Consider the following 72,089-nt stretch of genomic DNA (forward strand, 5'->3'; position numbering starts at 1 on the left):
CTACCCGACGGATGATCAACAAGGCTACCCGACGGATAACAAGCATGTACCCAGCGGATGATCAATTCAAATATCTGTTGACAATGACAACACAGTCACATGCGTCGAATGTTTGCAAAAGGAATGTGGCAGCCTGTTTAGCAGGGTTTTGAGAACAAAGAAGCATTACCATTTTCATGCTATTTTGAAGATATTCAAAGATGATGGATTAGAGTAGTGAAGCAGCATGGAGTTAGACTTGATAGGTTTTGTTTTATTATCCTGTCTTATTACCATGTAAACTTGGTGATATATAAACCAAGTGTAGCTAGTAAAAAAACAACTAAGCAAACACATTTTTAGCAGAGAAACATTTGTAAGCTGTATTCTGTAGAATTTCTCTGTAGTTTTGTTTGTTCACTTGTAAAGCAGATGTGAGCTATTCAGCTTCACAGGGTTCTTTTGATATATATATATATGGTGGATACATTCAAATCCACCAGAAAATTTTAAAGACCTGAGTTTTTATTACTTTATGTTTAATTAACTTAACTCTGAATTCCGCACTTTGCAAATCAAACAGTTAGATATAAATTGAGTTAGAACCATTTTTCACAAATCTCAAAAGAAGCCAAAATTACATTCAACCCCCCCTCCCTTCTATAATTCTTGTTGTATTGTTAGGGAATAACAATTGGTATCAGAGCAAGCTCTTGAAGTACAAAAAGTTTAAAGATCACAACAAAACAGCAAGATAAACAAGAAGTATGTTGGAGTGAAGATTCCATTTCTGGGCAAAGACAATTATCACCACTGGAAGGTGAAGATGCACCTACATCTTCTTTCTCGAGATGAGGCCTATGTGGATTGCATAGAGAGAGATCCTCATGTTCCAATGAGAGCTGCTACTGGAAATGAGCCTTCAGTCCCCAAGCCTAGGCATGAATGGTCAGATCCTGATATTGAGCAAGTCAGGGAGGACAAAAAGACCATGAATATTTTATTCAATGGAGTTGATGGTGACATGTTTGACAACATCATCAATTGCAAGACAGCCAAGGAGGTTTGGGACACCATCCAAATTATCTGTGATGGTACTGAGTAAGTTAGAGAAAATAAGATGCAGCTGCTAATTCAACAATATGAGCACTTTCATTGTGAAGACAGTGAAACTCTTACTGACGTATTTAGTAGGTTTCAAAATCTACTAAATGCTCTGAAGTTGCATGGAAGAGTCTATCAGACAAAAGACTCCAATCTCAAGTTCCTTAGATCTCTTCCAAAGAAATGGAAACCAATGACAGTCTCACTAAGAAATTCTCAGGATTACAAGGAGTTTACCTTGGAGAGACTGTATGGCATCCTGAAAACTTATGAGCTTGAAATAGAGCAAGATGAGAGGATGGAGAAAGGAAAGAAGAAAGGAGGGTCCATAACACTGGTTGCTGAGTTGGAAAAGGAGAAGGAGGTGAAGGTAGAAACTATTGAGTCTACTACAAAGGTCTGTGAAAACAAGGGCAGGGGGCTGGTAGCTGAAAATGAAGATTCTGTGAGCCAAGATGATATGGATGATATTGATGAACATCTTGCATTCCTTTCCAGAAGATTTTCCAAGCTCAAGTTCAAGAAGAACTTTGGAGCAACTAAGCCAAATAGAAATATGGTGGATAAATCAAAATTCAAATGTTTCAAATGTGGCTTGGCAGGGCACTTTGCCAGTGAGTGTAGAAAGTCAGATTCCAGCAAAAAGAAGTTTGAGCCTGTGGATTATAAAAAGAAGTATTTTGAGTTGCTCAAACAAAAGGAAAGGGCTTTTATTATACAAGAAAATGACTGGGCAGCAGATGGTTTGGATGAGGATGAAGATGTCAGCTATGTGAATCTAGCCCTAATGGCCAAATCTGATGAAACAAGAACAAGTTCTTCAAGTAATCAGGTAATCACCACTAACCTAGCACATTTATCTAAAGTTGAGTGTAATGATGCAATTAATGACATGTTCACATAATTATATCATTTGCGTGTTGCACTTAAGTCTCTCACTAAGGAAAATGCTAAAATCAAAGAAAACAATATGTTTTTAAGTGAGAGGAATAATGTGCTAGAGTCTCAGTTTATTGAATTTGAGAAATTGAAAATAGAATGTAAGATTGCTAAGGAGGAATTAACTAAGTCTTTGAAGAAATAAGAGATTTTGAAGAAGCAACTTGAACGAGAACAAGAAGTGATTACGATATGGAAATCATCTAGAGATGTTCATACTCAAATCACCAAAGTTCAAGGTATTGAGTCCTTTTGTGATGCAGCCTGGAAAAGAGTAAGGAGAAGCTGTAATCCAATTTGGTTGAAGGATTGGTAACAGATGTGGACTCGACGGATGATGAGAGTCATTTGTTAGATAATCAAAAGGATTATCCGTCGAGTGACACAAATCCTCATTTGTCGGCTGTGAGCAAACCTGTGAGCAAAGCCAAACTTTCCAAGTTAAATGAAAAGTATGGATCAGTTTCCAAAAACTTTGTTCCAGGAGAATCAAGTCAAGTGAAGAAGGAGAAGAAAGTGAATGTTGGCCATCTATCTATCAAGCAATTGAATGACAGATTAGAAAAGATTGAGGTTAAAACAGAAACTAAAAAGAAAAAACAATAGAAATGGGAAAGTAGGGATTAACAAACATAACTACACACCTGACAAGTTTGCTCCTAGAAAAATATGTGTTAAGTGTGGCAGTGTTAATCATTTGTCTGTTAATTGCAAACTTGTCATGCCTACTCCTATATCTGTACCGTCTTCTTTTTCTAACATGAATTCCATGCCTTCTATGCCTATGAATGTTATGTCTGCACAGAATATGAATGCCCAATTTGCTAATATGTCATTTTCACCTAATCCTTATTATGCTGCATTTAGTATACCTCAAATGCCATTTAGCATGCCTTACTGGAATAACATGTTTGCAAACAACATACCTTTTCCTGTTAATCAAAATATGTATGATAATTCTGTTTTAATGACTGGTTTCAAAGGTCCAACTCAGATGACTAAGGATGAATCTAATATCCCCAAGTCAAATGAGATCAAACCTAAGAAACAAAAGAAGAAAGCTAACAAGGCAGGACCCAAGGAAACTTGGGTACAAAAATCAACTTGATTTGGTGTTGATGTATGCAGGGAAACAGAAAGAATCTGTGGTACTTGGATAGTGGTTGTTCAAGACACATGACTGGAGATTCTACCCTGCTCACGGAGTTCAAGGAGAGAGCTGGCCCAAGTATTACTTTTGGAGATGACAACAAAAATTATACTGTGGGATATGGCTTGATTTCTAAAGACAATGTCATCATTGAGGAGGTTGCCCTAGTGGATGGTCTCAAGCATAATCTGCTGAGTATCAGCCAGCTTTGTGATAAGGGAAATTTAGTAACCTTCAATTCAGAAGCTTGTGTTGTGACTAACAAAAGAAGCAACAAAGTGGTTCTCACTGGTGTGAGAAGAGGAAATATGTATCTAGCTGACTTCAACTCATCAAATGCAGAATCTGTTACTTGTCTTCTCAGTAAAGCAAGTCAAGATGAAAGTTTTGGGATTAATTCATACATGAAAGTGTGGATAACAATTTAAATCGCATAAAACCCACATAAATTGCATACAATACATGAATAAATTGAGGGATCGATTATTATCCTTTAAAAGCGATCCAAGGATGATGAATGAAGATCTCTAGCAGCTGTTCCTCAAGTGTGAAGCACTCTACCGGTATTCACCAAGAGATCGAAGCAATGGAGGGAGGCCGAGAAAGAATTAGGGTTGCCTCCTTTTTCTTTTCTTCTTAAAAATTAGGGTTAGGCAAATAGGGTTTATAATGGTGTATTTATAGACAAAATTTCAGCTGAATTTTTCCATAAAATTATTTACCCCATATCTTGATTAATCTCATTAATCCATTAATTAATAATTAAAGTCCCTTTTAATCATTAATTATTTTTCTAAACTCTTTAGAAAATAATTCTTTCCATAATTTAATTTCATAAATTAAATTCTTAATTAATAATATTAAGAAAGCATCTTAATTATTTTATAATAAATTAAATCACATCTAATTAATTATAAAAACTGCTAATCAATTATTTATTTCATAAATAAATAATGACCGCCTGATATTAATTTAACTCCTCCACCAATAAATTATTCTCTTTATGGTGTGACCCTGTAGGTTCAATATTAAAGCCGGTAGTAGAAATAAATAATAATAAAACCATTTTATTATTATTTATATGAGTTCTTTAATTCATTAAATATAATTCATTAATCATATTTATTCTACATCATGAGGGATACTTCTCAATATATCGCGACTATCCGGATAATATGAATTCACTGCTTAGAATACCAAGAACCTATTCAGTGAATAGTTATCGTACAATAAATCCCTTCTGCCCTATAATGTCCTGATTAAATACAAGGCATGGAACTCATGTCAAGCCTATCTAATTTAATAATATGTTTTCCTCTTCGGTATGCCTAGTTCTGTTTAATGCAAATTAGAAACTTCTTTCTAATTTCATTCACTCTGGTTAGAGATTCATGAACTAGCATAAGTGGAATGTCATAGAACATTCTCTTCCTTCACTGAAAGGGGTAGATCCTTTATTGATCATTCATTATCTTCGTGTATAAATTCCTACACCCAGAAGAGCCCTTATTATTGTCCCGGGAGACTAAGAACTAAACCAAAGTATAGTTCGGTGTACACAAGATGACTATGATGACCTCAAGTCTAAGGACACTAGTACAACTATCACTATATGAACAACTGCTGACACGTGAGTGAACTCCATCAGTTGTTCAATTGTGTGAGTCATGTTCAGTGAACTTATTCTATAATAAGCACCTACATACTAGCTATAGTGTCATCACACAAATGTCTATGAGAACAGACATCCTTCATAATGAAGCAAACATAGTATGTACCGATCTTTTCATATTACTAATTTCCAATTAGTAATCCTACGACCAGGAACTATTTAAGTTCAGAGTTATCATCTTTTAGGTCTCATTATTATGATCTCATCATAATCCATAAAAAGTTTTACTCTAAACTATGGTATATCTTATTTAAACATTTAAATAGATAAAGCCCATAATAAAAATAAAACAAGTCTTTTATTAATATAATTGAAATCAAACAAATTACATAAAAGTTATTCTTAAATCATCATACATGATTGGACTTTGGACACATCTCTTTCAGAAAGTTGGTTGTGGCACAAGAAGCTATCTCAACTAAACTTCAAGACCATGAATGAGCTTGTCAAGAAAGAACTTGTAAGAGGAATTCCTCAAGTGGAGTTTTCTAAGGATAGACTTTGTGATGCCTTCCAGAAAGGAAAGCAAATTAAAGCATCATTCAGGAAGAAGTTTGATTCAACAATTGAAGAACCTCTGCAACTGCTACACATGGATTTGTTTGGACCAGTCAATGTGTTGTCCATCTCAAGGAAAAGATTTTGCCTAGTAATTATAGATGATTTCTCAAAGTTCTCTTGGACATATTTCCTAAAGTCTAAAGATGAGGCTAGTGAAATCATCATCAATCACATAAGGCAAGTCAACAATCATCATGATTTCAAAGTTAGAAGAATCAGGAGTGACAATGGAACTGAGTTGAAGAATTCTGTTATGAGAGCATTTTGTGAAGAGAATGGGATTATGCATGAGTTTTTAGCAGCAAGAACTCCACAACAAAATGGAGTAGTGGAAATAAAGAACAGATCACTTATTGAAGCTGCAAGGACAATGCTTGAAGAATCTAAATTACCAACATACTTCTGGGCTGAACCTGTAAATACTGCATGTTACACTCAGAATATTTCTTTGGTTAATCAAACAAAGTATATGACACCCTATCAATTATTCATGAACAAGAAGCCAACTCTAAATTTTCTTCATGTCTTTGGCTGCAAATGTTATATCTTGAGAAATCAAACTGATCAAAATGGAAAGTTTGATGCTAAAGCAGATGAAGGAATTTTTGTTGGATATGTTGTTGGTAAAGCATATAGAGTCTACAATCTAAGAACTAATATTGTTATGGAATCAATATATGTTGTGTTTGATGATAAGAAGATTGAAGGACTGCAAGATGGAGATTACCATGAGAGCCTCAAATTTGATAAAATGGAGATGATTAGTGATGACAGTGATGATGAAAGTGATCAAGAAACAGTAGTAAAGGATAATGCAGAAAAATCTACTACTAATGAAGCACAAAATTCAACATATGTCGAGTTGTAAAATGCTTCATCTGTTGGGAGACAATATGCTTTATCCGTCGGGAGACAATCAGCTTCATCCGTCGGAACTCAAAATGCACCATCCGTCGGGTCATCAAAAGAAGCTGAAAGTCAGAATAGATCACTTACAGAAAGTTCCCCTTTATCAAATAAAAGATCCATAAACTCAGGGGGAGTTTCTAATAATCAAAACTCAGTTACACATCAAGACAACAATGAGGCATCTTCATCTAGAGCTAATCTACCTCAACAAAGAAAATGGACAAAAGATCACCCCTTTGAGCTCATCATTGGTGATGTATCTTCTAGAGTTCAAACAAGAAGAGCAACTCAAGAAGAATGTCTATATAGCAGCTTCCTATCTAAGGAAGAAACAAAAAAGGTAGAAGAAGCTTTGTTGGATCCTGATTGGATTTTAGCTATGCAGGAGGAGCTAAACCAATTTGAAAGGAATAAAGTATGGAAGCTGGTACCCAAGCCTAAAGGAAAATATCCAATTGACACTAAATGGGTATTCAGAAACAAGATGGATGAAAATGGCATAGTGGTCAGGAACAAAGATAGATTGGTTGATAAGGGCTATTGTCAACAAGAAGGAATAGATTTTGATGAAACTTTTGCTCTTGTTGCAAGACTTGAAGCCATCATAATTTTCTTAGCCTATCAAGCCCATGCCAATTTCAAGGTCTATCAAATGGATGTCAAGAGTGCTTTTCTAAATGGAGATTTGGAGGAGAAAGTCTATGTCAGTCAGCCTCTTGGTTTTGAATGAAGATCCAAATTTCCCAAATCATGTATACTATCTTTGAAAGCACTGTATGGACTGAAGCATGCACCTAGAGCCTGGTATGACACCTTATCAAAGTTCCTTTTGGAAAATCACTTCACAAGAGGTACTGTGGATAAAACCTTATTCTTTAGAAATATTAATGGTTCTAGTATACTTGTCCAGATCTATGTAGATGATATTATATTTGGCTCTACAGATGAAAAAGGTTGCAAAAAGTTTGCCAAATTGATGCAAAGTAAGTATGAAATGAGCATGATGGGAGAACTAACTTATTTTCTTGGTTTACAAGTTAAGCAAGTTAGTGATGGAATATTCATTAGTCAAACTAAATACATTCATGATCTTTTAAAGAAGTTTGATCTAATGGATTGCACATCTGCAAAAACTCCCATGGCCACTGCAACTAAGCTTGAATTAATTACTACTGAAAAGTCTATGGATATTTCAAGTTATAGGGGCATGGTTGGCTCACTTATGTACTTAACAGTTAGTAGTCCAGATATAATGTTTGTTACTTGTCTTTGTGCTAGATTTCAGGCTGATCCTAGAGAATCTCATTTAATAGCTATTAAGAGAATTTTCAGATATCTCAAGGGAACACCAAAACTTGGCATTTGGTACCCTAGAGTTTCTGGTTTTGATCTAACTGGTTATTCAGATGCAGATTATGCAGGTTGTAAAATAGACATAAAAAGTACAACAGGAACCTGCCAATTTCTAAGGAACAAGCTTGTGTCCTGGTTCAGTAAAAAGAAAAATTTAGTTTCTACTTCTACAACTGAAGTTGAATATATTACTGCTGGTAGTTGTTGTGCACAGATTTTGTGGATGAAGAACCAATTGTTGGACTATGGTCTACAAGTGGATAGGATTCCTATTTTCTGTGATAACACAAGTGCAATTGTCATCACTGAAAATCCAGTATAGCATTCAAGAACAAAGCACATAGACATCAAGTACCACTTCATATGGGAACATGTGATAAATGGTACTGTGGAACTGCATTTTGTTCCAAGTGAAAAGCAACTTGCAGATATATTTACCAAACCACTTGATGAATTCACCTTTTCAAGGTTGGTAAGTGAATTAGGTATGCTTATTTCTCTTGAATAATTTCAGACATTTTTGCAAGTGGTTATGTAGCCAGAAATTTAATTGATTTTTCTGTTTTGGATGAAATTTTGGCTAAGACAAAATTTACATCCCGATGGATGATCAATATCCATCAAGTTTGGTCATCTGTCGGAATACAATTTGTCAATAAAATCAATTACTTTCCTGGAATATTTTCTAACTCGACGGATAATTGATTTATCCTCATCCGTCGAATTGTCTCAATCTTAGCCGTTAATTCCCTGAACATTATCCATCGAGTACACTTACAGCTTGTAAGCATGACGCGACGGATAAGTGGCGGAATTTTTACAGTTTATTTATTTTTAAACGGCTATTTTGGGCAATTTTTATGGGTTACTCTATTTTACTTTATTATTTTTGACAGCTAATGTTATTCCCAGTGGACTAACAATGAGATTTACAGAAGGGGGGTTGAATGTAAATCTCAAAACTTTTTCAAGTTTTGAGCAGTTTGTGAGACTAAGTGTTTGAGTGATCAAATGTGTGTGAATTGCTTGGAGCTGATGCAGACAGATATATATTCAAACACAAATGTAATGAACACAAAGAACTTAAAAACTTTTCTGGTGGATTTGTTGTTCCACCAGAGATGTGTTATTTCAGAAAATCTGTGATTCAAAATTAAATCACAGCTGCTTCCTAGTATAAACTAGATGATTTTCTCTCTTGATATTTCTAAACAGCTCAGGGAAAATTCACATCTAATTACTAGCTACTACCTGGTTTATATAACACCAAGTTTACAAGTGAAGACAAAGATAAAGTACAATAAGACAATAGTTATCCACTTGTTTCTGTTCCATTTTTATCCAGTGTAATATGGAATTATCTGTTGACTTTCCATTTTGAACCAGACTAAAAACGGCTGCTTTTTCTGCTGTTCCTGAAATAGGCTACCACATCTCTGTCAATCCATGTGCCTCTGTCAGCTTTGTTAACTGTCACTATCAACTACTATGAGACTGAGCATCCGTTGAAGCTTTCATCCGTTGATGGCTTTATCCGTTGATGCTCTAGCAGTGCATCCGTTGAAGCTTTCATCCGTTGATGGCTTTATCCGTTGATGCTCTAGCAGTTGAAGCTTTATCCGTTGAAGCACTTATCCGTTGATGGATATTATCCGTTGAAGCATTAGAGGCATCCGTTGAAGCTTAGTTTCTCATCCGTTGAAGGTCTTCAATATCCGTTGACACTTCTTCACTTATACAAAATTACAAGGCATGAAATATTTACAATTAGCCCTCCTATTTGTACATCCATTAGTAGTCAACATGACTGATTATCTCCTAATAACATCTAAGAATTACAGCTTAAAATCAGAGAGTGAGATGTGCTACAATACCAAACTTATTGCTAAGTAAGGCTACTCCTTCAACGGATAGCCAAGATGGTCTTATCCGTTGAGGCTACAAATACTAGATTTCTACTTAAGTGTTTTACTGAACTTATCATCAAACTAATACACATATTCCTAACAATCTCCCCCTATTTATGTCTACTAGAACTGTAGGCATAAATTTGTGTTTAGCTTGATGATAACAAAACACTTAACAAATATATTAACTGTAACAAAGCAGAAATTCAAAAGTGCTGCAAAAGTGTATATGCTGAGATGAAATTGAAGAAGTGCATTATTTCCAAGGGTGCTCCTTTAGCCTGAGCAAATTACTTTCTTTTCCTTTGATCCCTGGTTTTCTTTCCTAGCCTCCTGTCATTCTCCTCTATTTGAAGTTGAAGTTGTCTGTAGAATTCAGCTTCATCTTCTTCATTGATATCTAACTTAGATTGCATATCCTTGAGAGTTTCATTACTGGCAATCTTTAGCTGATCTTCAATTCTGAAAAATATTCTGACTCCTTTGTTGTCTCTGAACTCCATCAACTAATGAGGTGATTTGTGAATTGTAATACCTCTCTCTGGAATGAGTAAGGTTCTAGGCAAAGCATTGGGCTCCCTCCAAGTTTTCCTTATGTTGGCAATCTTGTTGAGAATCTCAGTCCTGGCAGTTCTGGTAAAGCCAGAATCCTTATGTATGGCTGAGTAGACTCTAATCAAGGTAGTGTAGCCTTCATTCAGAATTCTGTGAAGAGGCCATGTTCTTTCCCCAGCTCCTTTGTATTTGAACACTAGTCTTTCTGGTAGCTGTCTGTAGGCAGCTATTCCCCTTACATCCTCCAGCTCATCCAGATAGAGTTCAATGTCTGAAAATTCTTTTATGTCACAGATGTGAACATAATCATCTTTAGAGTTTTGAGGTTTGGACTTAGGCTTTTGTGTGAATTTGATTGAGGCTTTAGAGGGTGTTGATTTGATTCTTCTTTTCTGCTTCTTTGATGGTGGAGAAGAGGTTAGGAAGGTGGGCAATTTGATGGTGTCCCAATCAATTGGTTCCTCCTTGGGAATGATTGTTTCACCATAAATGTTCATGAAGGGGTCAGGTACAATGTGTTCAGGAATAAAGGGTAGTGGTTTGGATATTGATTGGGTTTCTTCAGTCTTATCTACCTTCTTTCTCTTTGCATTGACCTTCTTTCTTTTCCCTTTCTGCCATTCTTCCTTACTTCTTTCCTCCATCTCAGTACCAACCATGTCCCCCATAGCTTCATCTTCACCTTTGTCTTCAATTACTTTCTGATCATCAGCCTGACTTGACTCTAGCTGTTTTTCAAGCTTTGCTTGTGCTCTTTTGTCAGCCTTTAGCTGTTTGGCTTCTTCCTTTAACCTTTTGGTTTCTTCCTTCTTGGCTATTGAGAATTTGGGATGTCCTTGCATCACACATATGCTCTTTCCCTCTCTGAAAATAATAGCCACGTTTCTCCTTACAGCCTCATCCATGGTCTCTTTGAGATATGCAATACTTCTTCCTAAAAGCTTGTCCTCATCTGCTTTTGGAAGAGGAAAATCCACCTCTTTTAGAGGATTCTTTGTAGAGTCCTTATTGGATCTGTTGTTGGGCTTGAGAACCATAGGTTGCAGATCTTTGGAAGAAGTTTCTCCATCCTTATGCCTCCCTACTGGCTTGAGTTCCATAATAATTGATTCCACTTTTGTGCTATGCTTCACAGATTGTGATTGAGAAGTTGTAGAACCAAATATTAGTTGCATCTTTTCATCAATCTTCTTCCTTTGCTCTTTGACTTGCAATTCAGCTGCTGCTATCTGGATTAGATCAATTCCATCTAGCTTTCCTTTGACTTGAATTGGTGGAGAAGTTGTGATGACAGGAACTAGCACTTGAGAAATCTGAACTGTTGTAGATGGCTCTCCTTCCCCTTTATTCTCCCCCTTTTTGTTATCATCAAGGGTAGGGGTCAAGCCTTGTGCTTGTGCCAGCTGCATGAGTAGATTTGTTTGAGTTTGTTGATTCTGAAGAATGGTGACCATAGAGTCTTCAATGATTTGAACCCTATCTTCCAATCTGGCCAGCCTTTTGTCAGCATCAGAGGCCTTCCTTAGTCTCCCCAACAAATCTTGCATAGTACCATAGGGTATAACTGAATCCAATTTCTCAGCATTGTAGGATTTCAGATCAGCAATATCCAGCTTGAGCTCATCCACACTTAGATTGTGCTGGTAATGCTGCAACTGCAAGAGATGCAGAGATTCCAGATGAGCTTGAAGAATTGCCTTGATACCAGCATCCTGAGTCTCCTGAATGGCCTGCTGAATTATCATGACTTGTTTGTCCAAAGTGACACCAAACTCTCCTGGTGTTGATGGTTTTGCCCATGACCATGCAGGAAGATTAGGAACAGAACTTGGGCCTGCTACTCCCCCTAAGTTCATGCTCTCATTTAAAGAATTAGAGTCATCATCATTAGAATTTACTCCAAATTCTTCAGATGGCTCACCAGCTTGAGAAGGCAGCCTGTTGACAGCAGCTTTGTCTCTGAGAAAAGATTCTGAAGTGTGTACAATGTGTAGTGTCTGTTCTGCCTCCACATTGCCCTGTGCAGCCAATAATTGATAGGCTAAAATAGGGTGAGTAAAAGTGTCAGCATCCAAGGAAATGTTATCAATGACAGCTTTGTAGTGTTGCTGAAATTGTCTTCCCTTATCTGCATCATCCACTTTCATTAACTCACTAGCAATGGCTGGATCCAACCTTATAGCTTCTGTACCTGCCTTTCTCTCAATTTCTCTCTTTTCTTGCATCAGGGGCTCCCCCTGGCTCACACACACCCTCACATCCTCACCTTCACCTTCTAAGGTGGCACTCCTCTCACTTACTTTTGCCATGCTGGAAGAAATAACATGCATTTGGTGACTCTCAACCTCTCCTTTTTCCTGGGAGCAACCCAGCCTCTCACTCAAAAAATCACTCCCTTCCCTCAAGTCTAAAAGTGATTGTACAGTTGCCATGTCCTCTACAGTTGGAGTTGTTTCTGTTAAGTGTGTAGAGGCCATCAACGGATAGGGAGTATCCGTTGAAGTGGAAACTGATGCTATCAACGGATAACTGCTGTTAAGCTTATCCGTTGAAGAACAACCACTTGTCAACGGATGAGAGATATCCGTTGAAGAAGGAAATGATGTAGAGACAGAAAGTGATATAATTGTTGAATCTGCGTGGATTGATTTTAAGTGAGGTGACACAGATTCTGTAACTACATCTGAAAGAATTGGCTGATGATCCAACAAATCATCTAAAAGATGATGATCACCAGGTTTTGAGTGGGGCTCCTCCCTGAGTTTTAATGAGGGAGAATCAGGAATTGATGTGAATATCATATCCACATCCAGAGAGGGTGTAGGAGAGTTTGAGGAATGGTGTGTGTCTATATTGAGAGAATGGGGCTGTGATTCCATATTTGCTGGAATCACATCAAGCAGATTTTGAGAAGGCACATATACTGGTTGGTGTATCTGTGCTGTGTGTGTCCCTTGTGTGGAAACTAGGGTTTTGGCCTTCTTCTTCCTTGAAAAGGCTTGAATTGGTGAATGTGTAGCTTCAGTTTCCCTCCCTCTTTTGTTCTGTGTCCCTGGATGGGGACTATTTTCAATAGTTACATCCTTTTGGGAGGATGCAACTAGGGATGTGCTGGACTCCTTTTGAACCACTACAGTCTTTTGAGAGACTGTGGCTTGGCTGGAATGGGTACCACTCACCTCTCCCACCTTATCATGGGGGGCTTTTTGATGTTCACCCCTCCCCTCACCACTCACACCCTGTTCACTCCCTTCAGGGTTTATGGTAGTTGTTACAACTGTTGTCTTTTGAGAAACAACAGAGGTAGGTTTCTTTGACTTGACTTTGGAGATTTTAGATTTGGTGGCTTTGGTAGGAGCCTGTTTGGACAATGACACAGGTTCCATAGCCACACTAGAAGGTAAAGAAACATTGGGGTTGGAAATAGTAGGAGTTATAGAAACATTTACCTCACTTACCTGTGGTGCATTCATGATTGGCAAGTATACCAATGCCACCTGGCTGTTGAGGTTCATTCTCAAAAGGTCTGCAAGGACCCTTTTCTCTTGTGCCCAGCATTTGAGTTTATTATTCTTATTGGATATAGCCAAACCTTCAGCAACATGGTTAGCCAATAACATAAAGAATCTAGCAAAGTAGATGTTATGTGGTCTATTAGCTTTGTTACCTAATCTGGAACCTAATTCTAGCATAACACAGTTGCTAAAATTAAAGTACCTATCAGCAACTAGCATATAGAGCATATTAACAAGAGATTAAGTGATAGCATCAAAATTGCTAATATTCCCAGAGAAAACCTTAATGAAGGCATCTCCAAGAAAACTCCATTCTTTCCTAAGGCCTTTCCTTCTAATACTACCTAAACTAGCAGAATCAAAAGCATAGCCTATGGAATCTAGCATAGCAGAGACATCTTTATCAGTGTGTGGTGTCATGGCATTGTTCTCAGGCAACTTAAAGCAAGATTGTAAATCATCACAATTAATGCAATAGTCCTTACCTTTGAGAGAGAAGGCAATGGTCATATCTGTGGAGTTGAACTCTGCAGTTGTCCAAATCTCCTCAATCACTTCACAGTAGATGGTTGGGGCTTCCAGCATAGCATAACTCAGTTTGCAGTTCTTGATGAAGTCCATCATCTTGTGATAATCAGAATGGGGCTTCCTTCTTTTCAACCAAGACTATGAAATTATTCTTTTCATAAACAAATCATGTTTGAGACATAATTTTGACTACTGGTGCCATTTTTGTGAGTAGAGGTTGCAGAGAAGAACTTGAGAATTGAGAGAGAAAGAGAATGATAATTGCAAGAAAGCGTAAAGTGAAAATAAGAATTCAATTGGGCTTTTATACTTTCTTGAATTAAAACACAAATTAAAACAATTAAATGATACTTTTAAGTAAGTGAAAGCCGTTCAGGAATAAAAGAAACTGTAGAAATTCTGAAAACTACCGTAAATACAAATACATACAACACTGTATATCTGTATCAACGGTTGAGTAAAAGAATCAACGGCTGTGACTCACTAACGGGACACATCAACGGATAAGGTAAATAGTTATTCGTTGATGAACAACACTATTTTATCCGTTGAAGGATAAAATTACCAGAAATGTATTTGTCTTTCAACGGATAATGAATATCCGTTGATAGAACAATTTTGGATTTCAACGGATAGGGAATATCCGTTGATAGGATAAGTCTTGATTAAAGCCAACTTTGTTCTTGCAGCAAATTCATTTCAGGCTACAAGACAGATTACATAGATGACATAGATTATGAATAGTTAAGCATACCTAACTCACTTACTAATCTTGTGAATATTGATTCATCAAGTGGCTTGGTAAATATGTCTGCAATCTGCTTTTCACTTGGAACAAAATGAAGTTCCACTGTACCTTTCATCACATGTTCCCTAATGAAGTGGTACTTGATATCAATGTGCTTGGTTCTTGAGTGCTGTACTGGATTTTCAGTAATGGCAATGGCACTTGTGTTGTCACAAAATATTGGAATTTTGTCAACAATTATACCATAGTCAAATAACTGATTCCTCATCCACAGTATATGTGCACAGCAACTACCAGCTGCAATGTATTCAGCTTCAGCTGTTGATGTGGAAACAGAATTCTGCTTCTTGCTGAACCATGATACAAGCTTGTTTCCTAGAAATTGACAGGAGCCTGTTGTGCTTTTCCTGTCTAATTTGCAACCTGCATAATCTGCATCTGAGTAGCCAATTAGATCAAAACCAGACTCTCTAGGGTACCAAATTCCTAGATTTGGAGTCCCTTTGAGATATCTGAAAATTCTTTTAATAGCCACTAAGTGAGATTCTTTAGGGTCAGCTTGAAATCTAGCACAGAGATATGTAGAAAACATAATATCAGGTCTACTGGCAGTTAAATATAAAAGTGAGCCAACCATGCCTCTATAACTTGTAATATCCACAGACTTTTCAGCCTTGTTTAATTCAAGCTTGGTGGCAGTGGCCATGGGAGTTTTTGCAGGTGAACAATCCATTAAGTCAAACTTCTTTAAAAGATCATAAATATATTTAGTTTGACTAATGAAAATTCCACCACTAACTTGTTTAACTTGTAAACCAAGAAAGTAAGTTAGCTCTCCCATCATGCTCATTTCATATTTACTTTGCATTAATTTTGCAAACTTTTTACAAAGTTTATCATCTGTAGATCCAAATATAATATCATCTACATAAATTTGTACAAGTATCTTAGAGCCATTAACATTTCTAAAGAAGAGAGTTTTGTCAACAGTACCTCTTGTGAAGTGATTATCTAGAAGGAACTTTGATAAAGTCTCATACCAGGCTCTAGGTGCTTGCTTTAGTCCATAGAGTGCTTTCAACAGATAATACACATGGTCTGGAAAATTTGGATCTTCAAAACCTGGAGGTTGGCTTACATAAACTTCTTCCTCCAATTCCCCATTTAGAAATGCACTCTTGACATCCATCTGATAGACTTTGAAATTGGCATTAGCTGCATAGGCTAGAAAGATTCTGATGGCTTCAAGTCTTGCAACTGGAGCAAATGTTTCATCAAAATCTATTCCCTCTTGTTGAGAATAGCCTTTGGCAACTAATCTGGCTTTATTCCTTATGACAATGCCATTTTCATCCATCTTGTTTCTGAATACCCATTTTGTGTCAATAGAATTCTTGTTCTTTGGCTTGGGTACCAGCTTCCATACTTTGTTCCTGTCAAATTGGTTTAGCTCCTCTTGCATAGCTAAAATCCAATCTGGATCCAAAAGAGCTTCTTCCACTCGCTTAGGTTCCTCCTGTGATAGAAAACTACTATACAGACATTCATCTTGAGTAGCCCTTCTAGTTTGTACTTTAGATGTAACATCACCAATGATCAGTTCAAAAGGGTGATTCTTGGTCCATTTCCTTTGAGGTGGTAGATTAGCCCTTGATGAGGTTGCCTCAGTATTGTCATGATGTGAGATAGAATGTTGATTTGTTGAAACTCCCCCTGATTTGTTGATCCTTTGAAAGGAATTGGGAGTTCTATGAACTGATGAGGTGAAGTGATTATCCGTTGACAGACTGTGATCAACGGATGCTTCGTTATGAACTTCAACAGATGATGCACTTTGTCTTTCAACGGATGCTGCATTGCTTCTTTCAACGGAAGCTGAATTTTGACTTTCAACGGATGCAGCATTCTGTGCATTATCCAAAGGCAGACTCTGGTTTCTTCTTGAGATGCCTTCTTCATCAATCTCATCTTCACTATCATCACAATATATCTCAATATTGTCAAATTTGAGTTCTTCATGATGTCCCTCATCTGTTAGTCCATCAATCTTTTTATCATCAAACACAACATGTACAGATTCCATGACAATGTTGGTTCTTAGATTGTAGACCCTATATGATTTTCCAGCAGAATAACCAACAAATATTCCTTCATCAGCCTTTGCATCAAATTTTCCTTTGTGATCAGATTGATTCCTTAAGATGTAACATTTGCAACCAAAGACATGTAGAAAGTTTAAAGTTGGTTTTCTTCTCTTGAATAATTGATAGGGAGTCATGCATTTTGCTTGATTGATTAGAGAAATATTCTGAGTGTAACATGCACAGTTAACAGCCTCAGCCCAAAAATAAGTTGGGAGCTTTGACTCCTCAAGCATTGTCCTTGCAGCTTCAATTAGTGATCTATTCTTCCTTTCCACCACACCATTTTGTTGTGGATTTCTTGGAGCTGAGAACTCATGCATGATCCCATTTACTCCACAGAACATCTTCATGGTTGAATTCTTGAACTCAGTTCCATTGTCACTCCTAATATTCCTTACTTTGAAATCAGGATGATTGTTGACTTGCTTGATATGATTGATGATTATTTCACTAGCTTCATCCTTTGATCCAAGAAAATAAACCCATGAAAACTTTGAGAAATCATCTACAATCACTAGGCAGTATCTTTTCCTTGAAATTGACAATACATTGACTGGTCCAAAAAGATCCATGTGTAGAAGTTGCAGTGGTTCATCAATTGCAGATTCAAGCTTCTTACTGAATGATACTTTCTTTTGCTTTCCTTTCTGACAAGCATCACACAGTCCATCCCTTGTGAATTCCACTAGAGGTATTCCTCTAACTAAGTCCTTTTTGACTAGATCATTCATTGTTTTGAAATTCAAATGGGACAGCTTCTTATGCCATAGCCAACTTTCAACTGTACTTGCTTTGCTGAGAAGACAAGTAATGGATTCTGCATCTGTAGAGTTGAAATCAGCTAAGTACACATTTCCTTTTCTAACTCCAGTTAGAACCACTTTATTGTCCTTTTTACTTGTGACAATACAGGCTTCAGAATTGAAGGAAACAGTATTCCCTCTGTCACATAGTTGACTGATGCTCAATAAATTGTGTTTGAGACCATCAACCAATGCAACTTCATCAATGATGACATTTTCTTTTGAAATCAAGCCATATCCCATAGTGAATCCTTTGCTGTCATCTCCAAAGGTTATGCTAGGGCCAGCTCTCTCCTTAAATTCTGTGAGCAGAGTGAAATCTCCTGTCATGTGTCTTGAACAGCCACTGTCCAAGTACCATAGATTCCTTCTTTGTCCCTGCACACAACAAAATCAATCAAGTTGATTTTGGTACCCAAGTTTCCTTGGGTCCAGCCTTGTTAGTCTTTTTCCTAGACTTCATTCCTCCTGCATCTTTTGACTTAGGTAACTTTGGGTCAACCTTGGTCTCAGATGTGGTTGGTTGAAGTGTAGGGTTAGTCACAGAATCATTTAACACATTTGATTGAATTTGATAAGGCATAGGTTGTGCAAACATGTTATTCCATATAGGCATATTGTATGGCATTTGAGGCATACTAAATGCAGTAAAGTAAGGATTGTTAATGTATGGCATGTTTGCAAAATGTGCATGAGGATTCTGGTGAGACATAACAGGCATAGCATGCAGAGGTGACATAGACATGTTAGGCATGGAGGGATTTGAAGGTATGGGAGCATTTTTAACAGATTTGCAATTATCAGATAGGTGATTAACACTTTTACAATGTACACAGCTTTTTCTAGGAGCATACCTATCAGGTGTGTAATTGTTATGTTTATTAACCCTACCTTCCCATTTCTTTTAGATTTTCTTTTAGTTTCCTTCTTATCCTCAACCAACTTAAGCCTATCTTTTAACTGATCTAAAGTCATGTGTCCTATATTCACCTTAATGACATCTCTGGATGTGCTAGCTCCTTCTTTGACAAAGTTCTTGAGAGTTGAATCATTCTTTTTATTTTTAAAAGAACTTGCCTGTTTTAATTGATGAGCCTTCAACGGATGCTCCTTTTCTTCCTTCAACGGATAACTTTCATCATCCGTTGATTCCACATCCGTTGACAATCCATCAATTAATTCTAACTTCTTTTTGTTTTTCTTCCAGGCATCCTCACAGAATGATTCAATTCCCTGAACCTTGGCAATTTGAACACTAACATCCCTAGATGTTTTCCAGGCCTTGATTACCTCTTGCTCACTTTCTAACTGTTTAGAAAGAATTTCTACTTTCTTAACAGCTTCTTCTAGTTCACTCTCGACAGTCAAGCATTTAAGTTTAATCTTTTCAAGCTCAATTACCTGACTCTCTAACACAGCATTCCTATCACTCAAAAACACATTATTTTCTTTGATCCTAGTGTTTTCTTTAGCTAGTGATTTAAGAGAAACATGCAAATGATATAATTCATTGGACATATCATTTATGGCTTCATTGCATTCATGTTTAGAAAGCTGAGAGAGATCAGTAGTAATTACCTGGTTGCTTGATGAACTAGTTTCATTTTCATCAGAATTAGCCATCAGGGCTAGGTTGACATATTCCACATCATCATCTTCATTTACCCCATTTGCTGCCCAATCATCTTGAGTGAGAAAAGCTCTTTCCTTTTGTTTGAGCAAATCAAAATACTTCCTTTTGTAATCAACTTGCTCAAATTTCTTTTTCTCAGAATTTGGCTTCCTACACTCACTTGCAAAGTGTCCACTAATGCCATAGTTGTAACATTTGAAATTTGATTTGTCAACCATGTTTTTGTTTGGCTTAGTGAACTTTGTGTTTTTCCTGAACTTCATCTTTGCAAACTTCCTGGACAGAAAGGCCAGATGTTCATCAATATCATCAGATTCATCCTGACTGGAATTTTCTTCATCCTCAGCAACTTGCTCTTTACCCTTGCTTGATTCTGATTTGCTTGTGCCAATTTTGAGACTTGGCATTGTCTTTTCCTCATTTCTGGCTTCAACTTTTTCACTGTCAGCTACAAGTGCAACTGATCCTCCTTTTCTCTTTCCCTTTTCCAACAGCTCATCTTGCTCCATCTCAAGTTCATAAGTCTTCAAAATTCCATATAATCTTTCAAGTACGAAGTCCTTATAATCTTGAGAATTTCTTAGAGAAACAGTCATAGGCTTCCATTCCTTTGGTAGAGACCTTAGAAATTTTAGATTGGAGTCCTTGACTTGGTACATTCTCCCATACAGCTTTAATCCATTCAATAGTTTCTGAAATCTGTTGAATGTATCATTCAATGATTCTCCTTCTTCAAAGTGGAAATATTCATATTGTTGAATGAGAAGCTGCATTTTATTTTCTCTAACTTGCTCCGTGCCTTCACAGATAAGCTGCACAGTATCCCAAATTTCCTTAGCAGTTTGGCTATTGATGATATTGTCAAACATATCTTGACCCAGGCCATTGAACAAAATGTTCATGGCTTTCTTGTCCTTGTGGACCTCTTCAATATCTTCAACAGTCCATTCTGCCTTTGGCTTGGGAATAGACTGTCCAATAGCAACTGTAGCAGTAGCAGCTGTGGCCACCTTGTGTGGGATGTGAGGACCATTCTCAATGCAGTTGATGTAGCTTTCATCTTGAGAGAGAAGATGTAAATGCATCTTCACCTTCCAGTGATGATAGTTATCTCTTTCCAGGATTGGAATCTTTATACCAATATCCTTCTTACTCATGATGTTAGCAAGATAGATCTTTAAACTCTCTGTTTGTTAAGAGCTTGCTCTGATACCAATTGTTATTCCCAGTGGACTAACAATGAGATTTACAGAAGGGGGGGTTGAATGTAAATCTCAAAACTTTTTCAAGTTTTGAGCAGTTTGTGAGACTAAGTGTTTGAGTGATCAAATGTGTGTGAATTGCTTGGAGCTGATGCAGACAGATATATATTCAAACACAAATGTAATGAACACAAAGAACTTAAAAAATTTTCTGGTGGATTTGTTGTTCCACCAGAGATGTGTTATTTCAGAAAATCTGTGATTCAAAATTAAAATACAGCTGCTTCCTAGTACAAACTAGATGATTTTCTCTCTTGATATTTCTAAACAGCTCAGGGAAAATTCACATCTAATTACTAGCTACTACCTGGTTTATATAACACCAAGTTTACAAGTGAAGACAAAGATAAAGTACAATAAGACAATAGTTCTCAACTTGTTTCTGTTCCATTTTTATCCAGTGTAATATGGAATTATCTGTTGACTTTCCATTTTGAACCAGACTAAAAACGGCTGCTTTTTCTGCTGTTCCTGAAATAGGCTACCACATCTCTGTTAATCCATGTGCCTCTGTCAGCTTTGTTAACTGTCACTATCAACTGCTATGAGACTGAGCATCCGTTGAAGCTTTCATCCGTTGATGGCTTTATCCGTTGATGCTCTAGCAGTGCATCCGTTGAAGCTTTCATCCGTTGATGGCTTTATCCGTTGATGCTCTAGCAGTTGAAGCTTTATCCGTTGAAGCACTTATCCGTTGATGGATATTATCCGTTGAAGCATTAGAGGCATCCGTTGAAGCTTAGTTTCTCATCCGTTGAAGGTCTTCAATATCCGTTGACACTTCTTCACTTATACAAAATTACAAGGCATGAAATATTTACAATTAGCCCTCCTATTTGTACATCCATTAGTAGTCAACATGACTGATTATCTCCTAACAACATCTAAGAATTACAGCTTGAAATCAGAGAGTGAGATGTGCTACAATACCAAACTTATTGCTAAGTAAGGCTACTCCTTCAACGGATAGCCAAGATGGTCTTATCCGTTGAGGCTACAAACACTAGATTTCTACTTAAGTGTTTTACTGAACTTATCATCAAACTAATACACATATTCCTAACAGCTAATTTCTGAGATAGTATAAAAGTAAATTCACTTTTATTCATTTCTTTTATCATTCTCAAGATTCAATTGCTCTAATTTCTTTCTTCTCAAAAGCAAACTCTCTCTCTACAAATTCCAAACCTCGAACAATGGCACCTATAGTGAAAATCATGTCTCAAACCGGTTATATTAATTAGAAAAACAACTTCACAGCTTTGGTGAACAAGGAGATTCAACAGTCTGATGACTATCACAAAATGATGGATTTTGTGAAGAACTGCAAACTCAACTATGTCATGCTGGAATCACCCACCATATACTGTGAGGTTGTTGAAGAGATATGGACAACTGCAGTGTACAACTCGACAGACAAGACCATCACATTCACCCTGAAAAGTAAGCAGTTTTGCATAAATAGTGATATTATTAAAGCATGCTTCAAGATTCCTGATAATACTGTAACTGCTCCACACACAAACACTGACATTGTTAATATGCTTAATTCCATGGGCTATGCACTCACTACTTCTAAATTAAGTGAAATTAGGAGGTTGGGTCTTAGGAAAGAATTGAGTTATATGTGTGATGTAGTAGCTAAGGTGTTTTCTGGTAAAGTTAGTAACTTTGACTCTATAAACATTTCTATGTTTAACATGCTTTACATGCTAGTTACTGATAAGTACTTTAATTTCAGTGATTTGGTTTTGTTTGAGTTAGGCTTTAAGTTAGGAGAGATCAATAAGAGAGGTAAAAGTGTCTATTATGCTAGATTTTTTATGATGCTTACTAACCATCTTATTGAAGATATTATGATTGAGAACCCAACCAACAAGTTAAATTGTTGGGTTCAAGAAAGAAGGATCATTAAAGATTTAAACAGAGCAAACCATCACAAGGAGGTTCCCTTATACTACTTTCCAGTAATGGAGGGACCTCAGGTAAGTGAGGTAATTTCTTCTGTCTCCACTCTTCCAACCTCACAAATTTCTTTGCTTTCTAGTGTAGCTATGGCAACTGTGTCAATGACCCAACAGTTTCCTACCCAAGCTACCAAACCAACAAAAGTTCCTAAATCCAAAGCTAAGAAAGCCCCCTCTGATTTCTTTTAAAAGAAATTAGTTGTAAAATCCACCAAACCTAAAGAGGGGAGTGTGAAGGTGGGAAAGAAAGGTGAGGGACAGGGTGTAAGTCAAAGAAGTCCTAAGGATAAGGTTGAAGAGGTGAATGTTTCCCAGCCTAGCCACATTGCAGTTTTTCAACAAACTGCAGTGCTTAATAAGGATATAAGCTCATTACTAGTTGCATCCTCCCAAAAGGATGTGACTATTGAACAAAGCTCTCAGCCAAGAGCACAGGCCAAGAGGGTAAGGGACACAAGCTCACCCCAAACTTATACCAGAAAGAAGAAACCAAAAGCCCTTGGGGATGCACAGGGATCACACACTGTGCAAACTGGTGCTATAGACCCAGTCACTGCACCATCTGAAAGTCAGGTTGATCTGGCTCCAATAAATGTGGAATCACAGCCAAACTCTCTCATAATTGAAGCACCTGATACACCAAATTCTCCCACACACTCATTGAATGTTGATATGATAAACACATCACTTCTAAATTCTCCATCATTAACTCTCTTGGAGAAGTCAAAAATCCATGCAAGTGAGCATCATCTTCTAGATGATTTGTTGGCTCACTTGCCATTTCTTTCTGAGACTGTTGAGACATATGTGCCAAAACATTTCATCAATCTGCACAGAATCTACAATAGTCTCCACTCCACACTCATTCATTTCTACTCACTCGATGGATATTGTTCATCCGTCAAGTAGTGATTGTATCCCGACGGATGTGCCTAACAGCAGTCATCCTTCGGATAATCAAATTACTAACCCGATGGATATTTCTCATCCGCCAGAAGTCTCTGCACAACTTCAAAGTTCAACTATAGCTACAAGTGCAGATGACTTAGTAATTGTACAATCACTTTTAGGATTGAGGGAAGGTAGTGATTTGAGTGAGAGTCTGGGTTGCTCCCAGGAAAAAGGAGAGGAAAAGAGTGATCTAATGTAGTCCATTTCTTCGGGACTGGCAAAAGTGAGTGAGAGGAGTCCCACCTTAGATGGTGAAGGTGAGGGTGTGAGGGTGGGGAGCCAAGGTGAGACCTTGATGCAAGAAAAGATAGATAATGAGAGAAATGCAGGTACAGGAGAAATAAGGGGGATGTCATTGCAAGTGAGTTAATGAATGTCCAGGATGCAGACAGGGAGGGACTATCTCAGTAAAGTCAAGCTGTTATAGATTTTACCTCCTTGGATGCTGAGACATTTACTCACCCTGTTCCAGCATATCAACTTCTAGTTGGACAGGGCAATGACAATGCAGAAAGAATGCTAAATTTGGTGCACACCATACAGTCTATACAAAGAGCAAAGGATGCAATCACAGCTCTGCCCTCAATAGCTGATGATATTGACTATGAGACTGGTGGTTCAGAAGATTTCTTTGGTGGTGAGGATGAAGAAAGTAAAGAAGCCATTGGACATAGGGGGAGAAGTAGGCCCTAGTTCCAGATCAGGCATGCCATCATGGGCCCTCTCAAAGAAATATGAACATCATTTCAAGACCACACTCATCCAACTTATCAGTCAAACACAGTTTGCACTTCAATCATCCAAAAATGCTAGCACCAATAAGCTTCTACAAGCACATCTTGCTTCTCTCCAACTACAACAAATCCAAGGCTTCCAACACAATCAGGATATCACTTCTATCAAAACAGAAATCACTCAAGTGAAGAAGGATATAGCTGATAGATTAGATGCAAAACTTTCAGAAGCTACAATGCTTGATATCAAAAGACAATTAAGGAAAAACACTGATCTTGCCACCAAGGTGGATTCCTTGGAGAAAAGAATGACAGCAATGGAAGCCTCTCTAACAGCTATACATCTACATCAGGCACAACAAACAGACTTGCTTCAAAGGCTAATGGTAGCACAAATCCCTTCTTCTACTCAACTTGCTGATAACAAAAAGGGGGAGAAAAAAACCTCTTCTAAGGGGGAGAAAACAAGCTCAATTGTCTTATTCAGTCAAGGGGAATCAAGAAGTGAGGGGGAGCAAAAAGTGCTAAACATACAAGTTAGCAAAGTGATTATGCTAACAATTGTTTTCTCAAAGCCACCAGTTTTGGATAGCATTGATCTAATTCAAAGAGTAACTGAAAAGTTTAAGTTGAAATCAAATCCCAAGATGCTTTATGTTACAGCTCTAGAGAAGGAAATAAAAGAAAAATGGAGAAAAATGGATGCAGATATTCAACAAAAGTTTGGGCCAATTCAGAAGCCAGACAAAGTCTTTAATCATCATTTTAAAGTCATGAAAATTTCTGTGAATGAGATAAGCATGAACTATCTGGAAAGTGGTCAAACTTCCTGTATCAAATCTCCAAAGAAAGATCTCATCATGAAGGCCAAATGGAACTATCATAAGTTTTCAGACAAGAATCCTATGGATACAGTGTTTGAAATACCTAGGCCAGATGAGAAGAAGCTGCTGGCTAGGTCTATTGCATTCTATAAGGATCCAACTGATTCAGCATTGAAAAGAAGAATTGCCAAAATGTACAGAAATGGTAAGAAGATTTGTGTGGTGGTTGGACACCCACTATTTATGGAAGCTAAGAAGAAAGAGAAAGAAAGAATCAGGCTAGAAAAGAAGCAAGCTGCTTTGGATGCTAAGAAACAAAATCAAAAGAAAGAACAAACTGCTATCTTGGCCAAACTTCAAGCTGTAAAAACCACAACAGAACTTCCTTTACAACCAACTGTAATTACTGAACCTAAGAATCTGAAAATGCAAGAAGAATCAGAGCAGAAAAGAAGATTTAGATACAAACTCCATTCCAAGAGGAAAGTGAACTTTAATGATGAGGAATTGGAAGACCAATTTCCCAAAAAGCCTACTACTACAACTCAAACATCAAAACCCTCAGTGGTATTTGAAGAATTCAAAGTGGTTGATCCAACAAGAAATATTCATAGTGAACCAATTGTTCCTAAGGATGAGCCAGTAGACTGGGATAGTTTACCAATTCCTGAGCTAAATTTACCCATCTTCAAGACAAAGAGGACAAAGACTAGAGCTAGCAAGAATGTGAAGCCTGTATCTCTCAAATCCAAAGCTCTAACCAAATCCCAACCCATAATCAACAAGAGAGATCTCATGTACATTTATGATATCAAGGAATTCTTAGACTTGAATCTCTACTTGGATGATCTGGAAGAAGTAAGAGGAATTGATGCTTACAGACATCTTCCTGAAAGACTGGTATTTAGATACAAGGGAGGGAAAGATATGACATGGCCTCTTCACAGGATTCTCCAAGAAAGCCAATCTGTTCTGATTAAAGTCTACGCATCCTTCAAAAAGAACTTTGGATACAATGTGACTGCAAGAAGAATAGTTCTAAAGAGGATTGAGGAACTAAGGAGTATTAGAGCCAAAGATGCACTTCCAAAAACTCTATCTATCCCCTTTACAGGAAAAGGAGTGCATCTAAGGACCTATTGGCTGATGGAATTCATGGATGACAAAGGTGTTAGAAGATTCTTCAGATTGGAGGACCAATTGAGTATCTCTAGCAATGAGACTCTTTTAAAAATGCAGGAAATGCTAAATCTCTCAGAAGCTGATGAACTTGAATTCCACAGACAACTTCAGAATAAAATTGAAGAAAACAATAGAAGACTTGGGAAGAAATATAGACAATCAAGAAAATAGATCTATCTGCTCAAACTAGAGGAGCATCTTAATCACAATTATGAGCAATTTCTTGTGTACTTTGCATTGTTCAACTTTAAGCAATTTGTAGCACTTATCAGTTTTATCTACTATTTTTCATTCTGTATCTTTAGGATGTTTTGTTATCATCAAGTTTCTCTTAATTTATGGCTACAATTCCAGGAGACATAAATTGGGGGAGATTGTTAGGAATATATTGTGTACTTGATGCTAAGCTAAACAAAACACCTTAGTAGATTTAACTTGGTAAATTTTGTAGCACCTGACGAATGATAAATTATAGTCCCGACGGATGATTCAATATAATCACGACGGATGACTAATTGATATCCATCGGGTGAGTAGCTTATGTAACAATAAGTAATGTAGCACATTTCTGCAAACAACTTTGTATAAATTCTGTAGTAGCTTATGAATCATGTAGACTACTAGTAGATGTGCAGAATAGGTTGATTAAATGTAAATATAAGATGTCTTGTAATTCTGTATAAATGAAATAGAGTCAAGTGATAAATGGCTACCCGACGGATGATCAACAAAGCTACCCGACGGATGATCAACAAGGCTACTCGACGGATAACAAGCATGTACCCGACGGATGATCAATTCAAATATCTGTTGATAGTGACAACACAGTCACATGCATCGAGTATTTGAAAAGGAATGTGGCATCCTGTTTAGCAGGGTTTTGAGAACAAAGAAGCATTACCATTTTCATTCTATTTTGAAGATATTCAAATATGCTGGATTAGAGTAGTGAAGCAACATGGAGTTAGACTTGATAGGTTTTATTTTATTATCCTGTCTTATTACCATGTAAACTTGGTTATATATAAAGCAAGTGTAGCTAGTAGAACAAACAACTAAGCCAACACATTTTTAGCAGATAGACATTTGTAAGATGTATTTGTAAAATTTCTCTACAGTTTTGTTTGTTCACTTGTAAAGCAGCTGTGAGCTATTCAAGCTTCACAGGGTTCTCTTGATATATATATATATATATATATATATATATATATATATCTGGTGGATACATTAAAATCCACCAGAAAGTTTTAAAGACCTGAGTTTTTATTACTTTATGTTTGATTAACTTATATCTAAATTCCGCACTTTGCAAATCAAACAGTTAGATATAAATTGAGTTAGAACCATTTTTCATAAATCTCAAACGAAGCTAGAATTATATTCAACCCCCCTTCTGTAATTCTTGTTTTATTGTTAGGGAATAACAGATAATGTTGGAGAATTCACATCAAAGGATTTTAACGAGTTCTGTGAATCAATTGGTATACATGTTGAACATCATGTAACTCATATTCATACACAAAATGGTCTTGCAAAATCATTTATTAAATGACTCTAGCTAATCGCCGAACCATTGATTATGAAAACAAATCTCCCCCTTATAATTTGGGGGCATGTGATTTTACATGCAGTAGCACTTGTGCGTATCAGACCTACAAGTTATCACAAATTTTCTCCCTTACAATTGGTCTCTGGAAGAGAACCTAATATTTTCCATCTTAGAACTTTTGGGTGTACATCCATATTGTTCCGCCACAACGCACGAAGATGGGGCCTCAAAGGAAATTGGGAATATATGTTGGTTTTGAATCTCCCTCAATAATCAAATATCAAGAACCAATGACATGTGACTTATCCACTACTAGATTTGTAGACTGTCATTTTGATGAAAATACTTTCCCAAAATTAGGGGAGAGAATAATAATTTCCCAAAATCAGGGAAAGAAAATCAACAGCCGGAAAGGGAAATTTCGTTGAGTGCATCTTCATTGAATACTTTTGATCCTCGCACAGGTCAATGCGATTTAGAAGTACAAAAAATAATTCATTTACAAGGCATAGAAAATCAGCTGCCTAATGCATTCACCAACATCGGTAGAGTAACAAAATCATATATCCCGGCTGTAAATGCTCCTGAAAAAATACAAGTCCCAGAAGGACAAATTGTTAAGGCAAATGAGTCAAAACCTCGCTTAAAGGGGGGAAAACCAATCGGTTTCAAAAATAAAAATCCTCGAAAAAGAAAAGGACCAAACACTCAAGATGCCCAAATAGAGGAAATAAAATCTCTAGAAGAGACCCATGACATGATAGACGAAACTCCTGAAGAGGGACAGGTACCTGAGAATGTTAACATTGAAGAGATCTCGGTAAATTATGTTGTCACGGGAAAGAGAGGGAACCGAAATGATACTATCGTCGATGAATATTTCGCATATAATATAGCGCTTGATATAATGATGGATCCCGAAGATCTTGAACCAAAATCGGTCGATGAATGTCGACGTAGAAAAGATTGGCCAAAATGGAAAGATTCGATTAAAAAAAATATAGCTCACTTAATAAATATAAAATTTTTGGACCTATAGTCCAAACCCCTGAAGTGACTAAACCGATTGGTTACAAATGGGAATTTGTGAGAAAAATAAATGATAAAAATGAAGTTGTAAGATATAAAGCACCTTTAGTTGCTCAAGGATTTCCACAAAGATCAGGTATTGATTATGAGGAAACGTATTCTCCTGTGATGGATGCTACAACTTTTCGTTATCTCATTAGCCTTGCAGTCATTGAAAAATTAGACATGCAATTGATGGATGTTGTGACGGCATACTTGTATGGTTCCCTTAAGAAAGATATTTACATGAGGATCCCTGAAGTATTTCAAATGCCCGAAGCATCTAAATCACATTCTCTCCATCTTTACTCGATTATATTGAAGAGGTCCATATATGGATTAAAACAATATGGTAGAATGTGGTATAAATGATTAAGTGAATATTTGTTAAGGGAACAATACAAGAATGATCCTATTTGCCCATGTGTTTTTATAAAGAAAATAAGATCTTCAATTGTAATAGTGGTTGTGTATGTTGATGACATTAATATTATTGGAACTCCTGAAGAGCTTCAGAAAACAGTTGATTATCTCAAAGCAGATTTTGAGAAGAAAGATATTGGAAAAACGAATATTTGCCTTGGGCTACAAATTGAGCATCTGCGAGATGAAATTTTTGTGCATCAGTCGGCATATATAAAGAAAGTATTAAAATGTTTTTACATGTCTAAACCACATCCATTTAGCGCTCCAATGGTTGTTCGATCATTAGATAAAAGGAAGGGTGTCTTCTGAGCTAGGGAGAAAAATGAAGAAATTATGGTCCTAAAGTACCTTATTTAAGTGTTATCGGTGCATTAATGTATCTAGCTAATAATACAAGGCATGATATAGCATTTTCGGTAAATTTATTAGCAAAACATAGATCTACTCTAACTCAAAGACATTGATCTAGGGTGAAACATATTTTTCGGTATCTTAGAGGTACAACTGATATGGGGCTATTTTACTCTAATAAATCCAAAACAGTTTTAACTATTTATGCATATGCAAGTTATTTATCTGATCCATACAAAATTCGATCGCAAACAGGTTATTTGTTTACTTATGGAGATACAGTCATCCCATGACGCTCAGTGAAACAATCATTGGTTATTACATCTTCTAATCATGCAGAAATTCTCACAATTCACGAAGCTAGCCGAGAATGTATTTGGTTAAGGTTAATAGTCAAATACATTCAGGAGTCATGTGGCTTGTATCATAAAGGGGCAGTCCCAACAGTTATGTTTGAAGACAATACTCCATGCATTCAACAATTAAAGGAAGGATAGATGAAGGGAGATAAAACTAAACACATATCACCAAAGTATTTCTTCGCAAATGAGCTTCAAGAAAATGGAGAAAATAAAGTTCAACAGATTCGCTTAAGTGATAATCTTGCAGATCTATTTACCAAGTCATTGCCACCAACAATTTATGAGAAATTGCTACATAAGATAGGGATGCATCGGCTCAGAGATCTTAAATAAATTTTAAAAAATCGATGTACTATTTTTTTTTGCTAAGTTTGTTGTTTGTATATATAAAATAATTTTGGATTACAGAGATTTTGAGGGATTCACCCTCTGCACCTTGGCGAACCAAGGGAAGACTATTTATGAAATGAAATAAATCAATCTCGCGCAGGGGATGAAAGAATTTAAGTAAAATACAACAATGAAGAAACAACTAGATGGCGCCCCTGCCTAACCTCCCATCCAAGTGACTTGAAAACAGATGTACTCTTTTTCCTTTATTAGATTTTTTTTCCAAAAGGGTTTTTTCCTATAAAGGTTTTAACGAGGCACGATTATTGAAAATTGGACACCCAATGGGGAGTATTAGAATGTGGATATCCCTAGAGATTTTTAGAATAAAACCCTTGACTTTCTAGTTCATGTAACTTGTGTCTTTTGACCTTTCAAATAACTTGTAACATCCATGTATTGCACCTATAAATAGGTGGCAATGCTAGGATTGTAAAAGGACTTAAAAGTAATACATTTTCACATGTTTCTCTTCTCTACTATCTCTTAGATATTATAATATATTTCTAAAAAATTTGATTTTATAAACTTTTAAATATTGAATTATATGTCCAGGTAATAGTTATATTAATTAGTTATATTAATGTCATCATAAAAGGTGACCATATTTGTAATAAGCGTCCGGTTTGTAAGTAGAGGAGACATTACTAATGTCAAGTTTTTGGGAGTCTAAATATTTAGGTTATAAGCCGTTTGTGCTAATATAATATTTAAAATCTATTTCACTGGTGCCGCAATAACATGGTTGTGATACCCCTACAACTGGTTAACTCGTCATACCCTATATCACTCTAAGGGTTCTAAATATTTATGTTTTCAGAATTATATGACCAATTTTGTTTCAAAATATTAAAGTATCTGTTTAGTTATGTTCTGAAATATTTAAATACTTGTCTCATTTTCATTTCAAAATATTTGCATACATTTTTTAATGATTTTAGAAATTATTTCTGTTACAAATTTGTTTAGAATATTTTATAAATCTGCATCAGGTGATTTTAAATTTTGCAAAACTATTTAATTTGAACCCTTAGAGTGATATAATGTATGCCGATTTAACCAGCTGTAGGGGTACTACAGTTATGTCATTGCGGCACCAGTGACATGAGACTTCCGTGACAGTGTGATTGGTCATGACGTATTCTTCTGTAGCTCTTGTGAGGAGTTTTTGGCCATTTGATATTTATTCTGGATACGTGGATGCACCCAAATTTTGTTTTGATTTGGCGGTGACAATGTATATATGGTACATGTTATCTGGGTTGTTGCATACATTACGGTACCCTATTATGTATGTATTTGTATATGTTCTGATCTCGGTATGAAATGTCCTAACAATTGTTACTTTAGTCATGCTTATTTTAAAATTATTATTTTCTTATAACTGTCAAATATTTATATTCATTTTTATGTTTTATAAATTGTATTTCAATCCATACTGGCATTTGGCTTATGTCGTATTCTTTATCTGACAGGTACTTAAGGGGACCCAAGATTGTGTGATGTAGATCTACCCTACATATCTGTTAATTAGTAATTATGAACTTCTAGCATTAATTACATATCAGTGTGTATTTAAAAAATTTAGTTTATCATATCTATAGGTATGAATTGTTTTGGAGATTATTGGAGCTGCTTATTTATGATTAGTAGATTTTAATGCTATGTTCACAAGTTTTTGGATTATAAGTAACCTCTCATCTAAATTTTAGAAAGGGTATCATGACAGAAAAGTTTCTTTCACTCTTTTTTCGTTCACGCAAGAACTCGCAAGTTGTTTATATGTAAATTGTCTATTGTGCATATGGAGACATACTAAGTAAGTGTAATTGATTAGTTGTAAATTTTTATTGATGGAGATTTTTGTGCATGCAGGGATCCATCATTATTAATAAGCTCTCCATCAATATTTTGTGGACACCTTATCAAATACTAACTCTTAGCATGTACTCGTGGACACACATTAGAAAAATCCTTAAAACAATATTCCCTCTACCGCATTTAATCTTTTTTACATACAATTTTAAGTATTTTAACTTCGTAATAATATTTACTTTTATATTTTAAGTGTTTTGACTTCGTGACAAATTGGCTCAATTGACTTCATGTTTTAAGTGGATTGACTTCACAATAAATTTGCTCGTGAGCTTGAAATGAGGGGAGAAATTGAATGAAACTGAAATGATTAAATCAAATGTGGTTGAAATTGAGGGTTTTATTTAGATAAAGTAGCCAAAGCCCTCTACATTTCGGGTGTTAGCCCTGAATGTGATTTGGCGGTTAAAAATTACCCTAAATATTACTTCAAAACGTTACATCGTGTAACGTTTATGCAAAAGATCTAAAACGGTACTTCGTGTAACGTTTTGGCATTTTGAATTTTTTTTATGCGCAAAACGGTAGATAAAGTACCGTTTTGGTACAAAACGCTATATGATGTACCGTTTTGAGCTAAAACGCTACTTCAACTAATGTTTTGCACATTATAAAAAAAGATAAAAATAAAGTACCAAAACGGCATACTATGTACCGTTTTGAATTAAATAAACAAAACATAAGACGAAATACCGTTATGAAGTGATATTTTAGATCATTATTTTCAAAAGTGACATTTTGAAACATTTAACACTCAGAAATGATATTTTGGTCCATTGTTCCTACATTTCTTTGTTGCTTTTTAAGAATTGTGCTCTCATCTACGTTGTGCTAAAACAATGTATAGCTTACATCATCATATCATGTGTCAAACTCTCTATTTAATTTATCACCTCCACTAATTCCCTTTTTCACCCATTTATAATTTCTCTTTTACCTATTTTTCATTATCTTTCTTTTTCATTTTTATATTCTTAAATTAATAATTTTTAATAATTTTATTTTCTTCACTATTTTTATCTTATTCAAAATTAATTATATATACACCAATATTCATTATTATATTTTAATATTTAATAAAAAGTTGAAAATCAATATTCGTAGTTTGGGTAATATTATTTTTAAGTTTTTGTGTTTATAATTTTATTCTACTAGAAATATTATGTATTAAAAATATTAGATTAATATATATAATTCAAATTAATCTATTTCAAAATAAATTTTTAAAAAATAATTATAATATAACTAGGTATCGGCCCGGGAACTAATCCAATTTAAAATAATATAGGAAATTTTTAAAATACAAGGTTACTATGCCTTGGCCGTAAACAAACTCGAGCAAAATTCTCAACAATGTCCAAAGGTAATCATTCAATTGCCAAAATTAATCTACATTTAAAAAAAACATTACCCAATAATTCTGGATTTTACAATAAGTTGACTAACAAAATTGGAATCACAAAGATTACTCTGCACCAATTCTCAACTACTGAGAAGAAACATACTGCTGCAACAGCATCAGCACTTAATTTTTGAATCTGATACTACGGCTAACTCCTGCATTAATACCAGAGGTTTCACCACCATAAGTACCACTTGGCTTCTTAATTTCCCGAACTTGTCCTTTCCGCCGTTTGACAGCATCCTTATGTTTCAACTGTATATACAGGAGAACACAACTCATTAGTAATTATAAAAGTGCAGTTGCACAAGTCGACGCATATGTCGGCAAATTCATACCTTATACTTCTTCCTTGGATTCTTAGTAAGTTTCTTTCGAGCACGAGTAAGCCCTCTATTTTTCTCCATCTGAATTAAAAATATTACATTTGAGTTAACAAATGGAGTTCGTATATTTAAATTACTTGCCATTAGTCCACAAGGTTATTAGCATCTTACCTGTTGACTAATATGCCTCTTTCCATCTTCAAGGATTTCAGGCAACAATGGCTCTGCCGGAGTTCTGTAAAAGTAAAAGATAACTATTTTATTAGAATACAGGTATCGTGAGAAGTTGTTATGTTTCATGGTCAACGATTTGTGAGATATCATAGTATTATATAGTACTAGAACTATTAATATTAACCACAAAATATTTGACAACAATCTACCAGTTCAATTTGAAACAAGACTACATATGTATAAAGATTAGTTATTCGACATTATAGTATATATTCAATGTACTAATGTGTTCTGTTCAAGTCCTGGCCCCACATTCCTCTACACAAAAAAGAGCAAGATCGACGCATGTATACGACAATTTTTTACCCGTAAAAAGGTCTTATATTTTTGTTGTCGAGGTAATTTGGTAAAAAGATAAGGAGCTTATCGGTACATCGCCTCCCAAGACGTCATAATCTCCGTACTGGTTCTGTAAATATCTGTCTAATCTGTAAATTTACTATCCTAAAAAACTTGGCAGTAGTCAAGCATGCTTAAATCAGTTTAGAGCATAATTACAAATACCTTGAATACTTCTCCGACTTGGAAGCAAGTTTTGCCTTGTGTTGTGCTTCAACTTGTTTGTAAAACTCTAAATCAGATTCAGATTCCGATTCTGTTGCATTGTCTACCTCCATGTCAGCAGAACCATCAACATCCTGAGTGTTAGGTTCATCATCGCTATCATCATTGGACTTGATTCCAGCTCCTGCAAGAACACGGAGTTCATGATTCCTTCGTCTTTCTCCAATATCATCTCTCTTTGGTAAATCATCATCGCCGGATATAAGCTGCCAGAAAGATACACAAATGCAAATATTAATTTGCATATGTTAAAGATCTATGAATTTTTTGAGTTTAAAAACAAGTAATTAACCATCAATGCCAACACAAAAATCTGTGGCACGAGATCACAATCTCAAAAAATAGTACAAATTTATACATGTCCAGATAACCTAATCCATAACCAAAATCACAAAAAACAGTTTAGTAGATTTAAATGTTGGGAGACAAAATAGGTTTATAAAAAACCTAAACATATTAAATCAGAAACCAGAGACGGGCTCTTTCAATTCAGTGTTAAAAATAAGTAGTCTTGATCTGTGATACTTCTAAATCTTCCCTTCAGACAATGTTGGAATGGGAGACTTGTTTTCTTGGTAGTTCCAAATTATTCATGCAATCTTTCTAGAGAGAATATTTAGGGTTGTTGTAGGGCATTTAGAACTTCAACAGCTCAAAATACAGCAATGTATGTAGCCCCCTTGGTCAGAGTGGTAAACAGCAGATTTGTCACCTTACAATCAAATTTGAAATCTCCAGACCGGCTCCAGGTAGCAACAGAATGCAGAAATCCAAAAAATCGACATCAGATTCTAGTCACTTATTAATTCTATGTATACCCTCAGAACATAAACATCAACAAATAATGCATGTAACCCTCTAGAGAAAATGTTTAGCTGCTTCTCAAATTCATATTAGGCCATAGAAAGCACACAAGTATAGGAGCAGACAAGAGCACCTGCAAAAAATGAGCCTGAATACAAACCACATGGCCAAAATTTGATGTGACAGTGGGTACATACTGATTTATGAGACTCGGACAAGTACAACAACTAATGGTCATGTTGCAAACTGGTTACTAATAAGATGCATTAGAAAAAACATCAGACACCAAACCAGTTTTCAATCTTTCAAAAGCACCATATAAAAGATCTCTACCTTTGCCTTTTTGACTCGTGTTGCAATCTTGGACAATGTAGCTGAGTTTGACAACTGTGCATGCCCATTTCCCTTATCCCGGCCTCTTACATCTGAAGGACAATCGTCAAAGTCATCCAGTGTCATGAGTTGTCTGTCCAATCACGAATTACTTAGGTGAATCCATTTCTAAGATTGAGAAAAGCAAACACAGTAGAAGCTCCGTAAAGCACGTGAGGGTAGACATACCCGTTCAGTGGTTGCGCATTCCTCTTTCCACTTTCATGCTTTGGGACTACGGAACTAAAAACACCTTTTTGTTTCAGTTTTTCCTCAAGGGCTGCTCTTACTTTTAACATTTCCACGCTCTGCAAACCAACTTTATCATTCTGGCACAATAAATAGTTTGATTTTACACTGAATTAAATTTCTAGTAGTGTGAAAGATTGCAAAATTATTCGTGTAAAGCTAGCCTTGTTCATTTTTGGGGTGATGGTGCCATCAGCAACTGTAAGTCTGTAACAGGCTAATGATAATAAATTAAAACTAATATTAAAGTATCAAGAATGTTTGACAAACCTGATGCTTGCTTTTTGCTAATGCACTCCCAGATTCCTTCACCAACTTAGTTGCTCCATGAGGCTATATGCATTAGGCCACTTATAAGTACAGGAAAGTCAACATGTCTTTTGTTCTAAATTTTACAACTTAAAACATGCGTTTGGTGGTTTACAACGGTTTACGAGCTACTTGAGATTATAAAGATTGAAGATTTTATTTTCTGAAGGCGAGGAGGGTCTTTACTCTCCATAATATACTTCCTACATACAAAGAAGTTTGAGGTATGATTACCACTTCGACTTCGGCTGGGACCAGAGGGGCCTTGCATTCTTCAGGTAAATCAGATTTCTCCGCATCCTGTCTAGCTAACAAAGGCTCTGTTTCAGTATCAAATTTCCTGTCCAATATATCCTCAAGCTCTGCTGGAAGATTCTCATCAAGTTTTTTCATCTGGAAAGGGGAAAGTGCATAAGAATGCAAATAAAAGACAGATGAAACTTAATCACAAAGGAAGCAAAGAACACTTTAAGTATTTGTTTTGTTGGCCTCACATTATGGCAGAATGAGGATTACAGGCAATTGGCAAAGTTTATTCATTTCAGTTCAAGATATATGTACAACACTAGAATTACAGATGAATAACGAACATAAAGCACAGTTACATGGGAAACTTAAGCGAATAAGAAACAGTAAGCTACAAATAGCATTTAATCAGTCTGCCAAAATTTCCATCAGAATATCAGATGGTCCAAAGATGATATTGGTTAGGTGCAAACAAATTATAGAATCATTAATGATTCTTAAATTTCATCGGATATATCAAATAACAAGGAAACTGAAACACTCAAGGAACTAATAAAAAGTCTGACAGAAGAATAAATCGTTGCATATTAACTATTTGCAAGCAGAAGCTCTCCTCAATGAAAGGATCAAGTATTTACATACTAAGAAGTAATTAGTCCCTGCTTCCCTCTTATTTCTATCTTTATTCTCCTACTTTCGGCTTCTTTTATCCCCTCCGTCTTTTTCTCTCCATAATTTTCAAATTTCGTTCAATCTCATGCCACATCAGTGTCTTTCTCTCTCCATAATTTTCAAATCTCGTTTAATCCCATGCCACGTCAGTATTAATCATCTTTATAAACTCTACCAAACCTGAATTTGATTTTCAAATTATAATTTTCATATACATTCTGATTTTAGCAAAAACCGGTTGAGGAATATTAGCTCTAGAATGTTTCTGGTAATTTGTGCCTGTAAACAGTAGTAGATGCAGTTTAGTATATGAGTTAATGTACCTTAAGGTCACAATTAGATGTATATTAATTACTGTAAGGAATAAATACCACCCAGAGTATTCATATTATCTTTCTCTTTGAAGTTTTTTTTCTTGCAACAGTATATTACGATTTCGTGATTTACTAGTACACATATTAAAGCGCGTTTTTTGTCTTAAATGTTCACGCATTTTTTGCATCAGGCAAGCATTTGAAAGTACGAATACTCAAGGAGAAATAGATTTAGCAAACAGTCCCTCAAAAGAATCAAAAGAGAGGTATTATTTATAATGTATTATAGAGATGTCAAAAAAAAGCAGGAAGTGATCACAGACATACCTTTTCCAACAAACTTTTAATTTCCACAAGCCTTTCAATGACTGGATGATCACGAACAGGCTGTCCTTCGGACTTGAGGAGTAAATAAAAAGTAATAGCTTGGCAATAAGACAGCAAAAGAACCTGTTTAAGCTCCAAGTATTTCAACCCACCTTTCTTCGCAAACTTCCCTTTTCTAGCCTTCAAAACATTTAATTGCAAGATACATTTTAGCATGGCAAAATTAGGAGCCACTAGAGATTAGAGAATCAAATACGTAAACTATATAATATGATCCCTTAAGGAAACAAAAACGAAATATTTCTTGTCAAGTGGGTGATAATTATAAATTAGAGATTCAAGGCATACACTCCAAAAAGCATAGTAAGCAAAACAGATTATGGAAACAGGAAGACGAAATAATGTAATAACTGATATACGAACATTATACTTCAAACAACAATAGATAGCTACTAGGATCAAGGTCAAAGAGTCAAAAACTCATCAGTGATATAAACCATATTCTCACTTATCTGTATAATTTCACATACTACAGATAGTGCTAACATCCGGTGAATAATGAAGGTCTGCAAATATTCAAATATCTGACACAAACCAATCACTATACAATACCACTACAATTATATATCCATGAATCCTACTATTATTATTTCAAAGGTTTATATTAACTTGCCTTCAGAAAATTGATGAAACATCCGTAATTTTTATTTAAAGAGAAATATTAAAAAGTACTTCATGCATAGCATATTCTAATCAATTAGATGTTCTCCTAACATTTACAGCGACAAGAATCATAGATCAATCAACCAGTCCATTGCATACACAGTACAAGTCAATTCCGATCTTCACAACAATCTATCATAATGTAATAATGTAACGATTTAACAAATTCTCGAATTCTTCATTGTTTATAAATTGACATAATGACAACATACCTTGGTTAAAAGTGGATTAATAATATTTTCCAGCTGTTTAGATGCATCATTAAGCTCTGTGAGCAAACCAACCAACTCTGGAGCAGCACTACATTATAAATTAATCAGTCCACAGTTAGAAGCATACATATAGAACACATTCAAACATAATGTGCTTTATGAATTTGAAAAAACTATTGCATGGAAATTCAACAATCATTAATAAATAACAACAAAACATCTTAGTGATTAATTAGCACCGGTCTGATGTGTGATATGTTAGCTTGTGGCCATTTGTATTCAGGTTCCTGTGATATCATTGTTGATACATTTTCAATGTCTTGTTTTGAATTACTTTTTTATTATTATAAAATTGGTAATGCAATGTAGATTGCAAAATTCTACAATAAAGTTACATGTTCTTTTTATGTTGCACTATCCAAAGACAGCAACAAAATATTATTTGAGGTCAATCATAGAAGGTGCCTACAAGAAATAAGGAGGTCACCTGTAGACAACGTCCATCTGCTCTTCCGTTGTCAAAGCATTCAAATCTTTACTGACTTTCTCGAAAGTTGTGCCAGTTTCATCTTGAGGTCCTTTTTCTGTCGAAGGTTTTGATGTTTTCCCTTTGACCAAAATGTCCTGAAATACAAAAAAATATTTAATAATTTGTACTATCAACAATTCAACATAAAAAAATTATTTTGATCTGCAATATTAAACAGATGCAGCAAACATTGACACTCTTAAATTTAACAGTATAAGGTGCATCTCAGACCTCAAATGTGGGCTCTGCATCACTGTCATCTTCACTATCATCTTCGAGGCCAAAATCTGCCATCGATAAAGTTTTTGCTTTTTCCTTCTGCAATCGCAACACTTCAGCCTCTTCCTCGGCAGGTAGATCTTCATCGCTGGATTGTATCTGTTAAATAGAGTTCAAATTAAGTGTCCAAAACATAAAACAATACTATCCCGTTGCTTAATCTAGCAAACCAGTTTAATTCCAACCTGTTCAAAGTGTTATAACTATTATAACTCCAAACTTTATAATATTTGTCAGTAATACATTTTCAGAGAGACAGCAACTGTATAATCTATTATATGCTCGTACCTCGTAGTCAACATTATCACCGCCGTGATAGTTGTCTTTCCTTCTTCCCCACACAGCGCTTGCTTCTTCTACCTCTTTTGGATCATCATCCATTTCGTCCTCGACCCCGCCAAGTTTTGACCGTAATTTACTCTGCTCCCTTTTGACTACATATGACAGTATAGTATTTAGTAATACTATGTGCAGTAGCCAACGAGTGAATGTAGAATTTGGGTAATAAAAAAAGCTTATACAACGATGATTAACAGAACTTATCTACACGAACTGTAAAGTTATAAGGCAAACATATATACACATATTTATCAGACATGATATGGTAATTCATCTATTCTTTTTTTGGGTAGTTAACTTATCCACTTCACTTAATGATGTCATAATTAAAAAATAATAATCACGAAACATCATACCGTAACTCATTTGAAGTGATAATAGAAATAATGATAGATCCCAAAATAATCACCACAACTAAGCATGCTGATATATCATGTGTTGATAAACTTATATAGTATAAGAAGATTCCTACCAAATATCAGGGTCAGCTATAAATCTACAGTACTCACTTGCAAAAACATTGCTTTTCCACAAGTTTACAAGGGTATAAGTCATGACTTAAATGTTTGCAAAGCTCATTTGAGTTAAAATAAGCTACAGACTCCAAAAAAAATGTTGTTCCTCATTTTCTGTACCAGATTTAAAAACGTGGTTTTGCAGATTTTACATCCTATTAAGGCTATATAAACAAGCTTATCTAGATATATTACTTCGTGCAGCAAGCCCAGTATCTTCAATATCCTCTTCGTCTTCATCATCCTCGCTGCCGTCGTCATCCTACACACATCAATTTTTAGAATCAAAGCAAATAAAATAGCATTTTAACCACCATAGTTTTCATATAGCACAATATGCTCTTTAAGGATAATACGCAGAAGCACAAAGAACACAATATATTTATATATATATATATATATATATATATATATTAACCTGGAAACCAAATACAGGTTCCTCCTCGTCTGATTCTGCCACATCATCGTTTATGTCAATGGGAACTACATCCCTTTGCTTATGAACTGCAATGACAGAACGCATAGTATTAATGATTATATTTCATAAATGAGCGCGTGCTTTGATAATTTATTCATTTTTTTCGCAAATCAAATTTCATATTAAAAAACGATAAACAGATATTACAAGCGTCAATTTCATCATCTTCGGAGAAATCTTGGAAGTCATTTGACACAACTTTCTTGCTGCTGCTCTTCTTTCGACCCATTCTTCCTTGACGCGACAATTAATGAATTACAACCTGTACAAGATAACCCCTTCAAATATTATAAAAGTACAGCATAATCGTAACCGTGAGATATTAACATTAAAATTTGAAAGCTTAAAACATCAAATTAAAGTATTCTCTTGAGCACAGGTCCAGCTCGACTTATTCTACTTGTAAAGGAATTAAACCAACTGAATGCAGTAGAGATCAAACCTAAATACAATACCTACTACCCAGACCCAGTTGACGTAATTTAGCACTTAAACATTGACATAGCGTTTAACAAAAATTACGAAGTCTGTCAACTACATGATGCAACAAGAATTTTGATAATCAACTCGAAACACCTACTAAAGTCACAATCTGAGCAATAGAAACACTTCTAAAATACTTGAACTTGGAAAAAAATATTCAATTGTATAGCTCATTCAACTTACAGTCTTAAATAAACTGTACTGACTTGGACATTTTATCGAACATTTGCAAACAAAGGTGAAGAATCAAGACACACATAGATATAAATATACATTTATACATACAATTACACTATTAAATCAACTACTGTGGTGAACAAGACAACACATATATATGTATGAATCACTTATAAATATGGTGAAAGTTCTGCAGAGAAATTTACCTTAAAAGAGAATCTCTATAGAAGATTAATATGATGTTCGTACCCAGCTCCGTGTGTGTGCAGAGAGAGATTTGGAGAGAGAGAGAGAGAGAGAGAATCAATTTCAGGGGGTTAGCTAGGGTTTTGGATAACCGGTAAAGAAATGAGTAGCCCAGTCCAAAGCACCTATTCTCGTTAAGAAAACTCATACAAGCCCAGTCCAATCTAAACGGCAACCCAATGAAACAAAATGAATGAGAAATGTTATTTTCATATCAAATTTTTTAATTTTTTATTTTCAAAACTCAAAAGGCATGAAACACAAAAATACTTTGTATTTTTTTTCTTTCTTTATTTTTATTATATATGGAGAAGGAAAATTTGTCATTTCATGTTTTGGGAGCTCCGAAAAAAAAAATGTTCTCTTATTTTATGACTATTTCATTTTCAAATCAAACGCAATTTGGCAATTTTAATCCTAGGTCACTTATTTTTTATTAATTAACACTAGGATATAAAGTCACGCTAAGCGCATTATCGAGTGCTTTATAAAAAATGCATATCTTTTTATATATAATAGCTCAACAATATGATAAAATTCATGAGATATTTTATTCATGTATTAAAATGACTAATTTACCATTATTATTAATATTTATACAAAAATTATCATTTAGAGGAATTGAACTTAATTCTTTTTATTCACTTATACATCTTCATACTACTACACCATATTATCACATGTGTTTTAAATGATAGACATTGTTAGAAATATGTTGTGAACTTGATGATAAGTTAAACAAAACACCTTAGTAGATTTAACTTAGTGAATTTTGTAGCACTCGACGGATGATCAAATATAGTCCCGGCAGATGAACTTTATAGTCCCGACAAATGACAAATTGACATTCATCAAGTGAGTAGCTTATGTAACAAATAATAACTGTAGCACATTTCTGCAAACAACATGTATTAATCAGGTAGATTGTTTAGGGTTCTGTAAGTCATGTTGACTACTACTAGATTGATATGCAGAATAAGTTGATTAATTGTAAATATGAGATGTCTTGTAATTCTGTATAAATGAAATAGAGTCAAGTGGCAAATAGACTCCCGACGGATGATCTACAAGTGTTAGGTCCCAATATGTTTGTAGAAGGGGGTTGAATAAAAACTTTACCGTTTAATCGAATTAAATGCGGAATAAAAAAGTGAAACAAAATTCAAGTTAAATAAAATTATTATTAAACTTGAAAGGTATTACAACAACGGTATCGTTTACAAGGGATTAATCTCAAATAAATTATCACAAATCTAGAATAAATTCGACATGAACTTTTTCTATTTTTGCAATAAAAAGATCAAATGCTAGAAGCAATTCGAGATTAAGTTCTAGGGATTTTGATCTGCTAGATAGTTACACAAGAACAAGAGAATGATTTCTAGTGGTTTGGATTTAACTTAAATGACTAGAAATTAATTAACTTGAAATGCAGTTGAGAGATTAAATATTATGCGGCTGCTGCTTCTTTTGTTCTTGAGTTGGTTGAAACGTATTGAATGATAATCTTTATGATCTTCTGTTGTTGACATTTATAATTCACTCAATAGGACTGAATTGAGCTGGCAAGACAATCTGTGAATTGGCAAGATAATCGGTATCTGGCAAGACAATCGGCATGACAATTGATTATACTGGTAAGACAATCGGCATGACTATTGAATGAACTGGCAAGACAGTCGGCATGACTAGTGATTGAACTAGCATGACTTTCGGTATGACAATTGATTGTCATACCAGTTCAAATGATTGTCTTGCTGAATTAATATTGAAAATAAATTCAAAATCAATTCTGAAAATTCATAATATTAATTCAGAATTTATTAATCAATTAATTCAATTAATCAATAAATTAATCTTTGCAGATATAATTTATTTTTTCTTAATTAAATTATATGACTTAATTAATTAATAGATAATTAATACTACTCTTGAACATCAACCATTCTTCTGAAAATCTTCTGAAAATTATGAATCAATTCCACCACTTCAACGTTGACACTCGATGTACTGTCTGGTTCATGAGTGACTAACTTTCGTGACGTTTCTTCATGTCTTGACTTTGATAACTTGATTTCTTCAGATTAAAACCCTGTAATTATCTGATACCCTGACAAGATCTCTGACACTTGATTAAATCCACAATCTTGATTTATATCACTGAGGCTTGATCAATTTCTTGAACTTCTTCCAGTGAATTAATTCCCCAAGTCTGTAGATGAACAATGTTTCTTAATCCTTTGACATATGTTACTTTGAGAGATCTCTTTGACGATAGAACCACTATTTACTTGTTACATTCTTATTTGAGTTGAGTTAAATCCTCGAATAAACAAATAGGCTATGACATATGCCTTTCAATCTCCCCCTATTTGTTTGTTAGACAATAACAACAAATACCTAGAGGATAACTCAACTAACAAATAAGAAAAAGATATAAACATAATTGCAAAGTAAATAGCAGAAAAGTTCTGGATTATATTTAACATTTTCCAGATTCCAAAAGAAATTTACAAGTGAATACAAGATAGATGTTCCTCTAGCCTGAACATATGGATACATTTGTCTATCTTGATTCATTAAGCTCTAAGCATATTACATTAAGTTTTGAGCTATTTGAATTCAGTTGTCTTCACTTCTGAATTCACCTTCTTCCAAATCTTGCAACAGCTCCTTGTCATAGACACGATCCCTTTCTGAAGAGAAACTGACTGGTCTAACTGGTTGAACCCTAACTGACTTTAGCTTATTCTTACACTGATTGTACCTTTTGATGTTCTTTTCACAATAAGCTTGAATCAGATCAACAGCTTGAGTTTTCAACTCAGATGAGTATCTAACAGTTCTTAAATGATGTTCCATCCAGACAAGATGCTTAACGGAGTAGTCTTTAAGAGATTGTGAATTGAGATAGCAGATTTGAAGACAGTCGGACTTAAAGAATCTTACTTGAAAGGGTAAGTTGACCACTTGAGGACTAGCCCTATTAGCAAACTCTTTTAGCCTTTCACGAAGGACTTCATTCAATTCTGAGCTTCTTTTGACTTTGTTGAGAAGAACCCAAATCTTAGATAAAGAACGATTCTCAAACAGGCGAAGTGATACCTTGAAAGATCCTTCACTCTGACAATATACAAAGATGCTCATTTCATTTAATGTTCTGTCAAAAGCATCTGAGATCCTTGAGATTTCAGTCTTGATAGCATTCATGTACACGTCATTGTTTGGATTAGAAATTTCCAGCCTGTCGAGAAGATGTAGAAACTCCCTATCATTGTTCGTGCTCAGCTAAGGTATATCAAGAACTCTCCTTGCTTCATCCCATTTTACACCAATCTTCAGAATGACATCTCTTCTTCTTTCTTCAGCTTTAATGTCATGAAGATATTGCTTTTCAAGAGTTTCTGTTCTTTGGATTTCTTTCTTCATGTCAATGATCTGAGATATCTTTTTAAGTTCAACTTCTTTTCTCATCAACTCTGACTGCTGCTTCTGGAACTCTTTCTCAAAAACAGGATCCACTGGATCTTCCTATTCCCAGTCTTCAAAATTACTTTCCTCTTCGGCTTTAAAGATACCAGCTTTATCTTCCAAGACTGTTTCAGTGGGAACATCAAGAATATCGAAGTCATCTTGCTCTCCACTATAGTAAACATCATCAGCCTTCTTTGTCTCTTCTGCAGGAGAATCTTTTTCTTTTCCTTTTCCACTTCTCCCTTACTTCTCCCCCTTAGTTGAGGAATCCTCTACAGATTTCCCTTTAGACCCTTCATGACCTCCATTACCTCCAGAGCCCGAGCCTCCACCAGACGCCCTTCAAAGAAGGTCATTTATTCTTCAGTAATACAGTGAGAATTTTTTATCATGAAATACAAGTGCTTCATCCCTTCATTGAGATGTTCCATGCCCTTTTCTATCTTCAAGAATCTGGAAGAGTCCAGTGAATGGTTCATTTCAATCAGTTTTTCAAGAGAATTCATTCTAGTATGGAGAGAGCAGAAGTTTGCAATGTCTTCGGCTGATAAAGTTGGAGATTTCTGAATGGAGTTAAGCTTTGGTATCACAGTGGTCTTCAAATGTGAGATATCATTCCTGATGAATGCCAGCTAATTGTTGACAGAGGTGGAAGAAGAAGACCGTTCAACCACTTGTGCTTTGAATGTCTGAGCCTCAACCTAACTTTTAGCAAGTTGTTCTTTCAGAGTAGCAATCTGAGCTAACAGGTTTTCAGTGTTTGTGTCTGTGTGTGCGTTCACCTGAATGTCTCTCATTCCTGGTTCGCTCAACTCACGTGCTTGTGTTTCTCTCAGTATAATTGCTCGTGAGGAGCCATCCTGTTGCTGGTCTTCTGTACCTGCAATTGAAATCACCCTAGCCTCTTCAAGAGAGGTCAGTGGTGGTGCAATGGGAATTCACGAGTCCCGATCCTCAGCCAAATCTATCTTTTCATGGGAAATAGATGTCTAAATTGCTTCAGGGATAGAGTGACCGAGTTGCCCTCCACTTTCTCCAGATAAATTTGCGAGTGGAGAATCCCGTGAGGAAGCCAGAGGTGTTGGATCTGGGAGGGGAGAAAATGACTCTATTAGAGGTGGCTGAGAGTCAGATTTTCCCTCTGAAGCATGTGACTGCTCTTCTGCCGTAACTATGGCAGACACTGTAACAGACTCAATGTGCACTCCTCTCTCTGTGTCCTGAGTGTCATCTATTGGTATGTTTACTTCCATTGTGAGTAATGGAAGGGTGCTTGACTTAGTACAAGATGCCATGGCCCGATGGCGAATTTCAATAGATTCATCCTGTTGAGAGGATGTCTCTAGTAACTGTTCAGTGGCCATTTCAAAGTCCATGTCCTGTTGGGAGGACAAGGATGGGCTTTCAGATGCCTCAGTATATGTTCTTCTCTTCTTGGGAGGAGGCAGGGTTGAGGGTTCATCCACATCTAAAAACACACTACTTCCAACTAACCTTCTCGGTAACATTTTTGACAGTGGGGGAGAGTTTGAGATAGGTTGTGACTCTGTGTTTGGCTCTATGACCTGGGATTGAAGCCGTGGTTCTACAACTTCATGGTCAGCCCTATCAACCACTGGGGGTCTTGCATCAGAAGTAGGAATAGTTTGAGATTCAGGAAGTATTACCTGCAGTGGAAGAGCATCTGAAGTCTGTGCCTGGAAGGCTTGTACCACTGGAGGTTGAGGTTGTTGTTCATGATCGGGAAGATCAAAAACTGGTAAAGGAATGAAGTCGGCCATGAAAGCATATACAAGTACTGGAAATTGCGTGAATTTAAAGGTTGTGTCTTGTCGTGTGTAGATCTTTTTGTTTACAGGAGGTGGTTCAGCGACTGATGAGTTTGCAAAAAGAGCCTTGTGCTCAGGGGTCAGAAGGTGTTCTGCTATAAGCATAAGAAATCCAGCGTAGTAGCAAGAAACCCTATGATCCGTAGAATGATCGCGCTTGGCTGAAGTGAGACGTCTCAGAATAATGGGTAAAAGTAATTTGCCAAAATTGATCCTTTGATTGAAAACAACCGCAAGACCAATATACTGCAAAGTGGAAGTGATGTTGTGAAAATTGGATTTAGTGCAGTTGGCAAACACTTTGGAAAGTGTATCGAAGAAAATATCCCATTCAGAGACCAAATTTGACTTAGACAGCTTAGTCAAATTAATCACCTCCCGATAGTGAATAACATTAAAAAAGTTTGAAATCTCATTATCAATGGGTAAATTAACAAAATTGTCCATTGAAAAATTTAAAGCTCTATTGATAACTGTTTCATCAACTACATACTGTGTGTTTGCCATGGTGAATGAAAAAGAGTTAGAATCAGCGACCACAGTAGAGGTTGTGCAAATCAGTCTAAGCAAGTCGACATTTAATAGAACATTTGATTTAATAGCGGAGCTAACAATCGAATGATCGTTTAAAAATCGAATCCATGGCTTAAATTTCTCAACATTACAATTATCTGGATTAAAAAACCCAACATGATTATGTGAGACAATATGGAAATCGAGAGCCATTTTAAAAAATTCAATAAGACACGCACTTTCAGAATTTTTAAGAAATTAATTAAGAAATTTTGAATTAAAAAAATTAATAATTTGAATTAATTCAATAATATCCAAAAAATTAGGAAAAAAAATGTATCTTGTTGATTTTTATCCCACAAACTCAGTAGAAGTAACAGATTTAGCAAACACATGACACAATACCAGTTTGAAGTTCAAAAACGAATTGTGGTTTTTGAAGAAAATAACAAAATAAAGAACACACCCAATTAAATGAAAGAACTGTTCTTTTTTTAAAACAAAATTGGCAGCACTTCTGTATGTATACACGTGTATGTATATACCCAAAAGTAAAGTTTAAGTGAGCTGAGTAAGAACTCGAGCAAGAAGAAAAAAAATGGCGATTGGGAGAGAGAGACAGCCGGTTTGGTTTAACGCAAAAAGAGAGAGACAGAGATAGAAAAAACAAAATAAAAAAACGTCTAAGTACTATAACTGGTATGACAATCCTGGATTGTCATACCAGGCAAAAATAGGGAATTTAAAATGAAAAAGAAAATAAGCTGGAATGATAATCCGATAGTCATTCCAGTACAAAATATAAAAGGAAAATAGTTAATATATATTATATAAGTTTTATAACTGGCAAGACAATTGATTGTCATACCGATTGTCTTGCCAGTATAAAACTATACTGAACATTAAAATAAACAAAGTTAAACTGGAATGACTTTCAGCAAGACAATTTCAATAGTCTTGCCGATTGTCATTGCAGTTATATATATAAAAACACAAAAATGATTTTAAAAACAAAATAAAAATGCAAAAATAACTTAAAACAATATTTACAATTACAGAAGAGACAAATAAAGACTAATATAAATATGGCAAAAATGCAGAAAATATTTACAAAATTAAAAAATTCAGAAATAACTATATTTTAGTCCAAAAATAGATTTCTTTTGAATTTTTGCAAATGAATTTCATAGAAAAATATTTTTAGAGAAAATAAAATATTCTGAGATATTAAAATTAACAAGTTGAATAAATAAATAAGATAGGACAACAAAATTACATAGAATAAGCAAGAAATATGGTATAAATGATACAATAAATTTGCAAATGAATTTTCAATCATAAAAAAATTCATTTATAAATTCATTCAAGAACAGATCTCAGGTATTAACTAGATTAATCAATAAAACTATTCAACATACCCAATTTACCAACTAATCTGGTAAATGTGGATTCATCAAGAGGTTTAGTGAAAATATCTGCTATTTGTTCTTCTGTTGGAATAAAAAATAGTTCAATAGTACCATTCATGACGTGCTCTCTAATAAAATGATACCTGATGTCGATGTGCTTGGTCCTCGTGTGCTGCACAGGGTTGTTGGTGATGGCTATTGCACTTGTATTGTCACATAGAATATGAATTTTGTTCAATACAGAGCCATAGTCCCGTAGCTGGTTCCTAATCCACAAGATTTGAGCACAGCAGCTTCCAGCAGCGATATATTCAGCCTCGGTCGTTGAGTTGGAAACTGTTTGATGTTTCTTGCTGTACCATGAGACCAACCTGCTACCTAGGAATTGACAACTCCCTGAGGTGCTTTTCCTATCAACAACACTTTCTGCGTAATCTGAATCTGTATATCCAACAAGGTTAAAACCAGATTCTTTAGGGTACCAAATACCAAGATTTGGTGTTCTCTTAAGATATCTCAAGATTCGTTTTACAGCAACGAGATAAATATCTCTATGATCCGCTTGGAACCTTGCACATAAGCATGTAGCATACATAATATATGGTCTACTTGCAGTAAGCTAGAGTAATGAGCCAATCATACCTCTGTAGCTTGTGACATCTACCTTAATGGAGTTTTCACATGGTCCAAGCTTGACAGATGTAGATGACGGAGTCCTTGCTGATGCAGAAACCTCTAGATTATACTTTTTGAGGAGTTCCTTGAGATACTTGGATTGAAAAATAAATATTCCATCTAACCTTTGATTTACTTGTAATCCGAGAAAGAACTTCAGCTCTCCCATCATGCTCATTTCAAATTTGTTGTGCATTAACTTAGCAAATCTCTTACAGAGACTATCATTAGTAGACCCAAATATTATATCATACACATAGACTTGGACTAATATAGCACCATTCTTATATTTTTTAGAAAAGAGAGTTTTGTCAATGACACCTCTAGTAAAGTCATTTTCAATAAGAAATTCAGAAAGAGTGTCATACCATTTTCTCGGAGACTGTTTGAGACCATAGATAGCCTTGAAAAGAAAGTAGACAAAATTCAAATGATCTGGATCTTCAAAACCAGGAGGTTGCTCTACATATACCTCTTCATCCAACGTTTCATTCAGAAAGGCACTCTTGACATCCATTTGATAAACTTTAAAGTTCGAGAATGCTGCGAATGCAAGAAATATCCTGATGGCCTCAAGTCTAGCCACTGGAGCATAGGTTTCATCATAATCAATGCCTTCAGCTTGAGAATACCCTTTAGCTACCAGTCTTGCTTTGTTCCTTGTAACCACACCATCTTCATCTAGTTTATTCCTGAATACCCACCGAGTACCAACAGTTTTCTTGTGTGTAGGTCTATATACTAGTTTCCAGACTTGTTGATGTTAAAACTGATTGAGTTCATCTTGCATAGCAATCACCCAATCTGGAACAGTCAGTACTTCCTCAATCTTCTTAGGTTCCATATCAGAAAGAAATCCTGAGAACAGACATTCATTTTGAGTAGCATGTCTAGTTCTGACTCCAACATCTGGATCACCAATAATTAACTCAAAAGGATGAGCTTTATTCCATACAGTCTGTCTTGGAAGATTTGATCTTGATGACTCGCCTTGAAATACATTGGGATGTTGTGTCCTACTAGTTGATCCTTCAGCATCTCCCTCGAGTTGTTGCCAGGTTGACTTGATGATTCTCCGTCAGTAGCAGTGGTATCTCCATGGTTGCCAATATTTCCATCACCATTACCTGGAGTATCATCATGATTAGCAGGTTCTTCACCAGCAACAACCTCAGGTTCTTAATCATTTTCTGATTCTGAATCTGACATATCATCAAACTTCAGTTTCTCAGAATGATCTTCAGTTTGGATACTTGGGAGTTTAGTGTCATCAAATGTAACATTGACACTTTCAGTTACTTTGTGTTGATCAATGATATACACCCTGTATGATCTTCTTCCATAACCAATAAAAATACTCTCATATGCCTTTGCCTCGAATTTGCCACGACGATCATCTTCATCCTTGAGCACGAAGCATCTGGCACCAAATACATGAAAGTATTTGATAGAAGGTTTCTGTTCATTCATAATCTCATAAGGAGTCTTCATAAGGTCCTTGTTGATTAGAGTCTGATTCTGAGTATAACATGCAGTATTGATAGCTTCAGCCCAAAAGTAAATTGGAAGACCTGATTCACTTAACATAGTTCTTGCAGCTTCAATCAATATACGATTCTTCCTTTTTACCACTTCATTCTACTGAGGGGTTCTAGGAGCTGAATATTGTCTGGTAATCCCTTTGTCTGTACAAAATCCATTGAGAAGTGAATTCTTGAATTCTGTTCCATTATCTGACCTTATTGCTCTAACAGGGATATTAGAATCTAACTCGATCAACTTGATATGATCAATCACAACTTGTGGTGTTTCATCCTTAGAGTGAAGGAATAAAACCCACGTATACTTGGAATAGTCATCGACTATCACAAGACATTAACACTTCTTTGACATCGAAAGAACATTAACTGGTCCAAATAAATCCATGTGCAATAACTGAAGAACACCAGTTATGGAGGATGTGTCAGTGCCTTTGTGACTTGCTTTCTTTGACTTTCCTTTCTGGCATGCCTCACACAGTCCTTCTGGGGAGAATTCCAGTTGAGGCAGAACTTTGACCAATTCTCTCTTGACAAGAGAATTCATTGTTTTGAAATTGAGATGGGAAAGTCTCTTGTGCCATAGCCAACTCTCGTTTGATGATGCCTTTGCATAGAAACAATTGACTTCAGGATTGCTTTCGAAGTTCATGTCAACTACGAACAGATTTCCTTTCTAGATTCCCATCAAGGAGGGTTGTTCACTTTTCTTATGCAGGATTTGACACTTCAGCTTGTCGAATAAAAAATAGTAGCCCTTATCACAGAACTGACTGATACTAAGCAGATCGTGTTCAAGTCCTTGCACAATATACATATTATCAATGATAACATTTCCAGCTTGCAAACAACCATATCCCTCAGTTAAACCTTTGTTGTTATCTCCAAAGGTAACCACTGGGTCAGCTTTCTCAACCACATTTGATAGCAGGGCTCTATCTCCGGTCATATATCTTGACGATCCGCTGTCAAGAATCCACACTACCGGTTCCACCTGTTTAATGCCCTGCAATACAAATGGATTAGACCTTCTTCGGAACCCAAACTTGGTTGGGTCCGGCATACTTTTAGAATTGGCATTTATTAGGCAAAATAACATTCTTAACTTTTATGTTCTCAACTTTCTCAACGACTGGACATTTGACCTTGTAAACAGCCTTAACAAATTTCTGTTTAGGCTTAGGCACAAATATCTCCTTTCTAGCTTTAGGAGGACTAGCAGTCTTAGACCTATTATGCTTCATATTATTCACATGCTGACGAGGAGTAGTCTCATTACTAGAAATATGCTTACCATTAAAATAAGCATACATCAAATTAAAAGTACAAGACATGCAATTAGGAACACCACATACTTTTTGAAAGGGATTAACAACAGGCAAATTATGCATGGTAGATATGGCATTTTTATTATCCAACTCATGTGTATCTGAGTTAGTCTCAGTTGCTTTCACAACTTTGACTAGAACTTTCGACACACTTGGTTTGGAAACAACCTTCTCATTAGCAAGATCTTCAACACGTATTTCTTCTTGAATAATAAAGGAGGTCTCATCAAATGGTTCAACAATTGATTCTTTATAGAGGGGTTTATCAACACCCTTAAGCACATGTGGTACTTCCCTACCTTTAGCACATACATGAGGAATGGAGTTTATGCATAATTCTCCAATAGCAACATTGTAATCAAAGCTTATTCTAGATGTTTGATTAATAGCTTGCTTATTGTAGAACTCTTTAGCCTTCGAACTAGAATTAAAGTAAGCTTTAACCTTAGTCTCAAGACCGGTGATCTTGTCTTTGAGAATGGTTTCGAGTTGTCTATAACAGTTAACTCTATTCTCTAGAAAAGATACTTGTTCTTTTAAATTGTCTTGATTAATGTGCACAAATTTTAATTCATTGACCTCTTTCTCAAGGTCTTTGATTTGTTGAATTAACATTTCATTATCACGATGAGCACAATCTAAGAAACCTCCTAGATGATAAACTAATTTAGCATCAGTAAATTTTACCTCTTTTCTTGACGATGAAGTATTTCCATCAATAGCCATAAGAGCAAGATTCCCAACTTCTTCATCTTCACTATCAGTTTCATCCTCCCTTTGCCAGGTAAGCCCTTTCGGATTTACTCTTCTGATTTGAATCATAAGAGTTCTTCCTTACTTGCTTTGTCTTCCTGCATTCTGTGGCAAAGTGTCCCAACTCATTGTAGTTAAAGCATCGAATGGTGCTCCGATCAATCATCCATGTTTTGTATCCACCACTGCTGGTGTTAGAGGATGAAGATCCACCTTTCTAGAATCTATTGTAGTTAGACTTGTACTTGAACTTGGGATTCCTCTTGAATCTGACATTGGAGAATCTCTTGACAATCAGGGCCACTGACTCATCTTCCAATTGCTCCAGCTCTTCCAAGGAGTAAAAATCATCACCGGATTGATTTGTAGTAGGAGGATCAAATTCTGCTACTATCACATTTTCTTCAGCCTTGGAAGACTGTACCATTCTCTCTGACTGTTGAGATTGTTGTTGTTGTTGTTGTTGTTGTTCAGCTACTAGAGCAGTAGATGTGCTGACCACTCTACCTTTCTCGTAGACTTCCTTCTGTTGAATCTGCTCCAGCTCATAGGTTTTTAACACACCATAGAGCCTTTCCAAAGAAATCTCACTCAGATCTCTCACTTCTCTTATGGCAATGATTCTATGTTCAAGATGAGTTGGCAGTGGTAAAAGGAACTTTTTGTTGACCTCCCTGATTGAATAATATTTTCCATTTATGTTCAGGTTGTTGATCAATGCATTGTACCTCTGAAACACTTCAGTAATTCCTTCTCCTGGATTGGATTTAAAATGTTCATACTCAGAGGTTAGGATCTCTAACTTGTTCTCCCTAACTTCCTCTGTGCCTTCATTAATCACCTCAACAGTTTCCCAGATGTGTTTGAAATTTTTACAGTTCATCACATGTATGTTCATCAAGGAATCATGGGAATCAACTAAAATTAATTGAAGGCTGGCATCCAAGGAGGCTTCTTCCTTTTCAGCAGGAGTAAAATCCTCAGGCTCTTTTGCATAGGTTCTAGCTTTGGTAATTACAACATTATCTTCTATAACCTCTGATTCAATAACCATCGGAATTTTTGGACCCTTCTTTAACACGTCCAGATATTTGGGATTTGCAACTTGTAAAAACAAGAGCATCTTCTTCTTTCACATAATATAATTTTCTTTATCGAACAGTAGAATTTTAACGGTTCCAACTTTTTGTGAAGTCATTATGAATTTTTGAAGAAATAAAAATTCAAGGAGTTGAAAAATCATAAAAGTCTAGGATCTTGATTTGTTCGTTAATCAGAAGGCTCTAATACCAATTGTTAGGTCCCAATATGTTTGTAGAAGGGGGGGTTGAATACAAACTTTACCGTTTAATCGAATTAAATGCGGAATAAAAAAGTGAAACAAAATTCAAGTTAAATAAAACTATTATTAAACTTGAAAGGTGTTACAACAACGGTATCGTTTACAAGGGATTAATCTCAAATAAATTATCACAAATCTAGAATAAATTCGACATGAACTTTTTCTATTTTTGCAATAAAAAGATCAAATGCTAGAAGTAATTTGAGATTAAGTTCTAGGAATTTTGATCCGTTAGATAGTTACACAAGAACAAGAGAATGATTTCTAGTGGTCTGGATTTAACTTAAATGACTAGAAATTAATGAACTTGAAATGCAGTTGAGAGATTAAATATTTTGCGGCTGCTGCTTCTTTTGTTCTTGAGTTGGTTGAAATGTATTGAATGATAATCTTTATGATCTTCTGCTGTTGACATTTATAATTCACTCAATAGGACTGAATTGAGCTGGCAAGACAATCTGTGAATTGGCAAGACAATCAGTGAGACAATCCGTTGATCTGGCAAGATAATCGGCATGACAATTGATTATACTGGTAAGACAATCGGCATGACTATTGAATGAACTGGCAAGACAATCAGCATGACTGTTGATTGAACTGACATGACTTTCGGTATGACAACTGATTGTCAAGCCAGTTCAAATGTTTGTCTTGCTGAATTAATATTGAATATAAATTCAAAATCAATTCTGAAAATTCATAATATTAATTCAGAATTAATTAATCAATTAATTCAATTAATCAATAAATTAATCTTTGCAGATATAATTTATTTTCTTATTTAAATTATATGACTTAATTAATTAATAGAGAATTAATATTACTCTTGAACAACAACCATTCTTCTGAAAATCTTCTGAAAATTATGAATCAATTCCACCACTTCAATGTTGAGACTCGATGTACTGTCTGGTTCATGAGTGACTAACTTCCGTGACGTTTCTTCATGTCTTGACTTTGATAACTTGATTTTCTTCATATTAAAACCCTGTAATTATCTGATACCCTGACAAGATCTCTGACACTTGATTAAATCCACAATCTTGATTTATATCACTGAGGCTTGATCAATTTCTTAAACTTCTTCCAGTGAATTAATTCCTCAAGTCTGTAGATGAACAATGTTTCTTAATCCCTTGACAGATGTTACTTTGAGAGATCTCTTTGACGATATAACCGTTATTTACTTGTTACATTCTTATTTGAGTTGAGTTAAATCCTCGAATAAATAAATACGCTATGACATATGCCTTTCAACAAGACTCCCTACGGATGATCAACAAAGCTCCCGACGGATGACAAGCATGGTCCTGGAAAAAATGATCAAATTCAAATAGTTGTTGACAGTGACAACACAGTCATATGCGTTGGGTGTTTGCAAAAGGAATGTGGCAGCCTGTTAAGCAGGATTTCGAGAACAAAGAAGCATTACCATTTCCATGCAATTGTGAAGATATTCAAAGATGCTGGAATAGAGTAGTGAAGCGGCAGGGAATTAGACTAGATATGTTTTGTTTTATTATCTTTTCTTATTGTCATGTAAACTTGGTGATATATAAACCAAGTGTAGCAAGTAGAACAATTAACTAAGCAAGCCTATTTTCAGAGAAACATATCAAGCTATATTCTATAAGCATTTCTGTGTAGTTTAGTTCTTCAAACTTGTAAGCAGCTGTGAGTTATTCAAAGCTTCACAGAGTTCTCAATTTGATAAATATATCTCTGGTGGATACTTTCAAATCCACTAGAAAGTTTTAAAAGCTTTTGTTTTTATTACTTAGTGTTTTGATTTATATCACTCTTTTATTCCGCATCATTGCTAATTAAACACTGCTATATTTATCAAGTTAGAACTTTCTTTAAATTTGAAAAAGTAGCCATAATTACATTCAACCCCCCTTCTGTAATTCTTGTTGCGGGAATAACAATTGGTATCAGAGTAAGCTCTTGAAGAACAAAGAGTATAACGATCACAACAAATAATAAGATGAACAAAAAGGATGTTGGAGTGAAGATTCCATTTTTGTACAAAGACAACTATCACCACTGGAAGGTGGAGAGGAACCTACATCTTCTTTCTCAAGATGAGGCCTATGTGGACTGCATAGTGAGAGGTCCTCATGTACCAATGAGAGCTGCAACTGGCAATGAAGCATTTGTTCCAAAACCTAGGCATGAATGGTCAAATCCTTACATTGAACATGTCAGGAAAGACAAGAAGGCCATGAATATATTGTTCAATGGAGTTGACGATGATATGTTTGATAACATCATTAACTGTAAAACAACCAAAGAGGTTTGGGACACAATCCATATTATTTGTGATGGTACTGAGCAAGTAAGGGAGAACAAGATGCAGTTACCGATTCAGCAATATGAGCATTTCCACTGTGAAGAAAGTGAGTCTCTCACTGATATTTTTAGTAGATTTCAAAAGCTACTAAATGCTCTGAAGTTGCATGGAAGAGTCTATCAAACAAAAAACTCTAACCTCAAGTTCCTTAGATCCCTTCCAAAGGAGTGGAAGCCAATGACAATCTCATTGAGAAATTCACATGATTACAAGAAGTTCACCTTGGAGAGACTGTATGGCATCCTGAAAACCTATGAGCTTGAAATAGAGCAAGATGAGAGGATGGAGAATGGAAAGAAGAAAGGAGGGTCCATAGCTCTGGTTGTTGAGTTAGAGAAGGAGAAAGAGATGAAGGTAGAATACTAGAAGCTGTTGAGTCTATATCAAAGGTCTGTGAAAGCAAGGGTAAAGGGTTGGTTGCTGATAATGAAGATCAATTGAGCCAAGATAACATGGATGATATTGATGAACATCTAGCATTCTTATCCAGAAGATTTGCCAAGCTCAAATTCAAGAAGAATTTTGGAGCAACTAAGCCAAACAGAAACATGGTTGATAAGTCAAAATTCAAATGTTTCAAATGTGGCTTGGTGGGTCATTTTGCCCGTGAATGTAGAAAGTCTGATTTCAGCAAAAAGAAGTTTAAGCATGTTGATTATAAACAGAAATACTTTGAGTTGCTCAAACAAAAGGAAAGGGCTTTCATTGCACAGGAGAATGATTAAGCTGCAGATGGATTGGATGAAGATGAAGAAACAAACTATGTCAATCTAGCCCTAATGGCCAAATCTGATGAAACAGAAACAAGTTCTTCAAGCAATCAGGTAATCACCACTAACCTAGCACATTTATCTAAAGCTGAGTGTAATGATGCAATAAATGTCATGTCTACAGAATTATATCACCTGCATGTTACTCTCAAATCTTTCACTAAGGAAAATGCTAAAATTAAAGAAAACAATTTGTTTTTAAGTAAGAGGAATAATGTGCTAGAGTCTCAGTTTATTGAATTTGAGAAATTGAGAATTGAGTGTAAGATTGCTAAGGATTAATTAACTGAGTCCTTGAAGAAAATAGAGATTTTAAAGAAGCGGCTTGAATGAGAACATGAAGTGATTAAGGCATGGAAATCATATAGAGATGTTCATTCTCAAATCATTAAAGTTCAAGATATTGAGTCCTTTTGATGCAGCCTGGAAGAAGAGTAAAGAGAAGTGATAAGTGGCATTTTATACCACTTAGAACATCTTATAATGTCTTGAATTAATGTCTTGAAATCAAGTATTTTGTGTATTTGATGCGTTTTTCTAGTGTCTTTGCATTTCAGGGTATAACTTACAAATTTAGGGGGATTTCATCATAATAAGCCTAGGGAAGTACTTGGAATCAGATGCGGGGAGTTATGCGAAGAAATCAGCAAAATCGGGAGCAAAAAGTTTATTTTTCCAGAAGTTGTCCAGGCGCCCGCCTGGGATGTGGGCCGACCGCCTGGAGGTGCAGGCGCCCGCTTGGGACCTGGGGCGGCCGCCTGGGGTCGAGAAAATTAATTTTGGAATTTTAATTCGTATTCTACTGGGCTTCTGACGGCGCTGTTTCTTGTGGACTCTTATATAGACCTACTTGAGAGACGTTTCACAATAACAAGCAACAATCAAGTATCAATCAAGCAAGGAGCAAGGAGAGAAGATTAGGAAGACCGTTTTAGCACACCGCAATGAAGAAGAGGAAGCATATGTTATCTTGTGATTCTTTTATTCGTTGTAACAGTGGATGCTAGTTTTCTTTACTTTGAACCTTAATACTCTTGTGACGTACTCTGGTTTTAATAAGTATTTTATTAATTCCTGTAGGCATGCCTCCTAATTCCCTTCTCGTCTGGTTCACACTTGGTCTCCTCTCCGCTTACCAGTTCCTTGTTCTCCCTCAACGCTATTTCTTGGCATCGCCTAATCTTTTCCAATAGCTCCGGTTGCATAACCATCTCATACAAGCCTTCGGTCCCTGGCTCAGCGACTTTGACCTCAATCTCTAACTTTTCAAATTCTCTGATCAAATACTCTGACGTGGTGATCCTTTTCAATCTTTCCTTACGACTAAGGGCATCGACCACCACATTGGCCTTCCCCGGGTGATAAAGAATTTCATAGTCGTAGTCCTTAATCAATTTTAACCACCTTCTCTGCTTCATGTTTAGCTCCTTCTGGGTGAAGATATATTTAAGACTCTTGTGGTCAGTATAAATATCACACTTTTCTCCGTATAGGTAATGTCTCCACATCTTAAGGGCAAACACTATGGCAGCTAATTCTAAGTCATGGGTGGGGTACCTCACTTCATATTCCTTTAATTGTCTGGACGCATAGGCAATCACCTTACCGTGCTGCATCAGCACACATCCCAAACCCTTATGGGACGCATCACTATAAATCACAAAGTTCCCTTTATCATCTGGTAGGGCCAACACTGGGGCCGATACCAACCTTTTCTTCAATTCTTGGAAACTCTCCTCACATTTCTCTGTCCAAACAAACTTTTCTGTTTTCCGAGTAAGTCTAGTCAACGGGCCTGCTATCTTGGTGAAATCCTTTACAAACCTTCGATAATACCCGGCCAGTCCAATAAAGCTTCTTACCTCGGTGGGCGTGGTTGGTTGTTCCCAATTAGCGACAGCTTCTATCTTTGCAGGGTCTACGAGAATTCCTTCCTTACTAATCACATGACCCAAAAACTGGACTTCTTTCAACCAAAATTCACACTTTAAGAATTTGGCATACAATTTTTCTTTTCGTAAGATTTCCAATACTATCCTGAGGTATTCCGCATGTTCCTCCTCCGATCTAGAGTAAATTAGAATATCATCGATGAAGACTATCACGCATTCGTCCAGATACTTCTTAAAGACTCTGTTCATCAGATCCATGAAAGCCACGGGTGCGTTAGTCAAACCAAATGACATAACTAGGAACTCATAATGTCTATACCTAGTGCGAAATGCAGTCTTAGGTATATCCTCCGGTTTGATCTTAAGTTGATGATAACCTGTCCTAAGGTCAATCTGGGAAAAACACGTCGCATCCTTTAGTTGGTCAAAGAGGTCATCTATTCTTGGCAATGGGTACTTGTTCTTAATGGTCAGCTTGTTCAGCTCTCGATAATCGATGCACAGTCTCATGCTGTCATCCTTCTTCTTCACAAATAATATGGGTGCACCCCACGGGGACACGCTCGGTCTAATCATTCCTTTATCCAATAGATCTTGCAGTTGATCAACCAACTCTTTCATTTCGACGGGGGCCAAACGATACGGGGGCTTTGATACTGGTGCTGTGCCGGGACCTAAATCAATGGCAGATTATATCTCCCGATTCGGGGGTAGTCCGGGAAGATCCTTGGGATACATCCTCAAACTCATTAACTACATGTATGGTGTGGATCTCAGGGGTTTCTCGTTTGGTATCCACCACGTGAGCCAAGTAGGCCTCACATCCTTGCCTTAAAAGTCTGTTGGTCTGCACCATAGTTAGAAATTTCTTGGTTTATTGTTGCCCCTTAATTATTATATTCTTACCACTAGGTGTTTTCAGTTTTACTTTCTTCCCCTCGCAATCAATCTGGGCATGGTTCCTAGATAGCCAATCCATTCCTAATATCACATCAAACTCCCCTAATCGAAAGGGAATTAAATCTACTGGGTATCTCACTCCACCTAATTCTAGGTTGCAGTTAGCATAAACTTGATTTACAGGGATATTCTCTTGATTAGCTATTTCCACTTGCAAAGATTCTTTCAAAGTTTCCACTTTTAAGTCAAATTTTTCAGCAAATTCCTTAGATACGAAAGACTTAGTAGCTCCAGAATCAAATAGCACATTGGCGGGATTGGAGTTTAGGAGGAGCGTACCTGCTATAACATTGGTGTTCCTTATGACATCTTTCACAGTCATATTAAAGATCCTGGCAGTCGGCACTCTGTTAGATGCAGCTACACTACCCCTCGAGCTAGCTGGGGCTGCCGCAGGGCAATCCTTCTTCACGTGTCCTGTCTTTCCGCACTAAAAACACTTAGCCGCTTCCTGGTTACAAGCTGTGGCATAGTGCCCTATCTTACCACATTTAAAGCATGTCACCAGTTTCTGCATACATTGCCCATAATGCCTTTAACCACAGCTCTTGCATTCTGTCAGAGGAGGTCGTGATTGGCTATGATAAGACATTCCCGTTTGGTTCCCGCTCCGGGCCACACTCACGCTCCCTGATCCCCCGAATCCTGTACTGGGTTGGGAGGCCGTCCCCCTGACAAACTTACTAGGGATGCTCTCCCCTCCTAAACTCCTGCTTCGACCATCAAACTTTCGTTTCTTAGTTTGCTTCATCTTCTGGCTCATTTCACTCCCTGTTTCAACTATTGTGGCCTTCTGCACTAGGGTGGCATAGTAAGTTATCTCCAGAATTGCTAGCTTGTTCTGAATCCACTGCTTCAATCCCTGTTAAAATCTCTCAAGGTTTTGCTTTTCGGTGCCCATCAGCTGTGGCACAAACCTCGATAATTCCGTGAACTTAGCTTCATATTTCGCTACGCTCATATTCTTTTTTTTCAGCTCTAGGAACTTTCGCTGCATCTAAATCTCCATAAACTTCGGGACATACTTCTTTAAAAACAACTCAGTGAATCTTTCCAAAGTAACAATCCCTCGGGCCTCCATATTTTTCTTGGCTTCCCACCAATAGTTAGCCTCATCCTTTAAGAGATAAGTGGCAAAATTAGTCATGTGGGCTTCCTCGGTGCCAATTCGCTCAAAGGTCTTTTCTACCTCTTTCAGCCAAGCCCTGGCCTGAACTGGGTCAGCAACACCGTGAAACTCAAGTGGAGTATACTAAGGATGGATTGTGTGATGCCTATCAGAGATCAAAGCATCATTCAAAAAGAAGCTTGATTCAACAATTGAAGAACCTTTGCAATTGTTGCACATGGATTTGTTTGGACCAGTAAATGTGTTGTCCATCTCAAGAAAAAGATTTTGCCTAGTAATTGTGGATGATTTCTCAAAGTTCTCTTGGAAAAATTTTCTATAGTCCAAAGATGAAGCTAGTGAAATCATCATCAATCACATAAGGCAAGTCAACAATCATCCTGACTTTAAAGTAAGAAGAATCAGGAGTTACAATAGAACTGAGTTCAAGAATTCTGTGATGAGATCATTTTGTGAAGAGAATGGGATTATGCATGAGTTTTCTGTAGCAAGAACTCCACAATAAAATGGAGTAGTGGAAAGAAAGAGCAGATTTCTTATTGAAGCTGCAAGGACAATGCTAGAAGAATTAAAGTTGCCAACATATTTTTGGGTTGAAGCTGTGAATACTGCCTGCTGCACTCAGAATATCTCTTTGGTTAATCTAGAAAAGTGCATGACACCCTACCAATTGTTCAAGAACATGAAGCCAACTCTAAATTTTCTTCATGTCTTTGGCTGCAAATGTTATATCTTTAGGAATCAAACTGATCAACATGAAAAGTTTAATGCTAATGTAGATGAAGGAATTTTTGTTGGATATGATGTGGGAAAAGCATATAGAGTCTACAATTTAAGAACCAACATTTTTATGGAATCAGTACATATTGTGTTTGATGATAAAAAGATTAAAGGACTGCAAGATGGAGATTTCCAAGAAAGCCTCAAGTTTGTTAATGTGGAGATGGTAGTGATGACAGTGATGATGAAAGCGATCAAGAAACATTGAATAAGGATAATGCAGAAAAATCTACATCTAATGAAGCACATAATTCAACATCTGTCGAGTTACAAAATGCTTCATCCGTCGGGAGATAATCTTCCTTATCCTTCAGGAGATAATCAGCTTCATTCGTCAAGATACAAAGTGCATCATCTGTTAGAACAATGAGAGAAACTGAGAGTCAGAACATATCACCTACAGAAAGTACCCCTTTCTCAAATTAAAGATTCACAAACTTAGGGGGAGTTTCTCACAATCAAAACTCAGTCACACATCAAGACAACAATGAGGCCTCTTCATCTAGAGCTAATCTACCTCAAAAAAGAAAATGTACTAAAGATCACCCTTTTGAGCTCATCATTGGTGATGCATCTTCTAGAGTTCAAACAAGGAAAGCAACTCAAGAAGAATGTCTATATAGCAACTTCCTTTCTAAGGAAGAACCAAAGAAGGTAGAAGAAGCTTTGTTGGATCCTGATTGGATTTTAGCTATGCAGGAGGAGCTAAACCAGTTTGAAAGAAACAAGGTATGTAAGCTGGTACCCAAACCTAAAGGAAAGAATCCAATTGACACCAAATGGGTATTCAGAAACAAGATGGATAAAAATGGCATAGTGGTCAGGAACAAAGCTAGATTGGTTGCTAAGGGCTACTGTCAACAAGAAAGAATAGATTTTGATGAAACTTTTGCTTCTGTTGCAAGACTTGAAGCCATCAGAATCTTCTTAGCCTATGCAGCTCATGCCAATTTCAAGGTCTATCAAATGGATGTCAAAAGTGCCTTTCTGAATGGAGATTTGGAGGAGGAAGTCTATGTTAGTCAGCGTCCTGGTTTTGAAGATCCAAATTTTCCAGAATATGACTACTTTCTTTTGAAAGCACTTTATGGATTGATGCAAGCACCTGGAGCCTAGTATGACACTATATCAAAGTTTCTTTTGGAAAATCACTTCACAAGAGGTATTGTTGATAAAACTTTATTCTTTAGAAATGTTAATGGCTCTAGTATACTTGTTCAAATTTATGTAGATGATATTATATTTGGCTCCATGGATGAAAAACTTTACAAAAAGTTTGCCAAATTGATGCAAAGTAAGTATGAAATGAACATGATGGGAGAACTAACTTACTTTCTTGGTTTACAAGTTAAGCAAGTTAGTGATGGAATATTCAGTAGTCAAACTAAATATATTTATGATCTTTTAAAGAAGTTTGATCTAATGGATTGCACATCTGCAAAAACTCCCATGGCCACTGCAACTAAACTTGAATTAAATACTACTGAAAAGTCTGTAGATATTTCAAGCTATAGGGGCATGGTTGGCTCACTTCTGTAATTAACATCTAGTAGGCTAGATATAATATTTGCTACTTGTCTCTGTGCTAGATTTCAGGTTGATCCTAGAGAATCTCACTTAGTAGCTATAAAGAGAATTTTCAGATATCTCAAGGGAACACCAAAACTTGGCATTTGGTACCCTAGAGTTTGATCTAACTGGTTATTCAGATACAGATTATGCAGGTTGTAAAATAGACATAAAAAGTACAACAGGAACCTGTCAATTTCTAGGGAACAAGCTTGAGTCCTGGTTTAGTAAAAAGCAAAATTCAGTTTCTACTTCTACAGCTGAAGCTGAATATATTGCTGCTGATAGTTGTTGTGCACAAATTTTGTGGATGAAAAACCAATTGTTGGACTATGGTCTACAAGTTGACAGAATTCCCATTTTCTGTGATAATATAAGTGCAATTTCCATCACTGAAAATCCATTGCAGCATTCAAGAACAAAGCACATAGACATCAAGTACCACTTCATTAGGGAACATGTGATGAATGGTACTGTGGAACTTCATTTTGTTCCAAGTGAAAAGCAGCTTGCAGATATCTTTACCAAGCCACTTGATGAATCCACCTTTTCAAGGTTGGTAAGTGAGTTAGGTATGCTTAATTATTCTTGAATTATTTCAGATATTTTTGCAAGTTATAAAGCAACCGGAAACTTAATTGATTTTTCTATTTTTGATGGAATTTTGGCTAAGTCAAAATTTACATCCCGGCGGATGCTCATAATCCATCGAGTTTGATCATCCGTCGGAATATTGTTTATTAATAATAATCAATTACTTTTTTGGATTAATTTACAACCTGACGGATAATTGTTCTATCCTCATCCGTCGAATTGTCTCAATCTTAGCCGTTAAAACTCTGAACATTATCCACCGGGTATACTTACAGTTTTGTAAGTATCACACGACGGATAATTGACAATATTTTGACAGTTTATTTATTTTTAAACGGCTATTTTGGGCTATTTTGATTGGTTACTTTATTTCACTTTATTATTTTTGACAGTTTATTTCTGAGATAGTATAAAAGCCGAGTTCATTTTTATTATATTCTTTTATCATTCTCAAATTAATTGCTCTAACTCCTTTCTTCTCAAAAGCAAATACTCTCTCTACAAATTTCCTTAATTCAACAATGACACCAGTAGTCAAAATTATATCTCAGTCTGGGTTCATCTATGAAAATAACAACTTCGTAGCTCTTGTGAACAAGGAGATTCCACAATCCGGAGACTTTCACAAAATGATAGATTTTGTGAAGAGCTGTAAACTCAGTTATGCTATGCTAGAATCACCTACAATCCACCGTGAAGTTGTGGAGGAGATATGGACAATTGTTGTGTACCAATCTTCTGACAAGACCATAACTTTCACTCTTAAAGGTAAGCAATTTTGCATTAATAGTGACATTATCAAATCATGCTTTAAAATTCCAGATAACACTACTACTTTTCCATACACTGATGCTAATTTAGTTACCATGCTAAATTCTATGGCTATGCACTTTCTACCTCTAAGTTATGTGAGGTTAGGAGGCTAGGTCTTAGAAAGAAATGGAGCTATTTGTGTGATGTGGTAACTAAGGTATTTTCTGGTAAAGTAAGTAATTTTGATTCTGTTAACATTTCCATGCTTAACATGCTTTATATGCTAGTTACTGATAAGTACTTTAACTTCAGTGACATGATCATGTTTGAGTTAGGTTATAAGTTAGGGGAACTTAATAAGAGAGATAAAAGTGTCTATTATGCTAGATTCTTTATGATGCTTACTAACCATCTTATTGAGGATATTATTGTTGAGAACCCAACCAATAAATTGAATTGTTGGGTTCGAGAAAGGAGAATCATTGCAGATCACAACAGAGCAAGTCACCACAAATAGGTGCCCCTATTCTATTTTCCAATCATGGAGGGCCCTCAGGTAAGTGAGGTAAGCACCACTTTCTCCACTCTTCCAACCTCAAAAATTTCTTTTCCTTCAAGTGTAGCTATGGCATCTGTGTCATTGACCCAACAGATGCCTACCCAAGCTACCAAAATAACAACATTAAAATCCAAAGCTAAGAAAACCCCCTCTGGTTTTTCTCAAAAGAAACCAGTTGCAAAAACTACAAAACACAAAGAGGGGAGTCTGAAGGAGAGTGGGTTAGGTGAGGGACTGGGTAAAAATCAAAGAAACCCTAAGGATAAGGCTGGTGAGATTAGTGTACCTAAGCCTAGCCATACCATAGTTTCCCAACAAATTGTGGTTGTTAACAAGGAAATCATCTCAATTCTAGTTTCATCCTCTCAACAGGATGTTACTATTGAAGCAAGCTCCCAACCAGGAGCACATGCCAAGAGGGTTAGGGACACAGGTTCACCACATACTTATGCTAGAAAGAAAAGATCCAAAACCCTTGGGGATGCACATGGAACATACACAGTGCAAACTGGAGCCAAAGACTCAGTCACTGCACCATCTAAAAGTCAGCTTGATGTGACTCCAATAAATATGGAGTCACGGCCAAAATCATTGATAACCAAAGCACCTGAAACACCAAATTCACCCATACACTCACTGGATGTAGACATGATTCATACATCACTTCCAAATTCGCCATCTTTAACTTTATTGGAGAAGCCAAAAATCACAAGTGAGCATCATCTTTTAGATGATTTGTTGGCTCACTTTCCAATTCTTTCTGAGTCTATTGAGACATTTGTGCCCAAATTTTCATCAATCTGCACATAGTCTACAATGGTCTCCACTCCAAACTCATTCATTTCTTCTATCCCGGTGGATATTATTCATCCGTCGAGTAGTGATTGTATCCCAACGGATGTGCCTAACAGCAGTCATCCGTCGGCTAGCCAAACTACTATCCCGAAGAATGTTCCTCATTTGTCGGTACTCTCTACACAACTTCAAATCCCAACAATTATCACAAGTGCAGATGATCTAGTAGTAGTACAATCACTCTTAGGACTGAGGGCAGGAAGTGAATTGAGTGAGAGGCTGGGTTGCTCCCAGGAAAAAGGAGAGGAAATGAGTGAACCAATGCAGACCATTTCTTCAGGTCTGGCAAAAGTGTTAGGAACATGTTGTGAACTTGATGATAAGTTAAACAAAACACCTTAGTAGATTTAACTTAGTGAATTTTGTAGCACTCGACGGGTGATCAAATATAGTCCCGACGGATGACAAATTGACATCCACCGGGTGAGTAGCTTACGTAATAATAAGATTTTTAACACATTTCTGCAAAACAACTTTGTGTAGACTCTATAGGAGCATATGAGTTATGTTGACTATAGTGGATATGCATAATAGGTTGATTAACTATAAATATAAGATGTCTTGTAATTCTGTATAAATGAAATGGAGTCAAGTGACAAATAGCTACCCGACGGATGATCAACAAAGCTACCCGACGAATGATCAATAAAGCTACCCGACAGATGATGAGCATGTACCCGACGGATGATCAAATTCAAATATCTGTTGATAGTGACAACACAGTCACATGTGTTGGGTGTTTGTAAAAGGAATGTGGCAGCCTTTTAAGCAGGGATTTTAGAACAAAGAAGTTTTACCATTTTCATGCTATTGTGAAGATATTCAAAGATATTGGAATAGAGTAGTGAAGTAACATGTAGTTAGACTAGATATGTTTTATTTTATTATCTTGTCTTATTTTCATATAAACTTGAAGATATATAAACCAAGTGTAGCTAGTAGAACAATTAACTAAGCACACATATTTTCAGAGAAAAATTTTCAAGTTGGATTCTATAACATTTATTTGTAATTTTAGTTGTTCAAACTTGTAAGCAGTTGTGAGCTATTCAAGCTTCACAGGGTTCTCATTCGATATATATATATATATATATATATATATATATATATATCTAGTGGATACTTTCAAATCCACCATAAAATTTTAAAAGCTTGTGTTTTTATTACTTTGTGTTTGATTCATTTAACTCAGACATTCCGCACTCTGCAAATCAAACACTTATATATTTATTAAGGAAGAACTGTTTTAAAATCTTGAAAAAGTAGCCGGAATTACATTCAACCCCCATTCTGTAATTCTTGCTGTATTGTTAGGGAATAACAATTGGTATCAGAGCAAGCTCTTGAAGTACAAAGAGTGTAAAGATCTCAACAAACAGCAAGATAAACAAGAAGGATGTTGGAGTCAAAATTCCATTTGTGGACAAAGATAATTATCACCACTGGAAGGTGAAAATGCACCTACATCTTCTTTCCCAAGATGAGGCCTATGTAGATTACATAGAGAGAGGTCCTTATGTACCAATGAGACCTGCAACAGGAAATGAACCATCTGTTACCAAGCCTAGGCATGAATGGTTAGATCCTGATATTGAGCAAGTCAGGAAAGACAAGAAGGCCATGAATATATTGTTCAATGGAGTTGAAGGTGATATGTTTGATAACATCTTTAACTGCAAAACAGCCAAAGAGGTTTGGGATACAATCCAGATTATTTGTGATGGTACTGAGCAAGTAAGGGAGAATAAGATGCAGCTGCTAATTCAACAATATGAGCACTTCTACTGTGAAGAAAGTGAGTCTCTCACTGATATTTTTAGTAGATTTCAAAAGCTACTAAATACTCTGAAGTTGAATGGAAGAGTCTATCAAACAAAAGACTCTAACCTCAAGTTCCTTTGATCTCTTCAAAAAGAGTGGAAGCCAATGACAGTCTCATTGAGAAATTCTCAGGATTACAAGGAGTTCACCTTGGAGAGATTGTATGGCATCCTAAAAACTTATGAGCTTGAAATAGAGCAAGATGAGAGGATGGAGAAAGGAAGGAAGAAATGAGGGCCCATAGCACTAGTTGATGAGTTAGAGAAAGAGAAAGAGATGAATAGAAGTTGTTGAGTCTACATCAAAGGTTTGTGAAAGCAAGGGAAAAGGGCTGGTAGCTGAAAATGAAGATCATCTGAGCCAAGATGACATGGATGATATTGATGAACATCTAGCATTCCTATCCAGAAGATTTTCCAAGCTCAAATTCAAAAAGAATTTTGGAGCAGCCAAGCCAAGTATAAACATGGTGGATAAATCCAAATTCAAATGTTTCAAATGTGGCTTGGCAGGGCATTTTGTAAGTGAATGTAGAAAGTCTGATTCTAGCAAGAAGAAGTTTGAGCCTGTTGACTATAAACATAAATACTTTGAGTTGCTCAAATAAAAGGAAAGGGCTTTCATCACACGGGAGAATGATTGGGCTGTAGATGGTTTGGATGAAGATGAAGAAACAAACTATGTCAATCTAGCCCTGATGGCCAAGTCTGATAAAATAGAAACAAGTTCTTCAAGTAATCAGGTAATCACCACTAACCTAGCACATTTATCTAAAGCTGAGTGTAATGATGCAATCAATGACATTTCCACAGAATTATATCACTTGCGTGCACTTAAGTCCCTCACTAAGGAAAATGCTAAAATTAAAGAAAACAATTTGTTTTTAAGTGAGAGGAATAATGTGTTAGAGTCTCAGTTTATTGAATTTGAAAAATTAAGAATTGAATGTAAGATTGCTAAGGATGAATTAATTGTGTCCTTGAAGAAAGAAGAGATTTTGAAGAAGTAACTTAAACGAGAACAAGAGGTGATTAAGGCATGGAAATCATCCAGAGATGTCCATGCTCAAATCACTAAAGTTCAAGGTATTGAGTCCTTTTGTGATGCAGCCTGAAAGAAGAGTAAGGAGAAGCTGAAATCTAATTTGGTTGAAGGATTGTTGACAGATGTGGACTCGACGGATGAAAGATTATCCGTCGAGTGATAAAGAGCCACATCCGTCGGCTGTGAGTAAATATGTGAGCAAAGTTAAGCTTGCCAAGCTGAATGAGAAATATGGATCAGTTTCCAAAAACTTTGTTCCAGGAGAATCAAGTCAAGTGAAGAAGGAGAAGAAAGTTAATGTTGGTCATCTGTCCATCAAGCAATTGAATGACAGATTAGAAAAGATTGAGGTTAAAGCAAAAGCTAAAAAGAAACACAATAAAAATGGGAAAGTAGGAATTAACAAGCATAACAACTACACACCTGATAAATATGCACCAAGAAAAATATGTGTTAAGTGTGGTAGTGTTAATCACTTGTCTGTTAATTGCAAGCTTGCCATGCCTACTCCTATATCTGTACCTTCCTCTTTTCCCAACATGAATGTTATACCTGCCATGCCTATGAATGCTATATCTACTCAGAATATGAATGCACAATTTGTTAATATGCCATTTGCACCTAATCCTTATTATGCTACATTTAGTATGCCTCAAATGCCATTTAGCATGCCTTACTGGGATAACATGTTTGCAAACAACATGCCTTTTCCTGTTAATCAAAATATGCGTGATAATTATGTTCTAATGACTGGTCTCAAAGGTCCAACTCAAATGACTAAGGATGAATAAGAAATTCCCAAGTCAATGAAATCAAACCTAAGAAACCAAAGAAGAAAGCTAACTAAGCAGGACCCAAGGAAACTTGGGTACCAAAATTAACTTGATTTGATTTTGATGTGTGCTGGGAAACAAAAAGAATCTTTAGTATCTGGATAGTGGTTGCTCAAGGCACATGACTGGAGATTCTACCCTGCTCACTGAGTTCAAGGAAAGAGCTGGCCCAAGTATTACTTTTGGATATGACAGTAAAGGTTATATTGTGGGATATGGCTTGATTTCAAAAGACAATGTCATCATTGAAGAGGTTGCCCTAGTGGATGGTCTCAAGCATAATTTGTTGAGTATCAGCCAGCTTTGTGATAAGGGCAATTAAGTAACCTTCAATTCAGAAGCCTATGTTGTGACAAACAAAAAGAGCAACAAAGTGGTTCTCACTGGAGTGAGAAAAGGAAATGTGTATTTAGTTGACTTCAACTCATCTAATGTAGATATTGTCACTTGTCTTCTCAGTAAAGCAAGTCAAGATGAAAGTTGGCTATGGCACAAGAAGCTGTCCCATTTAAACTTCAAGACTATGAATGAGCTTGTCAAGAAAGAGCTGGTAAGAGGAATTCCTCAAGTGGAGTTTACTACGGATGGATTGTGTGATGCCTGCTAGAAAGGAAAGCAGATCAAAGCATCATTCAGAAAGAAGCTTGATTCAACAATTGAAGAACCTTTGCAATTGTTACACATGGATTTGTTTGGACCAGTCAATGTGTTGTCTATCTCAAGGAAAAGATTTTGCCTAGTTATTGTGGATGATTTCTCAAAGTTCTCTTGGACATATTTCCTAAATTCTAAATATGAAGCTAGTGAAAGCATCATCAATCATATAAGACAAGTCAACAATCATCCTGATTTTAAAATAAGAAGAATCAGGAGTGACAATGGAATTGAGTTCAAGGATTTTGTGATGAGATCATTTTGTGAAGAGAATGGGATTATGCATGAGTTTTCTGCAGGAAGAACTCCACAACAAATGGAGTAGTGGAAAGAAAGAACAGATCCCTTATTGAAGTTGCAAGAACAATGCTTGAAGAATCAAAGTTACCAACATATTTTTGGGCTGAAGCTGTGAATACTG

The 72,089-nt window shown here is 36.0% G+C and overlaps 1 protein-coding gene across 2 annotated transcripts; it reads right to left on the reverse strand.

Annotated features, from left to right (window-relative positions):
- Nucleotides 1–33,785: 33,785 nt before the first annotated feature.
- Nucleotides 33,786–42,354, reverse strand: LOC141707158 (protein THALLO). 2 transcript variants are annotated; one of them, XM_074510183.1, is made up of 17 exons: nt 42,202–42,354; nt 41,483–41,597; nt 41,276–41,361; nt 41,053–41,119; nt 40,292–40,437; nt 39,956–40,102; nt 39,683–39,819; nt 39,196–39,283; nt 38,261–38,440; nt 36,936–37,094; nt 36,663–36,725; nt 36,333–36,451; nt 36,105–36,237; nt 34,908–35,173; nt 34,341–34,404; nt 34,182–34,250; nt 33,786–34,098 (listed from the first exon to the last, which is right to left on the reverse strand). In XM_074510183.1, the coding sequence occupies exons 2-17, from the start codon at nt 41,562–41,564 to the stop codon at nt 33,967–33,969; spliced, it is 1,938 nt and encodes a 645-aa protein (XP_074366284.1). In that variant the 5' UTR covers nt 41,565–41,597; nt 42,202–42,354; the 3' UTR covers nt 33,786–33,966. The 2 variants fall into 2 exon arrangements, with proteins under 2 accessions (XP_074366284.1, XP_074366283.1); XM_074510182.1 differs by having other exon boundaries at nt 36,333–36,472; nt 42,202–42,353.
- Nucleotides 42,355–72,089: the final 29,735 nt, after the last annotated feature.

This window comes from Apium graveolens, chromosome 2 (assembly GCF_009905375.1).
Source record: "Apium graveolens cultivar Ventura chromosome 2, ASM990537v1, whole genome shotgun sequence".
Classification (NCBI taxonomy): domain Eukaryota; kingdom Viridiplantae; phylum Streptophyta; class Magnoliopsida; order Apiales; family Apiaceae; genus Apium; species Apium graveolens.

Excerpts from the sequence above, each read along its gene's own strand:
- LOC141707158 (XM_074510182.1), bottom strand. The coding sequence starts at position 41,564 with ATGGGTCGAAAGAAGAGCAGCAGCAAGAAAGTTGTGTCAAATGACTTC. Across the intron at positions 37,095-38,260 it reads TTAAAAGTTTGTTGGAAAAG|ATGAAAAAACTTGATGAGAA; the intron begins GTATGTCTGTGA and ends TCCCCTTTCCAG. Across the intron at positions 36,238-36,332 it reads AATGCGCAACCACTGAACGG|ACAACTCATGACACTGGATG; the intron begins GTATGTCTACCC and ends GTGATTGGACAG.